The sequence below is a fragment of the Dendropsophus ebraccatus genome, chromosome 1 (genome assembly GCF_027789765.1).
Source record: "Dendropsophus ebraccatus isolate aDenEbr1 chromosome 1, aDenEbr1.pat, whole genome shotgun sequence".
Classification (NCBI taxonomy): Eukaryota; Metazoa; Chordata; class Amphibia; order Anura; family Hylidae; genus Dendropsophus; species Dendropsophus ebraccatus.
This window is the reverse complement of record NC_091454.1, coordinates 29,731,537-29,803,625: the sequence shown is the minus strand read 5'-3', so window position 1 is coordinate 29,803,625 and position 72,089 is coordinate 29,731,537.

Genomic DNA, 72,089 nt, shown 5'->3' with positions numbered 1-72,089 from the left:
GCTCAAGTACTCATTAGACGACTTGAGTATTTTTTTTAATGCTCGAACCTAATTAAAATAAATGGGAGACTAAAGAATTTAACTAGGTGCCCCCTGCTTGGCAGAGCGAAGGGTGCCTGGTTAAACTCCAATGTGTCTTGCAGTTATGCATTGCTTCCCCCCCCCCCCATTCTATTTTATTATATTATATACCTTGAAGGGAAGTGTAAATGAAATATACAAAAGTTAAATGCAATACATTACAGCAAGACACATTAAAACTAGTGCAGTGTATCGTCAAATGAGCACATCTTTAGGCTATGTTCACGAATCCGTACGCAGGTCTAACGCTGCTGTACATGTGCGGCTGAAACTACGGGCGTGCGAAAAATCGACATGTGGCCGGATGCGTACGCACCGCGAACATACGCCCGTTTCAAAGCGATCTGAGGCAGGTCAATTACTTGGAAATCTTCGCCCAGCCCCGTAAACCACACAGAACCTTTTGGATCGAAAAATCAAGTTCAATTTGGCTGAAATAAGTACTCCGTATGGGACCGCATGGAAATCCACGGCCGTGAGTTTCAACATTTCCGTCCTCAAACAATGGTCTTGTTCATTTTTCACGGCTCCGTATACGATCCGGCCGTAAGCTCATACGTAGTGTGCACTGTGCGGGCGTATATCGTATAGTTTCAAGCGAACGCATCAACCTCAAAACTATGTGCGTATATTCGCGGTTCGCACTACGGACGGATTCAAACTCAGTGTGAACATAGCCTTATTCTGTGAACTAAACCTACAAAAACGCAAAAAGAGCTTCTTATTGCCAAATGTATTATCTAAATTTATTAGTATTAAAAAAAAAATGTAAAGTACAATACATTACTGCATCTCTTCCTTTACGACTTCTTGACTATATCCCCACCCATCATTAGAAGCCACCCATATATGTTTACTGTCTAGACTGTTACGAGGGTTCGGCATTCCGAGGTATGTATTTGAGATTTTTTTTTTCTTTACTGTTTATATATCTATTTAGAAGAATGTTTTGCTCTCAGTCCAGTCTTGCCACATACCTTGTCTAAAGTCCCGATAATACATGGCTCAGTATTCAACTCCAACTCAACATTCTTGCAAACAACCATGATTATATCAGTAATAATCTTTTGGCAAAGTCTGCAAAGTTCAAGAAGGTTCTCCTGTCATCAAGCCTTACATTTATGTCTGGAAATGTTAATAATAATTGATGACCCCTGCCAGAAGAAATGAGCTATAAATACTTCGGCAAGCACTTTGAAACACTGTCGTACTGTCTAGTAATTGTCCCGGTCATTTGGGAATGGGGACTTTCCTGTGACAATATCACCTAGTGCTGACATTCGATGCACCACTATCAGATCCACATTAGCTACGCAGGTCACTTTGTCTCCTTGTGCCGTAGGCATTAGGCATTTCCCAGTGAGAAAGTAGAATTATTATGTATGGCTTAATATACTCTGTCACCACTATATAGACAAAGGAGCTAATTATGACTTTATGTCAATCCATCTCTTGGCAACTGGCCGACTAACTTTCAAAGATGGTCAGTGTTTGAAGAGAGGGGCTGTAATTTTACTAGTGCAATAAAAAATTGATTTTATTATTAAAATTTGATGACGGCTTTCCTTTAAACATCAGACGAGATACATACACAGTCAACCATACCTCTAGAGTTTCTCTAGGTCTTAAGGGACTGACAGATCTTTAATGAAACTGATTACCTAACTATTTCTTAGCATATTGACGTTGGTATGAATTCTCTGAAGAGGGTAGTAGGATGTGCCGTTTCCGTCTGCACCACCAGTCCTTGTCCTCGCGAGACCTTTTGGTCCATAGGGAGAATTTTTCTCTATTCTGTGTACTGAAACCTACTAAAGATTCAGAAAAAGCTTTGTATTTCTAAATCTATTATCTGAATTTACAATTTGAGTAATCATATTTACTAAGATTCAAAATGCCGTATGTCAAGATGTCAAGTACAAGAAAATATTACCTCAAGTGACCCATTCTGAACAAAAGGATATTATCATGTCATAAAGTGATGGCATATCTCTAGGATATATCATTCCTCTAGGTTTAGAGGGGGGAGGGCAGTATTGCCCTATATATTACATTGAAATTTTTTTGAGATGACCAACTGGGGCTGGACAATATCTAAATCAAACTCACAATTACTTTTTACAAACATTTGAAGGGTTAAAAAAAAAAAAAAAAAAAAAAAGAAAACCGGTGTCAAAAGTTATACAGACTTCTATTTAAAAATCCCAAGTCTTAAAGTACTTATCAGCTGCTGTATGCCCTGCAGGAAGTGGTGTTTTCTTTTCAGTCTGACACAGTGCTCTCTGCTACCACCTCTGGCTGTGATAGGAACTGCCCAGAGCAGTAGCAAATACTCATAGAAAAGCTTCCCTGCTTTGGACAGTTCTTGTCACGGACAGAGGTGGCAGCAGAGAGCACTGTTTCCGACTTGAACAAAACTACTACTTCCTGTAGGACATAAAGCAGCTGATAAGTACTGAAAGACTTAAGATTTTGAAACCGGAGTCATTTACTAATCTGTATAACATTCTGACAACAATTGATTAAAAAATAAAAAAATAAAATCTTGGAATACCCCTTTAACCCTAACTACAAATAGCAAACAATTATTTTAGATCATGTCCCCTATTTACATTCCACATAATTGGATTTTGGTTATTTTTTATTAGTTGTCCAGCTGTATTATTCCCACCTTATGTCCCTCACACGCAGTACCATGCCCCCTATGGTCCCCACACAGTGTAATGAAACTTTATGGTGGCCACACACATTTGTATGTCCCCTTATGACCTCTAAACAGTACAATGCCCCCCACCTCACCCCCATCCCTAGTGTCCTTACACAGTATTACACAGTTCTTTGTGCACCCAACTCCAGAATCCCTCCATACAGTATAATGTGATTAATGACCCCGTATGAAGTAATACTCACCTAGTCCTATCCCCATTAAGTTCTCAGAGCTTCCCCTACTTGATGCAGGTGAGCAGGTGCAGCAGGTGTCTGCACAGTCTAAATGATGAGCTTGATTCATGCTCACCATTATATATAAAGGAGAAGACTGTCCATGACTAATATTCCGCAGCAGGAAGGGGGTGGAGGTGCAGGAACATAATAAAAGACTGTATACTTAACCTTCCTTGTACCCCTTTAGCACCACATTTCCACCTCCCGGACAGCTGCCCGGAGTAAAGTAAGGCATTACTAAGATACTGTGACAGCAAAAGGGGAGAGAGGGGAGGGGAAGAGCTTGCAGCTGCGTGTCAGCCTTACCTACCTCCCTCCCTTGTCAGCCTCCGTAGCCAGAAAACTGGAAGTCTGAGGCTTCCGGTTTCCATGTCTACCATTGGGGCTCTGCAATAACATCACAGATCCCCAATGGTAACCATAAAGAGGATTCCTTCTTTGTAGAGTGAGAATTCTCTGTCTGATGCCGCATAGAGGCTGCAGTCGTGCTGACCACAGTATCTATAGGGTTAACTGTCAACATCGGAGTGCTGTTCTGGTGCTGACAGTTGCTGCGGGTCCCCAGCTATCACTGAGATCCAGGACCCACGGCGGATGACACAGCCACAGCTTCTGTGCCTGTGTCATCCAGGGAACATTAAATGACGTGGCTGCAGCCTCGGGTGCAGTCTGCAGCAACGTTAATTTGCAGTGCAGCGGCACCAGTAGGAGGCCCTCTATAAGAATGCCATCATATTGGCCCAAAATTTTTATTCTGCAGTAGGACAATGACCCCCAAAATACAATCACTGTCACTAAGAACTATTTTCAGCATAAAGAAGAACTATTTGTAGGGTCTATTGGGTCTGACCCAGGTATAAAGTAACCAGAACCTCTCTGCCCTTACAGTTATGCCCCTTAAGGTTCTGCAATCTTCTATGATCCTAACATAATACAAATCATTCTCTCATGTCCTTTTGTTTGTGTGGAGATCATTGAATCAATTTATCTATCCTGCCAAATATTTTAATAACTTTACCGATATAACAAAAAATATTGGTTCTACTTCGTCGCCACATGACAATTAGTTTCTTATGCCATACTGACTCTGACAGGTTCCCATTAATCAGCAAAGATATGTCGTGATATTGGAAGATTTATTACAGCCATAAATCACATACATTTTCTTTTAATATATTTAACTGGATTTTTTTTTTCCTTGCAATTCTACATAATGCCATAAGTAGGACAGGAGGCAGCGGGCTATTCTACAAAGAGTACAGCGGGGAATTTTGAGCAGCACAGACGCTCAGCACTACATACAATTGAAGCTGTAATAATGGCTTGCTGATTTGCTGGAGAATCAGGTAAAAGCTGCGGGATGAAGTGTCAGACAACAGGCCTCCATCAATGTTGTGTTGTTGTTTCTATCTCCTCGTGTTTCCCAACAAACAGCTGAGCACAAATAATCCGAACCAGGTCACTTTTCCTTGAGTGGATAGCGCAGAGTTTGTCTTGTGAAACACTGGTTGATGTCTCGTTTTTTCTGGCTAAAGCCCAAGTTCTGATGGGGTCCCCCATAGTTTTCTTTTGATCTTGCTTTCCAGCTCATTTTTTTCTTCTTCTTCCTACATAAATACCCTTTCTAAAGACTCTCGCTATAATGCGGGAAGGATCCGGCAAACTCTGTAATGTGCAGAATGAAAGCAAATTATCCATCTCCATGATTATTTTCTCCGGTTTCCTTTGTTGTCGGCTGCTCTTTTCTATTCATCCCTCGCTGTCGTTATTTTTTTCTTACTTTTTCATTAATAGCTGGGCTTCTTTTTAAAACTTTTGATGTCATTTTTTTTTTTCCCCCACCATTTTGGCTACCATTGGCACCTTGGTTATTCCTCATTACTGTCCCGCAGATGCCTTTCAGTTTTAGCATTGTTCTCTTTTATCATGGGGGTCTTGAGCTTGATTCAGTCTTTGATAGGCAAAGACTGAATTTTTATTCATGCCATGTTTACTTTGGTTTTCTGAATAGGCTTATCTAGTTGGAAACGTACTACTATATTATTATGTACATCTAACACTATGTTATTTGATACTACTATATGTGCATTTAAAGGGGTTGTCCAGTACTACAAAAACATGGCTACTTTTGCACCACTCTTGTCTCCAGTTTAGGTGTGGTTTGCAATTAAAGTGACTCTGTACCCACAATCTGCGCATGCCAAACCACTTGTAACTTCATATAGCTGCTGTTAATCCAAGATCTGTATTGGGGTCCGTTTGGCAGATGATGCAGTTATTGTCCTAAAAAACAACTTTTAAACTTGCAGCCCTGTGTCAAACTAGAGTGTCTGTGCATTAGACTGGCACAACCTCTCAGTCCCTCCTCCCCGCCCTCTTCATCATTAGGAATGCCCCAGGCAGATAACCTCCTATTCATCAGCTGTGTGAACACGGCACATGGGCTGGATCATTAAGGCACTTGTGCAGTGTTCACTGCAGAGGAATAGGAAAAATCCTGCCAGTGGCATTCCTAATGATGAAGAGGGTGGGGAGGAGAGTCAGACGGGTGGTACACAGATACTCTAGGCCACGGCAGTTTGACACAGGGCTGCAAGTTTAAAAGTTGTTTTTTAGGACAATAACTGCATCAACTGCCAAATGGACTCCAGGACAGATCTTGGATTAAAAGCAGCTATCTGATGGTACAAGTTTTTTTTTTTTGGGGGGGGACACAGATTGTGGGTAAAGAGTCGCCTTAGGCTCCATTTACTTCAATGAACTGAGTTTCAAAACCTCACCCAACCTGAAGACAAGAGTAGTGCAAAAGTGGCCATGTTTTTGTAATGTATAGGTGTATAATACACACTTATTTTTCATTATAGTGTGAGTAATATTGTATGGATACTTTTTGTAGGCACCATTTACCTGTTTGGATACTAGGACCAGAACAAATTAGAGTAGTATGCAAAGCAACTGTGGCTAATGCATAAAAAAGTCCAACCCCATGGCACCCCTGAGATAGGCTTTAGTAAAGAGAAGAAGAGAAAAAGAGATAAAAAAAACATTTAACATTAAATATATGGTAGGCAGTGGTCTAGATGAAATATTGTAGCCAGGGGCATACTCAAGGGGGCACACACATTAAACCACCCCTTTGCATCTTCTTTCCATCATGTGGACATCCTTAGGAAAGTGGTAGTGCACATACCCACTGATGTCCTGCTCCACCATGCACTCTTTAAGGCTACAAGAATTTATATTTGTGTACTGATGTACTGATGTCAATTAGTTATTAACATTGCCAAAGCAGGAAAAGGCCCACAAATGGGTCAATTTCTGTAGAAAGCACTAAGGATGCACATTGTATATGGGGCACTAAGGGAACATTTTATTGGGACACTAATAAAATATTTTTTGTCTGAAGTTTTTGAGCGACATTTTCTATAGCAGACATTAAAGTGATACTGTATCCACCAACTCACCCCCCAAACCGCCAATACCGTCTACATTATTGGTCTACAGTATTGAGAACCTCTCAGTTTCACTTCCTCAAGAGTCTTTTTTGCAAATGGCCATTTTTATAGGCATATATTTCTCTCTATTATTTTATATACTTATTCTAATAATTGGGAATGACCAAGTATATTAACGCTACCCCATAAATAATGTTAGGTACATAGATCGTATATTATAAGTAGATATTGGAAGAAATCCGAAGGTGATTTGTCACTTAATCAATACTAAGCTTGTATTCCCTTACAATTCAACAAATGCAAAACACAAGAACATCAACACTTCAGGATTTCAAACACAATTTTTATTGTAATGAATTTGATAGTATTGATCTCCTGCCATTAGGTTCTGCTTTAAACATTCAATATGGCTGACCATAAATTTTAAGCTCCGGCAATGGATGGCATTTTCACAAGCTCATACATGATAATTCAATAAAATGCGCAAAGGTCACTTACCAGGGGGAAATGTGTTGGCTGCAGGCAGTATCCTATTCAAGCCAGTTTTTTTTTTTTTTTTTTCCATTTACCTTATATTGTCATTCCCCAGGCAAATGCTATGGATATGTATATAAGTTATTGGTTGCATCAACATTGAAAGTAATTTTTGAAGTGGAACTGTCAATGGCAGTTCATAAGTAAAGTGATAAGTATACAAGATCAATCGGTCCTTCTATAGTTAGAAACAGAGCTACCAGTGACTGAGGCAAGATACTCACCTTACCTCCTGCATAGAATGTCCCTTATGCATGGTAAAAGGCTTAATGGTGCCCAAACGTGATAGGACATGATAGGTATAGATGGTGCACCTCCACCAGGGCCACCGGTGGCTGTGGGACAGCTTACAAGTGACTTGCAATGTTTTGTCGCTACATCTGATCTGTAATACCTTCTTTCCCGCTTTACCACTATATCTTTTGATCAGACTGGGTCAAAGCTTTGAGACCCACTGTGATCAATAACTTTTGACATGTCTGATGACATACGAAAATTATTTTTAGTGACAGTGCCCATTTAAGCCTTGTAAATAGTGTAAGAAGACTTGCTGAGCTGTTTGGGTTCAGCAACGTTCTCCTAACTTCAGCAGCGCTCAGCATTTGATTCCTGCCATTTGGAGAAGTTAGATGCCACCTTAGAGAGCCCTGGAAAACATGGATACAGCCATAGGCTGTACCCATGTTTACTTGGCAGCCTCAGGGCAGTATCCAACTTCTCCAGATGCTAGGAGTCAAATGCTGAGCATTCGGGTTTGAAAAAATTGCCGAATCCAAACAGTTGGATTCCACCCTTGGGAGTCCTGGAAAACATTGTTAAAACTATAGGCTGTATCCATGTTTTCCTGGCAGCCCTAAGGCACCATCACACATCTCCAGGCGCTAGGATAGCTGCAGGTTTCACTCCCCTGAGATAGATAGATGATAGATAGATGATAGATAGATAGATAGATAGTATTTAGGAGATAGATAGATGATAGATAGGAGATAGATAGATAGATAGATAGATAGATAGATAGATAGATAGATAGATAGATAGATAGATAGATAGATAGTATTTAGGAGATAGATAGATAGATAGATAGATAGATAGATAGATAGATAGATAGATAGATAGATATTACAATGCACTATGTTGTTGTTGTTGTTCTTTTCCTTTTTTTTTTTTTAATTCTCAATTTTATTAAAGTTTTTAAAATATAACACAAGTGCTTCATAAGGCACGGGCAGAACATCCATTAGCAAGTTGTCAACAGGTAATGTTATAAGGTGCAACAAACCAGAAAGGGCCAAGGCCCACATGGAAGAGGAAAAGAAAAGGAAAAAAAGGAGAAGAGCAGAGAAGGGTATATATATATATATATATATATATATATATATATATATATATATATTGAGAGTAGGCAGTAATAGTTCTTGCCAGTCAGATGAGAAAAGGAGAAAAGTGATGGTATCTTCCCTATACACACTGATTCAGCAAGCTAAATTGCTCTAAATTATCAGAAGAAACTTGACGATTACAATGAAAACTTTTTCCAATTTCATAACTTTCTCTCTGCAGTACACCTGGGGCTGGATTACTAAAGCCCTGCACTATTAAAAACAATATATGCTGGCTGCTTTTATACATTGCACTTCATTGTAGCTGTGTTTCTGCCAGCAAGCCTATCGATCTAAGGGTGCTGGTCTCTGTAATGGTGATGGAATAAACTGCAAACAGAACAATGGTAAACACAGCCACAAGCTATTATTTTCAGGCAATAATTTACTCCCCAGCAGAACAAAGTTTAATAACACTCGCATCATTATCTAGATTTGAAATATGCAGGACAAGATGTCCTTCCTAAATGTCAGAATGCAAAATCCACAGGCAATCCACAGTGTGCAAAATATGGGTGGATCTCCAACAAACATAATTTGATCCTGGATTTGGATCAGCGATGAACCATAGGGATCACTAACAGATACACATTTACTTTTATATTTTTTTTTACTATTTTTTTCCTCTTATGCCTAGTACCCCCATAATAATCATAACAGCCACAGTTACATATTGCACTTACTGGATGAGAATCCATATTACCGGCCAGGGTGTCTACAGTATGACCTAAAGAAACTATTAGCACTGGCCAAAATGAATAATTCCATACAAGATATGAAAATAGCCTTTCAACAAAAATGAATGGTAATAAACACATTGAGGCTATGTTCACACTATGTAAAAGTACGGCCGTTGTTGCCATCGGCAACAACGGCCATACTTTTCACATCGTGGAACACTGCCTCTGCTTCTATGGGATCCCGGCCGGAGTGTATACACATCATATACGCTCCGTCTGGGATCCCGTGCAGCGTCCGCAATTAAATGAATTGTCAGTTCATACAAAGTGAGCGGCTCCGGACGCTTGTTTCATTGTGTGCTGTGAGAGGTTCTGATGCGGGCGCTCAGCACGTTCAGCACGATAATCATTCGGTTTAATAGCGCATGTTGAAAGGCAATGATCAGCTGACATGCATGAACGCGTTGAAAGATCCCGATCAGTCTGCTGCGCGCCATCCTATGTAACAAGGGAGGTGGCAGCAGATCACCACTGACTTTAAAGGCCACCCACATGATCTAAGGATCGTTCTGGGGACCTTTAAAGCTCCCTGCTTGCTGACTGGGTGTAATAGCTTAGGCAGCAAGCAGAGAATGAGGGGGAAGGGGGCACTGATCTCTCAGGTCAACACTCGCTTTCCCAGTACATTGGGCCATGTAATAAGTCCTTAAAAATTAGAAGTAAAAAGTGTGGTGGCCTAAACTTAAAGGGGACCTATTTATCTATTCTCTGTCTCTCTTCATGTTATCAACCCTGTAATAAGGGTCAATTCTGGGTTCTCTGCCGCCTGAGGCAAACCTCAGACGGCCGCTCCATCACAGGTGCATAACAAACCCCCGCCCCACACCCCCATCCCCGGTTCCAGAATAAGACTAACCACCCCGACCAAAACCATAACATGCTGGTTAATAGTTCACAAATCCATTGTGACGCTATGTTCCCACTTCGGCAACATATCGGGCATAAGCGTTTGTGTCATTTATTTCATGCCCCCTTTTAATGGTGTGTGTGTGTGTGTGGGGGGGGGGGGGGGGCGCTGACAGGGTCCCCACGCCGCTGCCAATTGGCGGATCTGAGAAGGAAGAGGCGATGTGCCTGATGGTACATTCACTTAAAATGTGATTCTCGTTTGAAGCACTTAGAAATTAGAGTTGCTCTAAACTACCACCCATCAGTCTGATACACTTTGATTATTCAGGTGCACATGATGACTAACGCCTAAGAAGTATACAGTTTTGGTAAATATTGGCCAATTAGTTATTTAACTAGATATAGGCTATGCTCACACAACATTTTTTCAGCTCTGTTTTAAATTACGTCTGTCATTATGTGTCTAAAATAACGGACGTCATTTCGCTGTCTGACCTACCCTTAGTGCAATGACGGCTGTTAGCAAAATATTTTAGTTTGGGTTACTAATTGGCCTTTGGGTGCAGCTTAATTGAAAAGTCCATTGAATTTAATAGTAAAAACAGAGAAAGAACGGTGACAAAAGAAAAACTATATGTGAACAACTAATAAAAAACGACCTCTGTTTGCAAAAGACGTTCGAAAATAATTGTCATGATCATTATTTTGATGTCCGCGGCAATAACGTTGTTTATTCAATACATTGTGTGCATTGGATGTCTGTCTTCCATTGACTGCAGTGCATTGCACAGCACTCAGTTAGTGCACAGCACTCAGTTAGGCTATGTTCACACTACGTATATTTCCGACCGTAGTTCGTATGCGGCCGAACATGTGCGGCTGAAACTACGACCGTGGGAAAAATAGACATGCGGACGGATTGCGAACATGCGGACGAACCGCGAACATACGCCCGTAGTACAGTTATGCCTCCCTAGCTTGTTTCGAAGCGATCTGAAACAAGTCATTTACTTGGAAATCTTCGCCCAGCCCAATAAACCACACAAAACATTTTTAATCTAAAAATCAAGTTCAATTTGGCTGAAATAAGTACTTCGTACGGGACCGCATTGAAATCCACGGCCGTGAGTTGGAACAGTTCCGGCCACAAACAATGGTCTTGTTCATTTTTCACGGCGCCGTATTCAATCCGGCCATAGGCTCATACGTAGTGTGCATTGTGCGGTCAGAAATCGTATACTTCCAAGCGTACACATCAACCTCAAAACTACGGGCGTATATTTGCGGTTCGCACTACGGCCGGAAATATACGTAGTGTGAACATAGCCTAAAATTGTGACAAAAACAGACGTGTTTTAAAATTGCAAAAGTAGATGCCTTTTCTCTATTGTTGACGTTTTGTGAACATAGCCATAGTCTGAACATAGCTCCCAGTGCTTCCAGTGCATGGAGGCATGTGGAGGTCCATGTTTATAGTACCAAACTGTATTGCACTCGCTGTGCCGTCATGTCATGTCTCTGTGCACTTCTGTGCACCACAATATTCTTCCCTAGGGAAAATCCCTCTGTAATAACGTGTGCAATGGAGCAAGTCACATTATTTTCTACAAATCAATGAGAAATCCATGAGAAACTCGGAAGCAGATGAAGGTGCAGCAAAGGGCAGCATACCGTAATTAGCATTGACTTCATCCTCATGTTATGCATTATCTATATACATCTAGCCTCTGCTTGTTCGTATAAGCGGTGGAGAGAAGTATCCATTGTACACCTTCTCATTTTTTGTAATATGGTTTCTTACTGTTCTCTATCAACTTACTGAAAACAGCAGCGAAACCATTAAATGGCTCAGTGCTTTTAACTTACTGTAACTGCGGCTCCTGCAATGTTCTGTGTTTTGCCAAGTCTGTTCCTCTAATTGAAGTCACAACTTACTTCATTTTATCTATTGGTTTTACGACACATGGCATCGGTGGTAAGCTAACTGCCTGGGAATAAAAATGTGGGGTCAGGTTGGGCGTAATTTTACCATTTTCATAGAGGTTATTCATACAGTACTTAGAAAAGGGTGCACCTCCTTGTTAGACTTTTTTTCAAACTGACCAACAAAAATATTCCTTAGGGTGGGTGGAAACATAGCGGACTCACAGTAGGTTTCAGACTATGTTCACACTACGTAAAAGTATGGCCGTTGTTGCCATGGGCAACAACAGCCGTACTTCGTATGGAGTGGAATACTGCCTATTCTTCTATGGAATCCCGGCCGGAGCGTATACACGTAGTATATGCTCCGGCCGGGATCCCATGCGGCGCCGTAAAGAACTGACATGTCAGTTTTCTACGACCGCAATTCACTGAATTGCGGCCGCAGAAAGACCTGTCAGTTCACACAATGAAGCGAGCTTGCTTAATTGTGTGCTATGAAAGTCCTGATGCGGGTGCGCGCTGAACACTGCGGTCGGAAAGATCATCCGGCTGGTACTGCAGAACCAGCCAGGATGATCTTTGCAGAGACCGGCCCATCTCTTACAGCATGTAAACATAGCCTCACGCTGCAAGTTCGCGACAAAATACGTTGCAATTCTCGTACTGTCAGTTTCAATAGGTTTACATACTCAAAGCAAAATTTTCATCCCGTGCCTCTTCACCCGCCGTAACCCTGTGAATACTTTACTGGTCCGCTCTGGGGCTTATTTCTGTGGCTCCCGCCTCTCCGACATCCCGCTCAGTCAATCAGTGGCTGCAGCGGGACAGCGCACTGATTGGCTGAGTGGGATGTTAGGGCGGTGGAGGTCCAAGAAGAAGGCCGGAGCGTGGAGCAGTAAACTATTTACTTTGCAACGGCGGGTTAAGGGGGCGAGGTTTACATACTCGCATCAGGATGAAAATTCTGCTGTGAGTATGTAAGCCTATTGAAACTGACAGATAGATATTTCAGGAACAGTTGTTCCTGATGTTTATGGGCACTGTCATTTAAAAAAAAAAAAAAAAAAGTCAAACTGTCTGGGTCTTAGTGTTCAGACTGTGGCCGATCAGAAGACCAAACCAGGAGAAGCACACATGCAACACGTTCACACTGGCTCTGTGTCACATGACCTAGACGAGCTGCCAATGCAAGTCTATGAGGCCATCTATGTCTGGAGGAGGATCGCGACATGGATCTCCTAATAGAAGTGCAGCCTTCCCCCTCCACCTAGCAGCAGAGATGACAGGAGCGCATAATTTGACAACTACTTGACTACTAATCCCCTTGCCAGCCAGGTTACGCATGTTCACCAGAAGTGGCGTGGATTATGCTGGTTCGTACTGGAAGAGTCCCATTTCCGGGATCATTTGGTCGGCAGCCATCATCCGACGCTACAAGCTACCCCAAAGTGGGGTGACACGCGCAAAGCCCAAGGGGCTAAAAGGTGAGAGTCCACCTATACTTTTAATTCACACATTTTCATGTAACAGGATTACATGAGGCGCCATCCTGCCGCCTCCTTTTTCCTATTGTCTTATTCAAAGATATATATTGCCAGACTGGGCCCCAGAGACACAGGACAAGAAAAACTCCCCGTTGTCCCTTCCTCTTGGAGTTGTCAACTCCTTAGCAGGCCGGCCCCAACCCAAAGACTGGTCGCTATGCTGATTTAAGTGTAAAACAAAGATGTAGACAAGACAATACAAACACAATAGCCAGGTCCACTAGTCCACTAGCCATGTCGGTATCTTTCAGCTGTCGCAGTACAGAATCAGGAAGTAAGGAGGGGTAGTCAGAAAGTCAAGCCGGAATAAGGAAACCAGGGTAATTGCAATCAGGATACAACGCTAGCTTTGTCACATTCAAAGAGGCTGGCAAGGAAGCATGATGGGGTGGTAGGCTGGAGTCTCAGCCCCAGGGTGTGATTGGGGAAAAGACTCCAGCCCCCAGCTCACACTATAGAGCTGACTGGCCATGTCGGCCGCCAGTAAGCTAGTAATAACAGACCGCAGCTGTTCCAGCCAGGAGGGTTGAAGTCCAGTGTGAACAGTAACTATGGACGCTGCTGGCGTGCCCCTAGCAAGTGACCGGGCCAGTTGTCAAGGACGCCGTTGGTGCATCCAGGTGGGCTGCCATTGTTTTCAATGTAATAGCAATAATGTAATCCCTATTCCTTATTACATATTCCTTCCACTTTAAATCCCCAAAACGCGAATCTTTTAAATTTTTTGTGAATCTTGGATCTCAGGAACCAATTCTACAAATCTTCAAATGGATGGGAAACTGTTTCAGTTTTCTTAACGCCCCTAGACCCATATTATTTAATGGACTCGATTAACATGTCGGCATGGACAGTTAGCCTCAAATTGGCACGATAATAAAGAATACTGTTCTTTATGGAACTACTGTGCTTTATGGCATTCTAAATAGGATGGATTAGATGCCAACAAACATCCAGTACAAATCAAGACCTTAAAGGAAATACAATAGCTCAACTATTTATACACTGTGAAACAAGTCGGAGCGCATCAGGGTTTTCTTCTACTAATCCAATAAACCCAATATATATATATATATATATATATATATATATATATATATATTCGTAGTAATAGCAGTAGCACAACTTTATAATTCTTAGTAAGTCCTCCATCTTTTGTATATGCCATAACACCGGTCGAAAGTCACTAAAACACCTTGTGTGTAACATCGCTGACTTTTCACTATCCATGAGATGGTGTCAAGGTTATAGGTTTACAACACAAAGGAAGCGCAACCTCAGCAGCTGTAATGATGCAGGTGGGTTTGAGGAATGACCGTGGCTAAAATCCTTCAAATTAGGGTTCGAACAAGCATATAAAGAAAATCTGGGAATATTCCATCATTTGAACCATATGCATTAGTTGACTTTGGCTGAGCTAAGCTAAACCGTGATGCAAGGTATATATCACCTTTCCTGTTCTATGCTTTAGTCTTTGATTGTAGAAGCTAAATTAGTGACTAAGCATTCTGTAATATTTAATTTACAGCTAAAGCATAATGCTGTATAGAATATCATTATAACTAACACATTCGGGGATAGCTATACCTTCTAAATGGTTTCCAATTATCAGAGTATACTAAAGCTGTTTTAGCTTGTGTAATGATTCACTTATACATTTTTTATGTAAGTGTACAATTTGCTCCTGTCTATGCTAAGCTCATGGTGTCATTGGAATAAAGCTGAAGTACGTTGATTCCAAAAAGTCCCGAAAAGTTGTGTGACTATGAAGAAGACTATATGGTTGTCCATGCCATTAGTTTATAAGCAGTGGGCACCATCTTGTAAAGACTTTGGCACTCTGTCAGCAAATGCAATACTATATCAAAGAACATTATAAAATATACAGGGGAAAAAACTGTGGCCCAAGTTCCAATGGAACTGCCTGGGATAAAAAGGGACCATGACTAGAGGTCATATTAGGTCATCTAGGTGTATGATTAAACACTAATTGACTAAGGGCCCTATTACACAGGGGGTATTATTTGCCCAATCAGGCAGATGTTGTCTTGTGTAATAAAGACAATGATCAGCCGAAGACCCAATCATAGGTTGTCTTTTAGCAGGCTTAAAATTCATCAAGCTGTGTAATAGGCTCAGTAAGCGAGTGCCGATCTAGCAGATCAGTGCTCGCTTAGGTTATATGCACACTAAGTAAATGTCATGGATAACTCAGCATGGATTCCTCTGCTTCCCCCCTGCGCTATTCCGCCCGTCCCATATACTCAATTCTATGGTCAGGGGGATTCCACTGTCCACCCAAAGAATTGACAAGTCAATTCTTTATGTGGCCGGTGAAATCCGCCGGAGCATAAAATGGAGTCTATGGGACGGGCAGAAGTTCAATTCGGAGTGCGGGGGGCGAGCGGAGGAATCCACGCAGAGTTATCGGTGACATTTACTTAGTGTGCACATACCCTTACATAGAATATTAGGCCATGTAATAAGGCCCTAAGTAACTGGTTACCTTTATGTGCGCAAAGATAGTGAGAAAACCTTGGATATATTTTTTTTGTCTTGAAAGTCAACTGATGTCAGAAAGTTATATAGATTTGTTATTTACTTCTATTTAAAAATCTCAAGTCTTCCAGCTACTGTATGTTCTGCAGGAAGTGGTATATTCTTATGAGTCTGACACAGTGCTCTCTGCTGCCACCTATGGAGATTCGCTATTGCTCTGGACAGTTCCTGACACAGACAGAAGTGGCAGCAGAGAGCAGTTTGTCAAACTGGAAAAATACACTACTTCCTACAAGAGATACAGCAGTTGATAAATACTGGAAGACTTGAGATTTTTAACTAGAAGTAAATTACAATTTTATATCACTTTCTGACACTAGCTGATATCAAAGAGAAAAGAAAAATAGCCGGACTTCCCCTTTAAGTTACACTATCTATCTGACATTTGTTTTTGCTTATCATTTTCTGATAGGTTTGGGTTAGAGATGAGCGAACCGGGTTCGGGTTCGAGTCGATACGAACCCGAACGTTCGGTATTTGATTAGCTGGGGCTGCTGAACTTGGATAAAGCTCTAAGGTTGTCTGGAAAACATGGATACAGCCAATGACTACTGTATATCCATGATTTCCACATAGCCTTAGGGCTTTATCCAAGTTCAGCAGCCACCGCTAATCAAATGCTGAAAGTTCAGTTTCGGATGGTCTCAAGCATGCTCCAGGTTCGCTCATCTCTACTTAGGGTACTTTGCCAAAGCACTCCCAATGACACATGTGAAGGTCACTGAGAGTTGATAACTTTGGACCACTTGGTGGGCTCAGATTCCCATCAGTGAACTGGCTGGACTACAGTACCCAGAAAGGTTAGAAAAAATAGGCTTAGGATTATTAGGCTGACCTAATAATTATATAATAATAATAATATTAATAATAATAAATAATAATAATAATATTTATTTGTGTAGCGCCAACAGATTCCGCAGCGCTTAAATATATTTCTTTCCTATTATCTATTTATACCCAAGACTATATAACAAGGGGGTATCCTCTATTTCTAAAGAAGATACACTCACGACTCATGATGTTCACCCAGCAGAACGTTTTATTCCAACACATGCAGGTAATGAGGACATAGATGAGTGAACAATCACTCGTTTACATCCATATTACCAGAGGATGCGGCCAGTGTCGGACTGGGGTATCTGAGGCCCACCAAAGGAAATGATCCTGAGTGCCCACCAGTGAGAAAAAGCATGTCAGTCAGTGTTTGTGCAGGTTCCTAAAGCTGGGGGCCCGCCAGAGGCTTCTCCGGTCCTCTAGTGGGCAAGTCCGGCACTGGATGCGGCAAAAATTATCTGGCAGCAATTAACACTGTCTATGAGTGATATCTCTTGCATGGTAGTGCCAAGGTGTTTTCTGGTTTGAGATACATAGGCATTCCTCTATTTCTAGAGGTTACATTAACATAAAAGGAATTCTTTACTGTAGGTAGTGAGGCTATGGATCTCTCCTCCAGAAGAAGTAGTTATGGTGAATTCGCTACAAGAGTCCAGCAGGGACCTGAATGCATTTTTGGGGAGTAGAGATATTACAAATAATAGAAAACAGATTATGGAGAAGGTCAATAATCCAAAGATTTTGAATCAGGAAAGAGTATTTAATCCTTAGATGAGAAAATTTTCCTTTTTCACTGCGGAAGGCTGCCTTCCTCTGAATCAACACTGCAGGGTGATAGGCTAAACTGGGTGGATGGTTTTCATTTTTCTTCCTTACACACTACGCTACTATGTTACTTTTTTTTTTTTTTTAATCCTGAATACTCCATTGAGAGGAGGAGAATCAAAGTTGTCAACATCAATTAAAGTCAAATCTATTGTCTATTATTGTTCCATTTCTTATGCACTTGTATTTTTAGACAGCTGGAGAAAAATAGCTTTTTTTTTTTTTTTGGTATTTATAACAAAAGTACCGTGAACCTGTTCCGCTCTTTGTGCTAGGTAATTTTAGAATGCAGAACTTTGAGGGTCCTGCAGTAATGCCCAGCTTCTTTTCTTCTATTTTTAATGTACAGATGTTCTCTTGTCACCATCCTGTCACTCTGATTGTTTTAATTAGGATAATGACTCACACCTGGGCGACGCTAACAATAACAGGTTTAATTAGTTTCCACTACAAATATAAAGAACACTCATTAAGTTTTGTTTTGCTACAAACAAGAAGACCCCGAGTGGACCAACCGGGACCTTCTGCGCGGTGCAGCCATATTACAAAGTGACTGTTAAACTGGTGTTATGGATTTATTATTTCAAAATCCGGATGTATGAATTGGGAAATATGAAAATTAATTAAATGTACTGTTTATCGATAATATTGTAGATTTATATAATTTCACTGTATGTTTTCCAAAACCTTCTTTTTTGAATTTTTTGACAACAGTCTTTTAGGATGGTCGTCATTTTGAGTCCAAATAACGGCCAATACTAACCTCTTATCTAGGCACAAAATGACAGCCATCCTAAAAGTTGGCCTACGACTGACCCAAAAAAGACAGCGTGAGAACATAGCCTTCACCTTTTTCCTATGGTCCAAAAAATATATTCAGCAGCATAGATAAAGGTCTAATTAGTAGTATAGGAGGGTGCCCATCTTACCAAACCATGCCAGGAAGGTATAATATCCAAAATTGATGAAGAGACAGCACTTCCAGTACACCAGTACGCATCGTTTCGACTATATGAAGCCACTTGGATTCACGGGAAGTTCTATCTCTTCGTCTATTTCGGCTTTTTCATATGGAGACTATATAGTGTTTGGTTTATTAGGCTGTATGTACATGCAATATTTTCAGTACAGCCACAGATGCTGGATGGCAGCACAAAATGAATGTGTAATGTTCTGGGGTCAGCAGTAACAACATTGGATATAGGCAGTTATGCAAACTCTTATGCTACTCTGTTCCCACTGTGCATTTGCATCTAGGTTTGGGGTCGTGGCATCATCGGATGACAATGGGTGGCTAAGACCCGACACTGCTGCAGCTGACCTCAAGTCCTGACCTCAAATCTGGAAGTGGCCACTCAGCTAGAATAGGGTGTTGTAATACCAGTGGCAGCATGGAGCCAGGGAAATAAGGCCATGTTATTTATTTATTTATTTTAACCACCCCCTTAATGGGCAAATACGTTAAAACTCTCCTGCTCAGATATTGTCATGATGTTTTCTGCCTCGATCGGTGTGTAGTCACTGCCTTGGGAAGTTTGGGCACACTGGACTAACATAACATGGTCATATCCATAGTTACTCAAACTTCCAGTGGCAAGAATGACTGCACACCCATCAGGTCAGAAAACATTATGACAGGTACCCTTTAACAAAATCTAAATCAGCTACATTTCAGTCATGTGTAAACACAATTCTATAGGACACATTTAGTCACTGTGTTCATTTTTTTGGGGGTAAGACTAATCTACAAAGAGCAAATGCAAATTGTAGTACAATTTACTTTTCCCAGTGGAGCACATATATTCAAGTCTTGGGGAATACTTTACTAGCTGAAAAATCTGGCTGAAAACTAGGCAGATAATGGAGAAGTCTGGCGGTGAGTGGCAGGACCGGCCTCCGGGCCCCCAACGGGATCCAGGACCTCGGCGCTGACACGTCACAACCCGGCTGATGGACTGGCCGCTTAGCTAGTCAGTGACTGGGGCCAGAAGCCACTCCAGTCACTCATTAGCTGAGCAGCCAGTCCATCATCCGAGACAGGCCTTTTCCCCCGGGTCGTGACATCATCACAATTAAGGGAAAATGCCTTCTGGTGGGAGTTACAAGGTTGGTCCTGCCACTAACCGTGGGAATGGGGGAGGTAAGCCCGTACTTATAATCAGTTTTCCCCCTGCCCCTGCCGGCTGCCTAATTTTATCACCATGGAGAATGAGGAGCAACTAATGTTTTTCCCTCTGCCTCTTCACAGTTTCTACTGAGGCTGCAGAACCCTGTTGCCAGTTGCTCGAAATTTGAATGCCATCCTTAAAAATTACCCTTATTATTGCTTAGATATATGACGATATATGGCGATAATTAAAGATTGTAAGTGTCTTTAGGGGCTTAGTCCTTGGTGAGATGTAAATATGGTCCAACTTAGACTAGCATCTGCCTGACATCTAGAGTCGTACAGCTAGCTGTAGGTAAAATCTGCTGTCACTGACTGCCTGAGGCAGAAGTGGATCTGCGGGTGTGCCCGCAATCCAATTAACCATTGAACGCAATGTAAAGTACGTCTGGCAGCCGTACTTTACATTTTGGGCACAAATATTTTCTACTGCCTCTATTTGCTGAAATGCGGCCAAAGAAAATAGATATGCTTGTTATTTTCTGCGGCCACAGTTTAACAACAGCGACAGTGTATACTGTGTGTATACACTATGGCCGTGGTTGCATTGAAATCAATGCAAACATATTGATTTAATTAACAACAGACATTCTTTTCATTGAAAAGAACAGTCTTTGTTAATGAAATAAATACACTGTGTGAACAAAGCCTTAGATTGTCATCACTTACATAGTGTCCCTAGTGGCAGCAAAGTGAAATATACAGTACACTCTTAATAAAGATTATGATCTACAGTTTAGCAAAGAATCGTAACAGTACTGGTAGATGCATGGGGCACATCTAGTATGTCCTAATTCTATTCCTAGAAGGTTTACTGTAGTGATGCCCTTTAAATAGTAATCGGTGAACCTTGAGCACGCTTGCGCTCATCCAAACCGATCACTCTGCATTTGATTACCAATGGCTAAAGAAGTTAGTACAGATGAGCAAACCTTGAGCATGCTCAAGTCAATCCGAACCCGAACTTTCGGCATTTGATTAGCAGTGGCTGCTGAACTTGGATAAAGCCCTAAGGCTATGTGGAAAACATGGATATAGTCATTGGCTGTATCCATGTTTTCCAGACAACCTTAGAGCTTTATCCAAGTTCAGCAGCCCCAGCTAATCAAATACCGAACATTCGGGTTTGGATCGACTCGAACCCGAACCCGGTTTCGCTCATCTCTAGAAGTTAGATATAATCCTCGGGAGTCCTAGAAAGCATGGATACAGCCTATAACCTATGGCTTTATTAATGTTTTCCAGGCAACCTTAGCGCTGCATCAAACTTCAGCAATCAAATGCAGAGCATTCACTTTCGGACAAATCATGTGCATGCTCATCACTACCTGCAAGTCATTAACAATAAAAAAAATATTTAAAAAATGAGTCAATATTTACAATATTTTCTGTTTATAATCAACTATGGGAAAGATTTTAGATGCTCAAATTACAACTGCGTCAAAGTTTTCCATCAAAGGTTTGTGTTCTTCAAAAGAAAAGGAAAAAAAAAACTTATGGGAACATTTTTAGGCTATGTTCACACTGCGTATGTTTCCGGCCGTAGTGTGAACAGCGAATATACGCACGTAGTTTTGAGGTTGATACGTTCGCTTGAAAGTATACGATATACGCCCGCACAATGCACACTACGTATGAGCGTACGGCCGGATCGTATACGGCGCTGTGAAAAATGAACAAGACCATTGTTTGAGGACGGAAATGTTGAAACTCACGGCCGTGGATTTCCATGCGGTCCCATACAAAGTACTTATTTCAGCCAAATTGAACTTGATTTTTCGATCCAAAAGGTTCGGTGGGGTTTACGGGGCTGGGCGAAGATTCCCAAGTAAATGACCTGCCTCAGATCGCTTTGAAACAAGCTAGGGAAGCATAACTGTACTACGGTCGTATGTTCGCGGTTCGTACGCATCCGGCCGCATGTCTACTTTTCCCACGCCCGTAGTTTCAGCCGCACATGTACGGCGGCGTATGAAATGCGGCCGGACTCATATGCAGTGTGAACATAGCCTTAATATGTACTTTTCCTCCATTATCTCATGTACTTTTTTTCCATTAACATCTACTATTTTAGTGTAGTTGTTAAGATAGTTGGTTTGTTTCTCGACCTAACAGTAATAAAAAAATACAGGTCAATATTCTGTTAATGATCGTATTCTGCCTTTGCGGTTCACTTTTTTTTTTTTCATGCTTACTCTTCGAAATGTATTAAACAGTATAAAATGAGCAGAGAGGCTGTGCACTGCCATTATAACGCTATTGACCTGGAGTTATTTGGCAGCTGTGCATTAACAATGTATTTAGGCCCTACTATGGTCTGAGGGCAAATATATTTCTGGTGGTTCTTAAATTATATCTTATATACATCTTCCTGATTGCACTGCCAAGAATGTCTGCTCTCCGAGCCCAAAACGCAGTTCTGTACCCACACAAATCACCTTTGTCTTGCTTTTAATATCCTGGTCACATACTTCACAGTAAAACTCTTCAGTAGTTCTTTATCATGGGGAAAATTTGATGGAAAATTATATTTCCAGACCTCATTAAAGATAGCCTCCATTGTGCATTTACACCAGGCTGGTTTATGGAGCTAATTTATGACCGCATCACAACAGGGCCCACTGTGCTTTTATCTGAAGTTCCAGCGAGAGCCGTTCAGATCGGATATGTCTTTGTGCCTGCAGTTTCCCCTGCTGCAAATTATCTCTCCCACAGCCAAACTTTTGAAACGGCAATCATACGAATCTTAAATAATGAATCAAACTCTGGCACAAAACACCGTGTTCACTGAGTATCTCATCCTGCAGATATATCTGGGTGAAAAAGAAAACCTCTGTACTTCTCAGAGCCACTATGGAGAGCATTATTGGTCACTATGATCATGGGAATGGCCCACACACTTGGTCCCCAGTTATTTTATTATATTCCAGGTTATCAAAGCTTTTGGAAAGTGGAACCACTTTTAATATTCAAAAGAAATTGCCTACTTCTTTATATTTGGATTAGGTGATTCATACTAGAAATCTTCTTATCTCTACCCTTGGTTTTAGAATTTTTGTCCATGCAGTTGTAACCCCATTTACCTTATGGGAGTAAATAAGGAGCAGAGCTTCTAGACTAGCGTAATTCCTTAGGAAATGTTCTTCTTTACGAACAAGAACCATGATTTAACAAGGTGTATCCAAAAGGTATCCAGCCATTGGGCCTTGAGGAAGCGTGCTACCTACACATGCGCGTGAAATGGCTGGAGCCCAGTCAACTGTTAGCATCTAGACCGAGCCGCTTTCCAATAAAGGCTTTTTTATTCAGCTGAATTGGTGAATGCCACAGGTTCTTCATTATAAATGCATTGGACAGCTTGACCTGTATTGTTGAGGAACACCAACAGCGTTATTGAAGTAATCCGATAGCGGTGTATTTTATCACTTCTGCCAAGCCTGTGGGCATGGTGCCGGAGGTGGTTTTCCTCTTGATTGGACACACAATTGTTAATATAATGAGAATGGTTTGCACAACATCAATATAATATTGTAACAATTGGACAATGACAATGCATTGAAATAGTCAGTGGCCCTAGAAGCTTTTGAATGAGCATGAGTATTGTGTGGCTATCACATTTAAAATAACTGAAAGAGCAGAGGAACAAATTTTGTGTTATGCTTGGACATTCCTTCGAGGGAACCTTTTTCAGTGATTCAAAAGACTTTCTGGGTAGTGTTGAACAGACTTGCCGAACTCTTCAGGTTTGGCAATGTTCTCTGAACCAGAACACTCTGCTTTTGACTCCCGTCATCTGGAGAAGTTCAAATTCTCCATAGGGAGTCCTGGAAAATGTTATGGCTGCCATATGCATGGGAGTAAAATTCTGAGAGTTCAGTTCAAAGAAGGTTGCTGAACCTGAACAGTTCACCTCTCTCTCTTTCAGCAACTCAAGCATGAAATCTTGGGTGTGATCATGGTGCATGGACCAAGGAACGGCATCTGTAAATTTCTTATAGCAACCTTCTTCACTTGATCCAAACTCTTAACTGGTATATAGCAAAGCACTTTCTTCAGAGGATAAACAGAACCAAATATAGCAATAAATAACACATAAATGAAATGTATTAGTAAGGGCTCTTCGTTCCTTTTACATATCCAACAAAGTCTGCTAGACATCCATAAATATAGTGCCTAAAAATAGTACCATGTTCATCCTATGAATTTTTTTATTTTTTTTATCACCAATCCCAAAATTAACTATAAACATAATAACTGAGCAAACATTTTTTAGCAAATTTGCAGAGGAGGACTATTAATTAAAATATATTCATCAACTACAATCCCTTGCTGGGCACCTAAGCTGTCCCCACGATAACCCCTCCAGTGTCACATTTATATTGCTAATTTAGAGAGTAAAGACCAGGTCTGTTTGTGGCACTAGAGCCCTGAATCTCTTAATCACCCGTGTACAGTAACTTCTTTGGTCTGTAAATTAGCTGCAGTATGAACCATTTTACCATTAACTACTGATTACCATGGAGAAGAGGCGCGTTTTATCCCAGTGATCTCTTTGATCACTGATTAAAGCCCCAGTGTACCTCAAACCATTAAACCTTCCTGAAATCCTGTGATGCTCAATAATTAAAGTTTTATTACCTACGTAAACCATTTTACAGAAAAGTCTGATTTGACTGAAAAGTGTCTTTTTTTAAAGAATTTCCTTTTATATCAGTGATCACAATAAATTTTCATATTGATCTATCATTTATAACTCGTTTGATGTTATTATTTTATGTATGTATTTTTTTATTATTGTCGTCAGAGTGTTTTTTTTTGTTTTTTTTTATAGAGCATGTGGAAGGCATGATACTGGTCTTCATAATTTTCAGCTTTTCTAGCTTTTTCTTGACTCCTGATCATGTATAGTTAATGCCATTATTCTACAATTTTTACAGAATTGCTGTTGAAGGAGATCTGATTTAGTCTGTGTTTATCAGAAGCCTCTACCACAAATGTTGTCCTATTTGAATAGCTTGTGATGTAGGGTTAGGCCATGTTCACACGTTGTATGAGACCAGCCGTTCCTTGACCTGGCCACTTCACGGAACGGCCGGTCTCAGAAAAGATCATCCTGGTCAGTACCGCCGTATGCTGCTCTGCTGAGATCTGATGCGGGCGCATCCGTACGCGCCCGTGTCAGAATTCCCTACTGCACACAATGGAGCATGCGGCTGGAGCCGCACACTCCATTGTGCTAACTGACAAGATTTTCTGCAGCGGCTATTCATTGTATAGCGGCCGCAGAAAACAGACATGTCAGTTTCTCGCTACGCCATTAGGGAACCCAGCCGGAGTGTATACTATGGGGGAGATTTATCAAAGGGTGTAAAATTTAGACTGGTGCAAACTGCCCACAACAACCAATCACAGCTCCGCTTTCAGCTCTAGTAAAATGAAAGAGGAGCTGTGATTGGTTGCTGTGGGCAGTTTGCACCAGTCTAAATTTTACACCCTTTGATAAATCTCCCCCATGTGTATACACTCTGGACGGGATGCAACAACGGACGTGATTACTGCTGAACTTAGGTTTTGTGAACATAGCCTTATTCTGTTTGACAAATGATGAACATTGTGGTAGAGCCCTATGGGAACCATGATAAATCATTGGAGTGAGTTGAATAGAAGTCAGTGCTAGCGTGAACAGTACTGTAGAACATAATCTTTAATATATCATACAGGAGAGTGACTACAAAAAGTACATTTGGGTCCGGAGGACACCAAACATTCTTCAATTTCATAAAATGCCTTAAAGGAGAAGTCTGGCCTTAGGGGTTCTTTTTGAAATGGCAAGACACGAAGGGTAAGCAACAAACGATACTAACTTACCTCTCCCATGTCCACAATCCGCCATCTGACCGGCCCCAGGATCTCCTGTGCTGTTGACGTCACAACCTGGCTGATGGACTGGCCACTCAGCCAGTCAGTAACTGGGATGACCCTTAATGATTAAATATTCATCATGTAATGAGACAACAGGTCTAAATCAGCTGTCCTACCCTACAAGTTTAGCTAAGGGCCACACACCAGACTCAGTGTCCTCTAAGCCAGGGTTTCTCAACCTGCGGTACGCTTACCCCAGGAGGTACTTGCCGCAGGTTGAGAGGGTACGCGGGAGGTAGGGGAAAAAAAATGTTTTGGGTGCTGGGACATTGCTATCACCCAGCAGTGTCCCGGCAAATATCCCCGCCTCTGCTCTCACATCCTTCCCCCAGCAGCCTCACCAGCGTTCTGTGGGGTACGGGGCCTCCTCTCTCCCCTTCACCTCCTCTCTTTTCCTCTCCCGCTTCATCTCCTCTCTCTTCCTCTCCCCCTTCACCTCCTCTCTTCCTCTCTCCCCCTTCACCTCTTCTCTCTCCCTCTCTCCCCCTTCACCTCCTCTCTCTTACTCTCTCCTCCTTCACCTCCTCTCTCTTCCTATCCCCCCTTAACTTCCTCTCTCTTCCTCTCCCCTCTTCACCTCCTCTATCCCCCTTCACCTCCTCTATCCCCCTCAGACCTTACTCTCCCCTTGATCTCCTCGTGGATCAGAGACTGGAGAAGAGAGGAAGACCCACTCCATGCCCGGATTACCTAAGTAATACTAATTTTTTTTTTGTTTGTTGGGGCAGGAGGGGGAGGGAGTAAAATGGTGGACATTACTATGGGGGCAGGGCAGGGGGCATTATTACTTTATGTGGGGACATAGAAGGGGATATTATTTTTAAATGAGGGATCCTAAATACGAGGACAACCCACACACCTACTCACTTTACAGCGCATGACACCAAACAGCGGAATTATTACTATATGGGAGCCTATAAGTAGGAAAAGGGAGGGAAGTTAAAGGAAAACTGCAGCGCCAAAGATGTTTGGCAGGTTCTCTGGCAAGAGATAAATTGTAGCTGCAAGAAATCATCATGGTGGTCTGGGACAGATGGAGAATAAAAAGGATAGTAATATCTGGCTACATGGGGAGGAATCTGACTATAGAAGGAGGAATCTTAACTACATGGGGAGATGTCTGGCTGCAAAAATTAGGTATCTGGCTAAATGAGGGAGGTATCTGGCTACATGGGGGGACGTATCTGGCTACATAGGGAAGGTATCGGACTACATAGGGGGAGGTATCGGACTACATGGGCTAGGTATCGGACTACATGGGCTAGGTATCTGACTACATGGGAGGAGGTATCTGACTACATGGGAGGAGGTATCTGACTACATGGGGGAGGTATCTGACTACATAGGGAGGTATCTGACTACATGGGGAGGTATATGACTACATAGGGAGGTATCTGATTACATGAGGAGGTATCTGACTACATGGGGAGGTATCTGATGACATGGGGGTAGGTACAGTATCTGACTACATAGGGGAGGTATCTGACTACATGGGGGAGGTATCTGGCTATATTGGGGGAAGTATCTGACGACATGGGGGTAGGTATCTGACTACATGAGGGAGGTATCTGACTACATGGGGGAGGTATCTGGCTACATTGGGGGAGGTATCTGGCTACATGAGGGGAAATATCTGGCTACATGGGGGAGGTATGTAACTACATGGGGGGAGGTATCTGACTACATGGGGAGGTATCTGGCTATAGAACGAGGTATCTTAACTACATGGGGAGATGTCTGGCTACATGGGGGAGGTATCTGGCTACATTGGGGGAGGTATCTGGCTACATGAGGGGAAATATCTGGCTACATGGGGGAGGTATGTAACTACATGGGGGGAGGTATCTGATTACATGGGGAGGTATCTGGCTATAGAACGAGGTATCTTATCTACATGGGGAGATGTCTGGCTACATGGGGTAGGTATCTGGCTACATGGGGGGAGGTATCTGACTACATGGGGGGAAGTATCTGGCTACATGGGGGAGGTATCTGGCTACATGGGGAAGGTATCTGGTTACATGGGGGAGGTATCTGGCTACATGGGGGAGAGGTATCTGGCTACATAGGGGAGAGGTATCTGGCTACATGAGGGGAGGTATCTGGCTACATGGGGACTCAAGAAGAAGGCAAGAGGCGGCACTCCAAATTTAAAGTGAACAAAACGTGGTTTAAGTTTATTCACCCAGTATGCAACGTTTCAATCTACTCAATGAAATCTTTGTCAAGCACCCTACCTGAGCCTTGAGCCGCACAGTGCCGTTTAGTAACTCTACATATTGTTGGCTACATGGGGAGGTATCTGACTACATGGTGGAGGTATCTGGCTACATGGTGGAGGTATCTGGCTACATTGGGGGAGGTATTTGGCTTCATCGGGGAGGTATTTGGCTTCATCGGTGAGGTATCTGGCTACATGGGGGAGGTATCTGTCTACTTATAAGGAGATATCTTGACTACATGGGGAGGAGGTATCTGGCTACATAGGGGAGGTATCTGGCTACATAGGGGAGGTATCTGGCTACATGGGGGAGGTATCTGGCTACATTGGGGGAGGTATTTGGCTTCATAGGGGAGGTATCTGGCTTCATAGGAGAGGTATCTGGCTACATGGGGGAAGTATCTGGCTATATTGGGGAGGTATCTGGCTACATGGAAAAAGTATCTGACTACATGGGGGAGGTATCTGGCTACATTGGGGGAGGTATCTGGCTACATGAGGGGAAATATCTGGCTACATGGGGGAGGTATGTAACTACATGGGGAGGTATCTGACTACATGGGGAGGTATCTGGCTATAGAACGAGGTATCTTAACTACATGGGGAGATGTCTGACGACATGGGGGTAGGTATCTGGCTACATGGAGGGAGGTATCTGACTACATGGGGGGAAGTATCTGGCTACATGGGGGAGGTATCTGGCTACATGGGGGGAAATATCTGGCTACATGGGGGAGGTATCTGGCTACATAGGGGAGGTATCTGGCTACATGGGGGAGGTATCTGGTTACATGGGGGAGGTATCTGGCTACATGGGGGAGAGGTATCTGGCTACATGAGGGGAGGTATCTGGCTACATGGGGACTCAAGAAGAAGGCAAGAGGCGGCACTCCAAACTTAAAGTGAACAAAACGTGGTTTAAGTTTATTCACCCAGTATGCAACGTTTCAATCTACTCAATGAGATCTTTGTCAAGCACCCTACCTGAGCCTTGAGCCGCACAGTGCCGTTTAGCAACTATACATATTGTTGGGTACATGGGGAGGTATCTGACTACATGGGGAGGTATCTGATTACATGGGGAGGTATCTGGCTACATGGGGGAGGTATCTGACTACATTGGGGAGTTATCTGGCTACATATGGGGAGTTATCTGGCTACATGGAGAATGTATCTGGCTACATGGTAGAGGTATCTGGCTACATTGGGGGAGTTATTTGGCTTCATCGGGGAGGTATTTGGCTTCATCGGGGAGGTATCTGGCTACATGGGGGAGGTATCTGGCTACTTATAAGGAGGTATCTTGATTACATGGGGAGGAGGTATCTGGCTACATAGGGGAGGTATCTGGCTACATAGGGGAGGTATCTGGCTACATGGGGGAGGTATCTGGCTACATTGGGGGAGGTATCTGGCTTCATAGGGGAGTTATCTGGCTTCATAGGGGAGGTATCTGGCTACATGGGGGAGGTATCTGGTTACATGGGGGAGGTATCTGGCTACATGAAGGAGAGGTATCTGGCTACATGGGGGAGGTATCTGGCTACATGGGGGAGGTATCTGGCTGCATAGGGGGAGGTATCTGGCTACATAGGAGGAGGTATCTGACTACATGAGGAGGTATCTGACTACATGGGGGAGATATCTGGTTACATGGGGGAGGTATCTGGCTACATGGGGGGAGGTATCTGGCTACATGAGGGAGGTATCTGGCTAAATAGGGGGAGGTATCTGGCTACATAGGAGGAGGTATCTGACTACATGAGGAGGTGTCTGGCTATAGAACAAGGTATCTTAACAACATGGGGAGATGTCTGACTACATGGGGGGAGGTATCTGGCTACATGGGGAGGTATCTAAATACATGGGGGGAAGGATCTGGCTACATGGGGGAGGTATCTGGCTACATGGGGAAGTATCTGGCTACATGGGGGAGGTATCTGGTTACATGGGGAAGGTATCTGGCTACATGGGGGAGAGGTCTCTGGCTACATGGGGGAAGTTATCTGGCTACATGGGGAGGTATCTGACTACATGGGGGAGGTATCTGGCTACATGGGGGAGGTATCTGGCTACATAGGTGGAGGTATCTTAACTACATGGGGAGATATCTGTCATGGGGGAGATATCTGGTTACATGGGGTAGGTATCTGGCTACATGGGGGAGAGGTATCTGGCTACATGGGGAGGTATCTGACTACATGGGGAGGTATCTGGCTACATGGGGGAGGTATCTGTCTGAATAGGGGGAGGTATCTGGCTACATAGAAGGAGGTATCTGACTACATGAGGAGGTATCTGACAACCTGGGGGGGATATCTGGTTACATGGGGGAGGTATCTGGCTACATGGGGGAGAGGTATCTGGCTACATGGGGTGAGGTATCTGGCTACATGGGGAGGTATCTGACTACATGGGGAGGTATCTGGCTACATGGGGGAGGTATCTGGTTACATGGGGGAGGTATCTGGCTACATAGGGGAGAGATATCTGGCTACATGGGGGGAGGTATCTGGCTACATGGGGAGGTATCTGACTACATGGGGAGGTATCTGGCTACATAGGGGGAGGTATCTGGCTACATAGGGCGAGGTATCTGGCTACATAGAAAGTGCAGAAATGAGTGATGGTTCCGGCACTCCAAGAAGGTTAAAATCCAATACTTATTGTATTGGATTTTAACCTTCTTGGAGTGCCGGAACCATCACTCATTTCTGCACTTTCCATGTATTCTGCGACTGGCTATCGCTGGAACCGTGCACCCTCCTGCAATAGACTGTGACCGACATGCAATTACTGAGGTGAGCTGACTGCCCTTCACTTTCTCTTGTATATCTGGCTACATAGGAGGAGGTATCGGACTACATGAGGAGGTATCTAAATACATGGGGGAGATATCTGATTACATGGGGGAGGTATTTGGCTTTGTAGGGGAGGTATCTGGCTTCATAGGGGAGGTATCTGGCTACATGGGGGAGGTATCTGGTTACATGGGGGAGGTATCTGGCTACATAGGGGAGAGATATCTGGCTACATAGGGGAGAGATATCTGGCTACATGGGGGAGGTATCTGGCTACATGGGGAGGTATCTGACTACATGGGGAGGTATCTGGCTACATAGGGGGAGGTATCTGGCTACATAGGGAGAGGTATCTGGCTACATAGGAGGAGGTATCTGACTACATAAGGAGGTATCTAAATACATGTGGGAGATATCTGGTTACATGGGGGAGGTATCTGGCTACATGGGGGAGAGTTATCTGGCTACATGGGGGGAGGTATCTGGCTACATGGGGAGGTATCTGACTTCATGGGGAGGTATCTGGCTACATGGGGGAGGTATCTGGCTACATGGGGAGGTATCTGGCTACATGGGGGAGGTATCTGGTTACATGGGTAAGGTATCTGGCTACATGGTGGAGAGGTCTCTGGCTACATGGGGGGAGGTATCTGGCTACATGGGGAGGTATCTGGCTACATGGGGGAGGTATCTGGCTAAGTAGGGGGAGGTATCTGGCTACATAGGAGGAGGTATCTGACTACATGAGGAGGTATCTGGCTACATGGGGGAGGTATCTGGTTACATGGGGGAGGTATCTGGCTACATAGGGGAGAGATATCTGGCTACATAGGGGAGAGATATCTGGCTACATGGGGGAGGTATCTGGCTACATGGGGAGGTATCTGACTACATGGGGAGGTATCTGGCTACATAGGGGGAGGTATCTGGCTACATAGGGCGAGGTATCTGGCTACATAGGAGGAGGTATCTGACTACATAAGGAGGTATCTAAATACATGTGGGAGATATCTGGTTACATGGGGGAGGTATCTGGCTACATGGGGGAGAGGTATCTGGCTACAGGGGGGGAGGTATCTGGCTACATGGGGAGGTATCTGACTACATGGGGAGGTATCTGGCTACATGGGGGAGGTATCTGGCTACATGGGGAGGTATCTGGCTACATGGGGGAGGTATCTGGTTACATGGGTAAGGTATCTGGCTACATGGTGGAGAGGTCTCTGGCTACATGGGGGGAGGTATCTGGCTACATGGGGAGGTATCTGGCTACATGGGGGAGGTATCTGGCTAAGTAGGGGGAGGTATCTGGCTACATAGGAGGAGGTATCTGACTAAATGAGGAGGTATCTGGCTATAGAACAAGGTATCTTAACAACATGGGGAGATGTCTGGCTACATGGGGGGAGGTATCTGACTACATGGGGGAAAGTATCTGGCTACATGGGGGAGGTATCTGGCTACATGGGGAAGTATTTGGCTACACGGGGGAGGTATCTGGTTACATGGGGAAGGTATCTGGCTACATGGGGGAGAGGTTTCTGGCTACATGGGGGGAGGTATCTGGCTACATAAGGAGGTATCTGACTACATGGGTAGATATCTGGCTACATGGGGGAGGTATCTGGCTACATAGGGCGAGGTATCTGGCTACATAGAAAGTGCAGAAATGAGTGATGGTTCCGGCACTCCAAGAAGGTTAAAATCCAATACAATAAGTATTGGATTTTAACCTTCTTGGAGTGCCGGAACCATCACTCATTTCTGCACTTTCCATGTATTCTGCGACTGGCTATCGCTGGAACCGTGCACCCTCCTGCAATAGACTGTGACCGACATGCAATTACTGAGGTGAGCTGACTGCCCTTCACTTTCTCTTGTATATCTGGCTACATAGGAGGAGGTATCGGACTACATGAGGAGGTATCTAAATACATGGGGGAGATATCTGATTACATGGGGGAGGTATTTGGCTTTGTAGGGGAGGTATCTGGCTTCATAGGGGAGGTATCTGGCTACATGGGGGAGGTATCTGGTTACATGGGGGAGGTATCTGGCTACATAGGGGAGAGATATCTGGCTACATAGGGGAGAGATATCTGGCTACATGGGGGAGGTATCTGGCTACATGGGGAGGTATCTGACTACATGGGGAGGTATCTGGCTACATAGGGGGAGGTATCTGGCTACATAGGGCGAGGTATCTGGCTACATAGGAGGAGGTATCTGACTACATAAGGAGGTATCTAAATACATGTGGGAGATATCTGGTTACATGGGGGAGGTATCTGGCTACATGGGGGAGAGTTATCTGGCTACATGGGGGGAGGTATCTGGCTACATGGGGAGGTATCTGACTACATGGGGAGGTATCTGGCTACATGGGGGAGGTATCTGGCTACATGGGGAGGTATCTGGCTACATGGGGGAGGTATCTGGTTACATGGGTAAGGTATCTGGCTACATGGTGGAGAGGTCTCTGGCTACATGGGGGGAGGTATCTGGCTACATGGGGAGGTATCTGGCTACATGGGGGAGGTATCTGGCTAAGTAGGGGGAGGTATCTGGCTACATAGGAGGAGGTATCTGACTACATGAGGAGGTATCTGGCTACATGGGGGAGGTATCTGGTTACATGGGGGAGGTATCTGGCTACATAGGGGAGAGATATCTGGCTACATAGGGGAGAGATATCTGGCTACATGGGGGAGGTATCTGGCTACATGGGGAGGTATCTGACTACATGGGGAGGTATCTGGCTACATAGGGGGAGGTATCTGGCTACATAGGGCGAGGTATCTGGCTACATAGGAGGAGGTATCTGACTACATAAGGAGGTATCTAAATACATGTGGGAGATATCTGGTTACATGGGGGAGGTATCTGGCTACATGGGGGAGAGGTATCTGGCTACATGGGGGGAGGTATCTGGCTACATGGGGAGGTATCTGACTACATGGGGAGGTATCTGGCTACATGGGGGAGGTATCTGGCTACATGGGGAGGTATCTGGCTACATGGGGGAGGTATCTGGTTACATGGGTAAGGTATCTGGCTACATGGTGGAGAGGTCTCTGGCTACATGGGGGGAGGTATCTGGCTACATGGGGAGGTATCTGGCTACATGGGGGAGGTATCTGGCTAAGTAGGGGGAGGTATCTGGCTACATAGGAGGAGGTATCTGACTAAATGAGGAGGTATCTGGCTATAGAACAAGGTATCTTAACAACATGGGGAGATGTCTGGCTACATGGGGGGAGGTATCTGACTACATGGGGGAAAGTATCTGGCTACATGGGGGAGGTATCTGGCTACATGGGGAAGTATTTGGCTACACGGGGGAGGTATCTGGTTACATGGGGAAGGTATCTGGCTACATGGGGGAGAGGTTTCTGGCTACATGGGGGGAGGTATCTGGCTACATAAGGAGGTATCTGACTACATGGGTAGATATCTGGCTACATGGGGGAGGTATCTGGCTACATAGGGCGAGGTATCTGGCTACATAGAAAGTGCAGAAATGAGTGATGGTTCCGGCACTCCAAGAAGGTTAAAATCCAATACTTATTGTATTGGATTTTAACCTTCTTGGAGTGCCGGAACCATCACTCATTTCTGCACTTTCCATGTATTCTGCGACTGGCTATCGCTGGAACCGTGCACCCTCCTGCAATAGACTGTGACCGACATGCAATTACTGAGGTGAGCTGACTGCCCTTCACTTTCTCTTGTATATCTGGCTACATAGGAGGAGGTATCGGACTACATGAGGAGGTATCTAAATACATGGGGGAGATATCTGATTACATGGGGGAGGTATTTGGCTTTGTAGGGGAGGTATCTGGCTTCATAGGGGAGGTATCTGGCTACATGGGGGAGGTATCTGGTTACATGGGGGAGGTATCTGGCTACATAGGGGAGAGATATCTGGCTACATAGGGGAGAGATATCTGGCTACATGGGGGAGGTATCTGGCTACATGGGGAGGTATCTGACTACATGGGGAGGTATCTGGCTACATAGGGGGAGGTATCTGGCTACATAGGGCGAGGTATCTGGCTACATAGGAGGAGGTATCTGACTACATAAGGAGGTATCTAAATACATGTGGGAGATATCTGGTTACATGGGGGAGGTATCTGGCTACATGGGGGAGAGTTATCTGGCTACATGGGGGGAGGTATCTGGCTACATGGGGAGGTATCTGACTACATGGGGAGGTATCTGGCTACATGGGGGAGGTATCTGGCTACATGGGGAGGTATCTGGCTACATGGGGGAGGTATCTGGTTACATGGGGAAGGTATCTGGCTACATGGTGGAGAGGTCTCTGGCTACATGGGGGGAGGTATCTGGCTACATGGGGAGGTATCTGGCTACATGGGGGAGGTATCTGGCTAAGTAGGGGGAGGTATCTGGCTACATAGGAGGAGGTATCTGACTACATGAGGAGGTATCTGGCTACATGGGGGAGGTATCTGGTTACATGGGGGAGGTATCTGGCTACATAGGGGAGAGATATCTGGCTACATAGGGGAGAGATATCTGGCTACATGGGGGAGGTATCTGGCTACATGGGGAGGTATCTGACTACATGGGGAGGTATCTGGCTACATAGGGGGAGGTATCTGGCTACATAGGGCGAGGTATCTGGCTACATAGGAGGAGGTATCTGACTACATAAGGAGGTATCTAAATACATGTGGGAGATATCTGGTTACATGGGGGAGGTATCTGGCTACATGGGGGAGAGGTATCTGGCTACATGGGGGGAGGTATCTGGCTACATGGGGAGGTATCTGACTACATGGGGAGGTATCTGGCTACATGGGGGAGGTATCTGGCTACATGGGGAGGTATCTGGCTACATGGGGGAGGTATCTGGTTACATGGGTAAGGTATCTGGCTACATGGTGGAGAGGTCTCTGGCTACATGGGGGGAGGTATCTGGCTACATGGGGAGGTATCTGGCTACATGGGGGAGGTATCTGGCTAAGTAGGGGGAGGTATCTGGCTACATAGGAGGAGGTATCTGACTAAATGAGGAGGTATCTGGCTATAGAACAAGGTATCTTAACAACATGGGGAGATGTCTGGCTACATGGGGGGAGGTATCTGACTACATGGGGGAAAGTATCTGGCTACATGGGGGAGGTATCTGGCTACATGGGGAAGTATTTGGCTACACGGGGGAGGTATCTGGTTACATGGGGAAGGTATCTGGCTACATGGGGGAGAGGTTTCTGGCTACATGGGGGGAGGTATCTGGCTACATAAGGAGGTATCTGACTACATGGGTAGATATCTGGCTACATGGGGGAGGTATCTGGCTACATAGGGGGAGGTATCTGGCTACATAGGGGGAGGTATCTTAACTACATGGGGAGATGTCTGTCATGGGGAAGGTATATGGCTACATGGGGGAGAGGTCTCTGGCTACATGGGGGGAGGTATCTGGCTACATGGGGAGATGTCTGTCATGGGGAAGGTATCTGGCTACATGGGGGAGAGGTCTCTGGCTACATGGGGGGAGGTATCTGGCTACATGGGGAGGTATCTGACTACATGGGTAGGTTTCTGGCTACATGGAGAGGTATCTGGCTACATGGGGGAGGTATCTGGCTACATGGGAAGGTATCTGGCTACATGGGGGAGGTATCTGGCTACATGGGGGAGGTATCTGGCTACATGGGGGAGGTATCTGACTACATGGGGAGGTATCTGACTACATGGGGGAGATATCTGGTTACATGGGGGAGGTATCTGGCTACATGGCGGAGAGGTATCTGGCTACATGGGGGGAGGTATCTGGCTACATGGGGAGGTATCTGACTACATGGGGAGGTATCTGGCTACATGGGGGAGGTATCTGGCTAAATAGGGGGAGGTATCTGGCTACATAGGAGGATGTATCTGACTACATGAGGAGGTATCTGGCTATAGAACAAGGTATCTGACTACATGGGGAATTGTCTGGCTACATGGGGGGTGTCTGGCTAAATGGGGGGGGTTATGGCTACATGGGGAAATATCTGGCTACATGGGGAGGTATCTGACTACATGGGGGGAAGTATCTGGCTACATGGGGGAGGTATCTGGCTACATGGGGCAGGTAACTGGCTACATGGGGGAGAGGTATCTGGCTACATGGGAAGGTATCTGGCTACATGATGGAGGTATATGGTTAAATGGGGGAGGTATATGGCTACATGGGAAGGTATCTGGCTACATGGGGGAGGTATCTGATTATATGGGGGAAGTATCTGGCTACATGGGGAGGTGTCTGACTACATAGGGAAGGTATCTGACTACATGGGGGAGGTATCTGGCTACATGGGGGTGGTATCTGGCTACATGGGGGAGGTATTTGGTTACATGGGGGAGGTATCTGGATACATGGGGGAAGGTATCTGGCTACATGGGGGAGGTATCTGGCTACATGGGGGTCGGTATCTGACTACATGGGGGAGGTATCTGGCTACATTGGGGAGGTATCTGGCTACATATGGGGAGTTATCTGGCTACATGGGGGAGGTATCTGGCTACATATGGGGAGTTATATGGCTACATGGGGGAGGTATCTGGCTACATGGTGGAGGTATCTGGCTACATGGTGGAGGTATCTGGCTACATTGGGGGAGGTATTTGGCTTTATCTGGGAGGTATTTGGCTTCATCGGGGAGGTATCTTGCTACATGAGCGAGGTATCTGGCTACTTATAAGGAGGTATCTTGACTACATGGGAAGGAGGTATCTGGCTACATAGGGGAGGTATCTGGCTACATTAGGGAGGTATCTGGCTTCATTGGGGGAGGTATTTGGCTTCATAGGAGAGGTATCTGGCTTCATAGGGGAGGTATCTGGCTACATGGGGGAGGTATCTGGCTACTTATAAGGAGGTATCTTGACTAGCTGGGGAGGAGGTATCTGGCTACATGGGGGAGGTATCTGGCTACACGGGGGAGGTATCTGGCTACATGGGGTAGGTATCTGGCTACATTGGTGGAGGTATTTGGCTTCATAGGGGAGGCATTTTGCTTCATGGGGGAGGTATCTGGCTACATTTAAGGAGGTATCTTGACTACATGGGGAGGAGGTATCTGGCTACATAGGGGAGATATCTGGCTACATGGGGGGAGGTATCTGGCTGCAGAGGGACATATCCAGCTCTTTGGGATATATCCCACCTGCTTCTCTGGCACCCGGTTTACTAACAGCCTGCTCAGCCAATCAGTGCACTGTCCCACCATAGACACTGATAGCATGAGCAGGCTGTCAGTGAGCCGGGAGCCAGAGAAGCAGGTGGAAGTACAGGCAGGTAAGCATGATCTGTTAAGGGCCGGCAGCTAATTAGGTAAATAGGCAGCGGCTACATTCTCGCAGCAGATTGAAAATCCTCTGTGAGAATGCAGAGCCATAGGCCAGAACAGTACAGAGTATTGCAGTGGATTTTGCTGCGAAATGCACTCGTGAATCTACCCTGGGCAATGTTAATAATGGAATGCATCCTTGGGGGTACTCGGCTGGAGCATCTCGTCACATGGGGATACTTGGCTTGAAAAGGTTGAGAAACACTGCTCTAAGCTTTAACATTAACAGATAGCCCAGCAGACCCAAAGACGTCTGGATGAAGCCCTATGTGGTCAGGGAAGTAAAGATGGGGGAAACAAGATTGGTCATAGGCAGGAAGCAAGTTAACACAATCAGTAACAAGTAAATGGGTTGATGCTGGCAGCACCAGTTCAGTGTCAATAGTCTGGACCAAACATAAAAGAGACTGTATGGTAGACATGCACTGGTCATATACAGGATTTGGGATAAGAAATAGCACACATAGACTTAGAACACAAAGAACCAAACTATTGCTTAGGCACAGAATGTTGCATGTTATATAAGGAATAATTATCATGGATAGGTGGGGGAAGAATTAAGGATGAACATGCCGGCCCTTTAAATCACCTAGCATGAGCATGTGTGAACCTCTTGGACCAGAACAGGAACTGATAGGGCAGCATGGCAGGGGCTAGAGAGCATGCATGAGTATGGACTGGGAGCTGGTGGCGGGGAGTAATAGTGCACCAATGGGAGAAGCCCTTTGGCAAAAATCCCATTGTAAGACACAGATTGTTGGCTTTGCCGTCCTGTATTCTCTCAGGTGTGACTTTTCTATTGTTATCCTTACTTTAGTATAAAGCCATGCTTTTAAAGCTTTTTTTAGCCATAATTTTGGAGCATGTATAATTTAGGTATAAGGTTTGTAGCATCAACTTTTAAATAATAATAATAATAATAATAATAATAATAATAATAATAATAATAATAATAATAATAATAATAATAATAATAATTATTATTATTATTATTATTATTATTATTATTATTATTATTATTATTATTTTACTTTTTTTAAACTAAATTGCAATGTTTAAATTCTACCTTACATTCTATTGCTGCTTGTGCATGTAAAACACACCGACATCTGTTAGGCCATACACTAGATATGTCCTAATACACATTATTTCTGGACAGCCTTTAAAATCTTTATTGGACTGAAGGCTGTCTATATAAAACCATCAAACTTGGCATCCCCAGTGCTGCGGATGGAAGTGATGTGACACACGGAGCCCCCTCCATTTGTCAGAACTGTGATTAGCATTGAAGGGGGTTAATCATGACGAGTACACCCAGCTGTCAAGGCTTAAACAGGAGGACGGTTATTCATGTCCTTGTGGAAACAGTCTATTAGGATGTGAACAGTCATTGCTATCATAGGAAGCCGTTAAGGCAGCTTTTCGCGTAATTTCAAAAGAGATCTAAACATCGGCATTCTTTGTTAAATTAAGGATCCTATTACACGGACCCGATCAATACTGTAAGCCTTTGCCCAAACAGTATATATTACCTGTCCACGTTCCCGGTCCTTCGTCACTGGTCCTGCACGCAGCACCTTCAAAGTGGTCTATCAGCTCAGAAATGACCTTCGTGGCCAGTGATTGGCTGAGCGGTCAGTAAGCTTAGACAGGCCACTCTGAAGCTGTAACACAAAGGACCCAGGAGGATTTTATTTCTCAGACATCTCTGGCCAATCACATTATAGCACACAATCTTTTCTGCCATAACAAAGACCTGGAGAACATGCACTAGACTAAACTGACTGGCACTGTACTGGGCTGATCTATACAGTACAAGATGGCGTGTGAGGGAGAAAGGGGTACTGCTACATTTTTCAAAGTGCTATGCAAAGAAAAATGCAGGAAACAGCAGGAGCAATAGAAGGGGTACACTAGTTGCTGCTTAAAAGCTAAAGGGAGGGGCCAAAGCCATTTACAAAAGGGACCGCTGCCCTGAGCTTTATACATGGTGAGAGAAGAGGGGGAAGACTTTATTTACCTTTCAGGAATAGTGTGGATCATCTTCAGCAGGAATATTGGCGCAGCTTGCAGGTACACAGCCCAAGCTTTCACAGTCTGCCTTGCACATAGCACTACAAGATACTTGGGTACAGCTGCATAGGAGGATCATGTGTGAGGCAAAGAGGGAAATATCTGAGCGAAATGGATGTTATGCAGCAACTGGGAAAACAAATTTAGATGACCATATTGAGCGAGGTCTGGCCATTGCAGCCACATTAGATCTAAAATGTAAATGTAACTTCCAGCTGCTCTGATCCATTTCTGAAATGCTCCTGAATCTAATGCATTGCATTACATTGTATACTAAAGTAGCCTCCAAATTCTGAACGAAAACTATTTTAACCCTTTATTTGGTCTTTAGTATTGACACACCTTTGAGTAGTTTGTCTTTAATGAACATTTGCAGAATCACATGAATCTATTAATTTCTGTAGCTGCACAATTTGTTAACATAACAGAATCATTTTCACTTGTCAAAAGCGGTTTCTGTATTTAAAGCATATAACCCCTTCATTTGAATGTGCTGCTAGTTGACAAGGAATTAGGTTCACATTTTCAATTCAGTTTGCTTTGCTTCATTGTAACGACTGGAGTCATGGATCTACTGGACCATCAATGGCATAAGCTGCAGCAGGGAGCGGAGTCTAAGGGGCTGCTGGTCTTCACCAGAGTCCACCGCAAGGCGGGATGGACTTGCTGCAGCAGGCGACCCCCAGGTCGCTACCCCTGGCTTGGCTTGCTAGTGATGGCGGACGAGGTGTAGCAGGAACAGTAGGCAAGCAGGCAGGCAGCTGGACACATGGAGGTACCGGTATAGCAGTCATGAGCGGGAACCGCAGATGGCAGAGACAACAGGCGGAAACAAAGAGCAGGAACAACGGAGAGCTGGGCCACACGCCAATGGGAAGCATGCAGAGGCTCCAACAATAGGGTCAGGGCAGGGCTCGAATTTATAGTGTGAGTATTTAGTGCATAACCAATTAGGGTCCCTCTAAATTGCAGCAGTTCCGGCACGCGCGCACCCTAGTAGACGGGGTCGCACGCGCCGGCAAGAGCGAGGACGGGAGGAGACAATGAGGGAGGAGGGAGCAGGAAGATTATGAGCCCGGCGGGAGATGAGAGCGTGGCTGGGGCCAGAAGTGACAGCGCGGCCACGGCTGTAACATTCATGAGCCAGCATTGTGACCTGGGGGCTACACAGCAGGTGATGGTGGCTGTAGTCCTCTAGGGAAACACTTTATCATACTGTATGACCTGGTAGTGTTTTGACGGGAAGATGTAGAACAGGAGGCCAATCACTATGATAACAGTGTTAATGAAAATAAACAGAGGCAAAGTCTCTCGCACTGTTTAGTAGAAAGGATTTGGCAAGAGCTGGGGTAACTCACAAACTGAAGCATGCAAGGATACCTAAAACTTTTTTCTTATTATGTACCAATTCCCTTTCTCTTTCCTACCTGGGGTTGATCCAAGATGGTTAAATTCCAGTTTTACCTAAAAGTCTCTGTTTAGAACCAGAGCTACAACTACTAATTACGTAGCTTGAAAGCCAATTGGTCCTAGGCCCAGCTTAAAGCCCATAAACAACTCTCCATCCCCCCCCCCTACATCTCAACCCGGTTGATGGGGGGTGACACCATTGCAGTCACTGACTGGCTGAGTAGATTATTTCCAACACTTTTCTGCCACATCATGACGTAGTGAGAAATGAAGAGAAGATTATATCTGGCTAGTTCCGGGAGCTCTGCAACCTCCTTTAATTCTTTGCTCACAGCAAAACCTAGAACGCGAACAGCGAGGGTCCTATTACACAGGCCAATAGCAGCCCGATCAATACTGTGAACATTGATTGATCTAGCATATCGGCGCTTGTTTACTGGGCCTACTACATGGCGTGATAGTCGTTTAGCAAGTGCTGCATGGACATCGTTAGCGATGGGCTGCATGGACATCGTTGGGCCCTTGCCAAAACAGTTTACATTACCTGATTGTTTTATCGGCTGATCATTGTCTGTATTACACAGAGAAATAATCATCTGAATCGAGTCAAAATGGCCGATTTTCACTTTGTGTAATAGGGGCCTTAGTTACAGATAAATACAACTTGAGAAGTCACACAATGGTGTTGGTTGCAGCTCTAGTGAGTTCTGGAAAACCTGGAAACAGCCACTGGTATTCCGGGCAATCCGACCAATGAGAATTCATCATAAATGAGTATAAAAACATATTCAACTGTCTGACCCTTAACAGTTGTAACAGTGTAGCTAGGGTAAAAGCAAAACAAACAACAAGAACAACAAAAAAGATCCTGATGTTTGTCTTGACATAAGATAATGACCACTCAACCAATCAGTTGCCACTCATTTGTTGGCTTTGTCCACTAATTGGTTGAGTGGGCACTTCAAGACTAAGACCAGTGTGGGACTGAACTGCCTCAAAATATCAGTGGCTGTGGAGGTAGTAGAACAGGATGATTGAGTAATCATTTATTTATTTATTGCTTTTACCGCCTCAGCAGATTATCACTTCCTGTAATAAAGACAACAATCAGCCGATAACAGCGATCACTGGTTGATCATGTCTTTTGGTCTGGACCTAAAATCATTGACCACTGACCGCACATGCGTGTTAAAGCGATGCACAGCTGGCGGCTGATAAATTTGTAAAGAAAATAATAACCCATATCAGTGTCTTCCTGGTTTCTCCACGCTCCCTGCCGCCACCGGTAAAACTTCAGAGTCAGTCTCTGAAGTTAGAGGCTGTGACCAGTCATACATTGGTCTACACGACCGCCATGGATAGTGATTAGAGATGATCGAAGAGCGTGAATTTTCAGGTTTGTTTGAACTCGAACCATCACCATTTGACTCCCACTGCCTTCCTCTTCCGTGGGAAAGGTGGAGACAGCCTGAGTACTGGCTGGAAAACAGGGATACAGCCTATTACCTAGGCTGTATCCCTGATTTCCAGGCGGTACTCAGGCTGTCTCCACCTTCCCCATGGAACGGGAAGGCAGCGAGGGTCAAATGCCGTTGGTTCGAGTTTGAACAAACCTGAAATTTTGCGCTATTCGATCATCTCTACTAGTGATTAGGTGAGAATCCTGCCCCTTCAGAGACTGACTCTGAAGTTGTACCGGTGACTGCAGGGAGCGTGGAGAAGCCAGGCAGACACTGGGAAGCACGGAGAGCTAACGTATACAGTTTGTTATTTTCTTTTATAGATTTTACAGATTTATAAGCCTTCGGCTGTGCATTACTATTGCATGCAGCAATGCGTGGTCGGTATTCGATCATTTACTATATACAGCAAGGGCTGCAAAGACATTACTAACAATATATATATATATATATATATATATATATATATATATATACATCGTGTATTCCACCTGCAACAATTTTCACGACCTTCTGACGGTTCTTAGGGGTTGCATTCTCTAAAAGACAGGTGCTCCCATTTATTCCAACTTTCCTAAATCTTCTCGCCAGGTTTTTGCATTAATATCTTTCCGGTTTATATTAGTAACACTCTCTAAAAGCTCTTGATTACAAGTATAGTCCATATGCAAAATAGTCTCTGATCTTAGACGGAAATGGCTTAACCCTTCGGGTGCCTGTCGGCCCCGCCGAGATTTCCCACGAAATGTTTTGCCTGGATCCCAGCTTTAAATGAGTATGATATCAACATTTGCTGCGTCCCACTGACACCCCGCTTTACTTATGCGCCAGGCTTTCTTAAAAAGTGTTTGCGATCCAATTGAAGCCCACAGTGTATTTTATCAAGTAAAGGTTAAAGCTTTTACCAGCTGCACACACCAGATCAATAATTATCTCAGCACGATAAACCTTAAAGGGGGACGCGCAGGGACCTGTTCTGCTACCCCACAGGTGCTAGGGCTATTTTGGGAGCTAGACGTGTTTGTCACACTCCGCTCATAATTTCAGTCCTCTCCCCGGATGCATTAATGACATCCAGAGGCTGTAAGCAATCAGCTGGCATATTCTCAAAATCTGTCAGAGAAAGAAGGTGGGGGTGGAGGGGGCCGCTGAACTAAACATGGGAGGGACGAGGTAGAAATTGATAGTAGAAGCTTCTATGCAAGGAAAACATATGTTGCCGTGGATTTGTTTCAACATAACTAGGTAGGTAGATAATGCCCGGAAGGGATGAAACGGGATCCAGAATGTAAAAATCCGTAACTGACTTAAAGTATATGTTACTGTATACGTCTTCATCATCAAAGGGAGTCTGTCACTTGTGTACGGAAAAAAAAACTTACAGTGTATCCAATGTATTAAAGCCGAGATACTGGTCATCAGGAGCGGGTGGTGAATTTTCTAGTCCATGAAGCCGGCCTGATGGATGAGTCACTTCCATTGATCTCTAAGGAAATCTTACATGGCTGTGTATGTCAAAATCACTATTCATACATCATTGATGGAGCAACTTTCAAAATGGGATATACAGTATTACAACTATAAATGCTGAATACGGAAGTCAGTAGAGATTTATTTTTTTTATATGTGACTTAAAGGGGTTATTAGAAAAACATAACAACATACTTGCAAAAACAGCACCACACCTGCCCTCAGGCTGTGTGTGGTATTGAAATTATACTTTATTTACTTCAATGGAACTGAGCTGCAAAACTCACACCCATCCCATCAGTTGAGTATGGGTAAGGCTGGGTTCACACTACGTTTTTGCAATCTTTTTTTTTATCAGTTTTTTTTGCAAAATATGAAAAAGAGATGGAAACACAAAAATGAGGTCGACTGCGTTGTTGTGTATGTTTAAAAAAAAAAAAAAAACATCCGTTTTGATCTTTTTTTCTGTATAATGGAATTCAATGAGAACATCTTTGACTGTTACGTTTTTAAGTGCAAATAATAAAGGGTAATTTTTTTTGTGGAAATATGTGCCCATGTATCATTAAAACGGGCATTGAGAGGCGGATAGTGATGTACTTTGCTCCCCGGCTTGCTGCAGCCTTTGTCTTTTTTACCAGGCATCCCCAATATAAGTCTATTTGGCTGTCTGGAGAAACAGGATGGCACAAAACACACTACTGCCCACTTCTCCTCCCTCGTTCTCATGATCAATGATAACTAGAGATGAGCGCAACTCAAGCATGCTTAAAGGGGTTATCTAGCGCTACAAAAACATGGCCACTTTTTCCCCTACTGTTGTCTCCAGTTCAGGTGCGGTTTGCAATTAAGCTCCATTTACTTCAATGGAACTGAGTTTCAAAACCCCACCCAAACTGGAGACAACAGTAGGGGGAAAGTGGCCATGTTTTTGTAGCGCTGGATAACTCCTTTAAGTCCATTTGTTTTCCATTTGAATACCGGTGGCCTAAGAGGTTGGCTGCGGCTCTAGAAAGTCTGGGGAAACATGGATACATCCTATAGCCTATGGACCCTATTACATGGAATGATAATTGCACAAATCAGCTCAATTCGGCTGATTATCGCTCAGTGTATTACAGACAACAATCAGCCAATGGAAAGATCATTAGCTGATAGTTTCTTTAGGCCCAGACCTAAAATTATCATCCGACGACCACGCATCGCTATGTGTTATAGCGATTAGAGATGATCGAACACCGGAAAAAGTTCGAACCGATCGAACCTAACTTTATCCGGTGTTCGATCATCTCTAATGGTGCGGCGGACAGCTGACGATTTAACAAATAGTTTCCATTACCTGTCCACGTTTCCTGTCTTCTCCTGCGCTTTGCTTCCTCCCTGGTCCTGCACGCTGCTGCCTGAGCTAACAGGCTGATCAGCCAATCACTGGTTGCGGCGGAAGTGGGGAGGAAGTAGAGCACAGGAGAAGACCAGGAACGTGGACAGGTAATGTAAACTTTTTGGGCAAAGGCTGCACAGACATTGCTAATGATGTCCATGCAGCCCTTGCTGAACGATTATCGGGCCGTTTAATAGGGCTAGTAGATGTGCTAGATCGGCACTCGTTTTCAGTATTAAATTGGCCATTAACAACCCATGTAATAGGACCCTATGACTTTATCTGTGTTGTCCAGGACTCTCTAGGGCTGTATCTATTCTTCTTCAGCCACCAGTATTCAATTGCCACACATTCGGACTCAAGCATGCTCAAGTTGCGCTCATTTTTAGTGATGACCTAACTGATTGAACTCTTGGAATGTCCCTGTAACATGTCAAACTCAAAAGTTCTTATACATGACAGGTTCACTTTAGTCTGGTGGGTCTATAGGGAGTAAAGCTAATCTTCCTACATAATAGATAAGAAGCTATTTGTGTTTGGTTCTCCATCGTCTCTAATTCTTTTTGGTGAGCCAGCAGCATTGGTTGGTTTATAACTAATTTAGAAGTTTTGAACTTGGAATATCACCAAATTTTGGGTAAATTTGGATCAAATTTGATTCATGCCAAATTGTTTTGTTCATCTTTAATCTTGATTTTGAATCAACGCAAGAACAAAACCGGAATGAGTTTGTATGTTCTCCTGGTGTTAATATGGGTCTCCTTCCAGTCCTCTGGTTTCCTCCCACACTCCAAACATAGTAATGTTAATTGGCTTCCCGTGAAATTGGCCTTAGGATGTGTGTGAGATTGAAAGATGAGACTGCAAGCCCCATTGGGGACAGGGACTGATGTGCATGACGACAACAGAGCCAACCAGCCGGCTTAAGAAGTTGATGACTTTTCATACACGATTATACTTGGATTTTATGTTAGTTGTCCTTTAAAATGAAAAAGCTATTTTTATACTAAGATTTTAAAGCTAACATATTCTGCACTGAGAACATTAGATTTGTGACTATATAACTTTATACACACTTATACAAAGGGATTTAAAGGCCCATCTCATGAGAGCTGAAAGCTGCTGAGAAGAATTCTGCAAAGGTCAGTGATTATCCTCTATTCTCTGAATATTAGACACCATATTTTAGAAATGTCCACAGAATAAATGACCATTAAAATTCAGTTAGAGATCTCAGTCACTGGGGGGACATAGCAGTAAGGACTGGTGGCTATGGATTAAAAAATGAAATTTAATAGGAAAGTTCTACTTCAGCCTCAGTCACCGGTCGGGCTAACTGGCCTACATTTCCTATCACCTGCTGCTGAAAAATATAGACAATCACATTATAATAAATGATAGTTTAGGACAAAATACAAATTTATAATTTAACTCATTCAAGAATAATTCACTTAAAGTGCACATGTACTTTCAGGAGACTTTTCTGAATAAGCTGTTATTTGTCAGTACATAAGGAATAGGTTAACTTTACCATAGACCCCGTGCTGTTCACCAAGCTTGTCCCCCAACCACTACCACCACCCTACTGTATTTATGGTAGCACTAGCGTGATGTTTATAGTACGGGATAGATAATGTCTTATTTACCATGTACCTTTAACCCTTTGAGGACCAGGCCCAAAATGACCCAGTGGACCGCGCAAATTTTGATCTTAGTGTTTTTGTTTTTCCCTCCTCCCCTTCTAAGAGCTCTAGCACTCTCAGTTTTCTATCTACAAGCCATGTAAGTGCTTGTTTGTCACAGGAATAGTTGTACTGTGTAATGGCGTCTTTCATTTTACCATAACATGTATGATGGAATTCCAAATATATTATTTATGAAGATATAAATAGGTGAAATCGTAAAAAAGAATGCAATATGGTAACGTTTGGGGGGTTCCTGTGTCTACGTAATGCACTATATGGTAAAAGCGACATAATAACATTATTCTATAGGTCAGTCCGAACACAACCATATGCAGGTAACACAGATTTTCTAATGTTATATATGTATTTTTTTTATGAAATCCTTTTTTTTGGCAATTAAATATTAATAAAATGGGCCTTTTGTGACGCTTATAACGGTTTTATTTTTTCACCTACAGGGCTGTATGGGGTGTCATTTTTTCCGCCATAATCTCTAGTTTTTATTAATACCATATTTGTGAAGATCGGACGTTTTGATCACTTTTTATAGATTTTTTTAAATATATAATGTAACATAAAATCGGTAATCTGCGCACTTTTTCCCCTCTTTTCGTGTACGCCGTTTAACGATCACAATGACGCTTGTTATATTTTAATAGATCGGACAATTACGCATGCTACGGTATATTATATGTTTATCTATTTATTTATTTTTATATGTTTTATTTTTATAATGGGAAAGGGGGGTGATTTCAACTTTTATTGGGGGAGGGGTTTTGGGGTAGTGTAATAGTGTTTTGAACTTTTTTTTTTTTACACATTTGAAGTCCCTTTGGGGGACTTCTACATACAGTACTTTGACTTTTAAACTGACCATTGCTATGCCATAGGCATAGCATTGATCAGTGTTATCGGCGATCTGCTCATTGAGCCTGCTTGTGCAGGCTCAGTGCAGCAGATCGCCGATCGGACCGCACGGAGGCAGGTAAGAGACCTCCGGCAGTCCGTTTTAACGATCGGGACCCAGTCACTGGGGGGTCCCGATCGGTAAGTGACAGGGGACTCCCCCTGTCAATTACACTTAAACGACTGCAGCGTGTCATTACCGGTGAGGTCCCGGCTGCTCACCTGCTATGAAGCGCGCTCCGGAGCGGGAGAAACACCCAGGACATAGAGTTACGTTATGGGTCGTCTGGGGACAGACTTCCATGACGTAACCCTACGTCCAGGGTCGTCTAGGGGTTGAAGTTTTGTGGTATTATTAGGCAGCACTGTGCTTACTTTTCGTTTCTAAATTACTTTAATTTTGAATTTGGTGCCTAAATACCTTAACAGAGGGGCCATTTTCTCCGCTGACTGCTGTTTGTACCTGTGAATTAGGAGGTGGAGCTTCCACATACATCTTCAGCTTGAGTCTCAGTGTAATGTTATTTTATTTTAGAGACGTGTGTGATCAAGAAGTTGAAGTGTCACTATTGTTATAACTTTCAAAATCTAAAACAACAGTAGATGTGAAATAAGGTAAGTTTGCAATATATATTCATTATTTTTGTTGTTGTTATCATGCTGTAAAACAAAGCCGTACTTACCAGAAATCCAGGTCCAGTCTCCTGAAGGCAGATTTTCTGACTTGTGCTGGTTGAAAAAGACAGCCTAACCCAGGGATTCCGGCCAGTACAGAGTCATGGCTCAATATGTCCATCAGTCACATGACTGCCTTCTCTCTGTGAGAGATCAGATGCCCTGGGATACACAGGACTTCTAGTTTTTCCAGTTTTTTGAGAAAAAAAAAACACTCAGAAAATGATAACTAAAAAATAATGAATGTAAATTACAAACTTGCTTTATATCCCATCCACTGTTGATTTAGATTTTGAAAGTTACACTTTTAAAGTACAAAATAATTTACTAACCGCCCCTTCCTAATTCAATTTACAAAATTATTCCAGACCTCAACCAGACCCCTAAATACAGACACTGGACCCCAAAATTAATTCAAACCCCAAATTAGACACATACACACACACACACACACACACACACACACATACACACACACTGCTCCCATGAACCTGCTCTCTTGTATCCCTACTCTTACCTCAGACTGGTTACCCTGTATCCCTGTATCCCTCTGTCTCCTGCCCCCACCCTAGACTGGTCACCCTATATCCTCTTGCCCCCACACCAGACTGGTCACCCTATATCCTCTTGCCCCCACACCAGACTGGTAAACCCTGTATCCCCCTTACCCTACGCTACGCAGAGATAAACTCCCATACACTGTGTACATTTTTTGTTGCCCATACCAGCGGCTTATGATTTGTTTAGTACAAGGTGTGTAGAGCTCTCCTGACAGTTTACCGACAGAAGATGTTGGAGGAGAAAGGAGTTGAGCGTGATGGATAATCTCTGCTTGACCCTTTTCTTCTCAGCGAGATAAGCAGCAGCCAGAGCTACGGCAAACATGTCTTTGTATGGGGAGGACGATCACTTGGGCAACAATTATTAACAGTGTATGGCCACCTTAACCTGTGCAGGTTCAGCTCAATGTCTATAAATGAATGACTATGTAGAGAAGCTTTTACCCTTACCCATGGGGGTGGGGGGGGTGACGATGAATGATGATCATTATATCTCTCCCGACCCCCCCCCCCCCCCCCCCCCGAAGTAAAAATATTTTGTTTAAACATCCTTTTAAAGAACAAAATATACAAAAATTGGAATGAAGTAAATAGGTTACTGCAAGACACTTTAGAACTCAGCTGTACATCGGCAAATGCCAGCATCCCGCTGGGGCTCTAATGTGTCTTGCAGGAACCTATTACATTTTTTTCCTGTAATTTTTGTATATTTTGTTTAAGCATGCCATAACCCCTAGACGACCCTGGATGTACAGATATGCCTTTGATGTCTGTCCCCAGATGACCTTGGATATAACTGTACATCCTGGGTGTTTATCCCGCTATGAAGCTCGCTCTGGAGCGGAGTGCACTTCATAACAGGTGGGGAGAGCAGAGCGCCTATTACACTGATCAATGCTATGCCTGTGGCATAGCACTGTACAGTGTATGCAATCTGATGATTGCATGTAAAATGTGTAAAAAAAAAAAAAAAAAAGAGAAAATGTTTCTAAAAATACCCCAAAGCCAAAGGAGTTGAACCCCCACATAGGGATGACTTTGAAAGATGGCAAAACCCCTTTAGAATTTTAGGCTATGTTCACACAACGTATATTTCCGTAAAAACACGGCCATGATTATTACAAAAATATATGTTACATAGTATGCGCTCCGGCCGGGTTCCCTAGCGGTGCCGCAAACAACTGACTTGTCAGTTTTCTGAGCCCACTATTCACCTGGTCAGTGCACACTATGGAGCGAGTGGCTCAGGTCGCTCGCTCCATAGTGTGCTGTGGGGAGTTCTGATGCAGGCGCGCATGGTTGCACCCGAATCAGAACTCGTCGGCACTAAAGATAATCCGTCCGGTACTGCAGTACAGCCGGGTCATGGAACAGCCGGTCTCATACATTGCGTGACTATAGCCTTAGCTAGTAAATACACTTGTGATTGAAAAAAAGTCACCAGAAACACAGATGCAAACAGTCCTCAGAGACCTCTACAAGAAACTTCGGGGGAGATTTATCAAAGGGTGTAAAATTTAGACTGGTGAAAACTACCCACAGCAACCAATCATAGCTCAGCTTTAGGCAGTGCTGAAAGGAAAGCTGAGCTGTGATTGGTTGCTGTGGGCAGTTTGCACCAGTCTAAATTTTACACCCTTTGATGAATCTCCCCCTTCATGTATGTTTCCATACATTGTATTGTTGGTATTAAGGTTATAGTAATAGTTTTAGATTTAGAGATTCATACATACTTATGCACATAGGTAGGGGTGAAAGCTAGTTGTAGAAAGTTGTAACACTACTGGTACGGGTTTTATAAGTAATGCATATTGCTGATTGGTCATTACCATTTCTTCTAGCTAGTAGAGATTATCGAACAGGGCCGAGGTTCAGGTTCATACGAACCCGAACATCGGTATTTGACTCTCGCTGCCTTCCCGTTCCGTGGGAAACGTGGAGACAGACCGAGTACCGTCTGGAAAACAAGGATACAGCCTTTTACCTAGGCTGTATCCCTGTTTTCCAGGCGGTACTCGGGCAATCTCCACCTTCCTCACGGAATGGGAAGGCAGCGGAGGTCAAATGCCGATGGTTTGGGTTCGTACGAACCTGAACCTTGGCCCTGTTTGATCATCTCTACTAACTAGTACAGCTTGGGAATTGTTACTGCAGAGGTCTGGCAGGTCGTACTATGTCTTTCCCCTGTTTTACTCTAATAACCATAGTATTTTTTTTACGCATTACGCATAATCACGCAGTAAATCCAAGGTCTGCCCATTTAGCAATCTGTTATTTTCCAGTGCAAGTAAGCAAAAAGGTCAGAATCTGATCAAGATACGTGTTATTAGTTTGCCTTAATTACTGAAGCAAACAAATCCCGCTCCTACCCCCATTCGGGGGAAATCATTAATGTCTGCCCAGCCCTACAATGAGCTTTGTCTTGTTAACACAAACAGTACAATTAATTAGTAACACTGGTAATTGATATGGTTCATGTAGCACAATGAGGACACTTGCTAGAGGAAAGCAATAGCAGAATTACGTATGGTCCAGATTGGAGGTAAATTTCCCAATAACAACAGGTGATACAGCAAGTTTGTATACATCGACTAATGCAGTGATGTCTAAAAGTTCCTTCTTATTAGGAAATCATGTAGTAATTGTAAATACGGATGAGCTAACGTATCAACAGTTTTAGCTGTTTTATTGTTGTTCGGCAAGTTCACTCATTATCGTTTACCTGTCCGCAACTCTTAGGTGGGACCTTGTCAGGGCTGCGGCAGTGTCCCGCGCTCCGGACCGCCGCCACACCCCCTCACCCTGTCCTGCAGCTGCCAGTGTCCACATGCAGGGACCCGGAGCTGCTGCCGCTTTGGCCCCTGGGGGTGCCTCACCTCGCCCCGCTCCTGTCCGTCGCTGTCGGCCGGCGAGCGCGTCCCCGCCTCCTAGGGCGCGCGGTCGTGCCGGCTGTCTCTGAGTTAAAGGGGCAGTCCACCCCTAATTGGTTGCTGCTCACACACTCTCCTATAAATCCCAGCTCTGCCCCACCACAGGTGTTGGAGCCTCTACATGCTTCCCATAGCGTTTGGCCCAGCTCCCTGTTGTTCCTGACCTCAGTCCTTGTTCCTTGTTCCTGTCCGCTGTTCCCGGTCCATAGTCCCTGTCCGCTGCCTTCCTATTATTCCTGAGTACTGTTTGCCACTTGCGATTACGCCTACAAACCTCTGCCTGCATCTCCTGCCTACTGCTCCTGCCACGCCTCGCCTGCCGTCACTAGCAACTAAGCCAGGGGTAGTGACCTGGGGGTCACCTGCCGCAGCAAGTCCATCCCGCCTTTCGGCGGGTTCTGGTGAACACCAGCGGCCCCTTAGACTCCGCTCCCTGGTGAGGTTAGGGCCATCGCTAGTGACAGTTCAGTGGATCCACGACTCCAGGTGTTACAGTAGGCTCCAACCATGGATCCCGGCGAGGTGCCTGACATCCGTGACGTAGCCAGAGTGGTCGCCCAACAGGTTCAGCAGATCCAGCAGCAATTGCAGCACATCCAGCAATTGACTGCCGCCTTATAGCAGCGTACTACAGACCAGCACACAGCACCTCCTGCTGCCTCTTTGAAACTTCGACTGGCTCTTCCGAGCAAATACGGTGGTGACCCCAAGTTGTGCAGAGGATTCCTGACTCAATGCACCATGCACATTGAACTTTTAAGCAGCCAGTTCTCCACTGAACACTCTAAAGTGGCTTTCATCATCAGCCTCTTGGAGGGTAGGGCCCTGGCCTGGGCCACGCCACTGTGGGACCGAGATGATCCAATTACTGCCAATCTCCGAACCTTCCTGGCAGAGTTTCGCTCTGTCTTTGAGGAACCTGCCCGTGCGTCTTCAGCAGAGACTGCTCTACTCAATCTCTCACAAGGGAGTTCCTCCGTTGGCGACTATGCCATCCAATTCCGCACGCTGGCAGCAGAGCTAGACTGGAATGAGGCCGCTCTAGTAGCCACCTTCAAGAAGGGCCTGTCCAGTCGGGTGAAGGACGTGCTCTCCGCCCGAGACCTTCCTACCTCCCTGAACGAACTCATCCTACTGGCCACCAGGGTCGATACTCGTTTTTCGGAGAGAGAGGAGGAGGTCCGGCAAGAACTGCGACTAAGCCTGTCCCGTCGCCATCACCAGCTGGCGCTGGTCTTCCAGAATCCTGTCGTTCCGGTGTCATAGCCAACTCCTGAGGTTCCTATGCAGGTGGAACAAGCTCGCCTGAGGCCTGATGAGAGAACTCGTCGTCTAGAGCTGAATTTCTGCCTCTACTGCGGTGACCCTTCCAGCAGAAATGTCCCCAACGTCCTCAAGCGTCCGGGAAATGCTCGCACCTAGGTCCGGTGGGAGAGGCCTCCCTAGGTGTGAATGCCACCTCTCCAAGGTTGTTTATGCCCGTTTCCATCCAGACACCCTCAGGACAAATTCACCAGACTACTGCCTTCATCGACTCTGGGTCTGCAGGCAGTTTCATTGCAGCCTTATTGGTCCAAAGATGGCGGTTACCCGTGACCCAGCTAGCCCGATCCCTGTCTATCTTCTCCGTCACGGGCGAGACTCTCACTGAAGCTGTACACTACCATACTGCACCTCTAGTCCTCCAGGTAGGCGCTTTACATCAGAAGAAGATCTCCTTCTACATCTTGCGCCATTCCTCTTCCGACATCCTGCTGGGCCTTCCTTGGCTGCAATTACATACCCCTAAGCTAGACTGGAGAACCGGTAAGATTCTCAGTTGGGGTCTGGACTATCCAAACCGGTGTCTGAAGCCTCCTCAGCCCAAGTGCTCTATGACGTCACCTGACTTCATCAACTCTCTACCTGGCCTACCTGCGGAATACCAAGACTTGGCTGATGTCTTCTCTGCCAGGGAGGCGGACTCTCCACCCCCTCACCGGACGTACGCTTGTCCCATAGACCTCCTTCCTGGAACTTCTCCTCCGCGAGGTCAGGTGTACTCTCTCTCCGTACCCGAGACTGAGGCCATGTCCTCCTACATCCGGGAGAACAGAAGGGCTTCATCCACAAATCCACGTCCCCTGCTGGCGCAGGATTCTTCTTTGTGCAGAAGAAGGACGGTTCTCTCCATCCATGCATAGACTACTGGGGCCTAAATAAGGTGACTGTCAAGAACCGATATCCTCTTCCGCTTATCCCCGAACTATTCGACCGTCTCCGTGGAGCCAGGATCTTCTCCAAGCTGGATCTCAGGGGAGCGTACAATTTAATCCGTATTCGTGAAGGAAACGAATGGAAGACCGCTTTTAACGCCAGAGATGGGCACTACGAATACCTGGTCATGCCTTTCGACCTATGCAATGCCCCAGCGGTCTTCCAGGAATTCATCAACGACATATTCCGTGACCTCCTCTATGTCTGCGTCATCGTCTATCTCGACGACATTCTGGTCTTCTCCCCTGACCAGCAGACTCATGTGACCTAAGTACGTCAGGTCCTATGAAGACTACGAGCCAATCATTTGTACGCCACGCTGGAGAAGTGCGTTTTCCATCAGCGCAGCCTTCCGTTTCTTGGGTATATTGTCTCCGATCAAGGTCTACAGATGGATCCAGCCAAACTCTCAGCTGTTCTCCAGTGGCCACGTCCAGTGGGACTCAGAGCTATTCAACGCCTCCTAGGATTTGCCAACTACTATCGGCAGTTCATCCCACATTTCTCTACCCTGGTCACACCCGTTGTGGCTCTCACTAAGAAGAAGGCGGATCCCAGGCATTGGCCACCTGAGGCTGAGCAAGCCTTCACTAGCCTAAAGTCTGCCTTTGCCTCTGCCCCTGCTCTAGTCCGCCCGGATGCCACCAAGCCGTTTTCACTTGAGGTCGACGCATCTTCAGCGGGCGCTGGAGCCGTCCTCTCGCGAAAGGATGCATTAGGCAAGACCAGAACCTGTGGGTTCTTCTCAAATACTTTCTCCCCTGCTGAGAGGAACTATACTATTGGCGACCGAGAACTCTTGGCGATTAAGTTGACACTGGAGGAGTGGCGTCATCTCCTAGAGGGGGCTAGGCATCCGGTAAACATCTACACGGACCACAAGAATCTTCTCTACCTCCAATCGGCCCAACGCCTCAATCCCCGGCAGGCCAGGTGGTCGCTTTTCTTTTCACGTTTCAACTTTGTTATCCATTTTCGTCCGGCTGAGAAGAACGTGAAAGCCGATGCTCTCTCCCGAGCATCTGATGTCATGGGACAAGAGGACTCTCCTCGCCACATCATACCTCCCGATCGTCTGATGCCAGTCGACACTTCGGCTCTTCAGGGAGGACCCCCCCCGGAAAGACCTATGTTCGCCCTGCGCTTCGAAGAGGGATTCTGAAGTGGGGACATTCCTCATTGGTGGCCGGGCACCCTGGAGTCCAAAAGACCGGGCAACTGATCTCCCGCCACTACTGGTGGCCCAGCCTTTTCTAAGATGTCAAGGACTTTGTGGCTTCCTGTACCATCTGTGCCAAAAACCTCCCGACTAAGGCCTGCCGGCCTATTACAGCCCTTGCCAGTTCCAAGCCGTTTCTGGTGCCACATAGGCATGGACTTTGTCACAGACTTGCCTCCATCTGCGGGAAACACAGTCATTTGGGTGGTCACTGACCGCTTCTCCAAGATTTCTCATTTTGTGGCTCTTCCTGGACTTCCATCTGCTCCCCGTCTAGCCCAGTTGTTCTTTCAACACATCTTCCGCTTACATGGTCTTCCCCTTCACATCGTGTCCGACAGGGGCTCACAATTTGTCTCAAAGTTTTGGCGTGCCCTCTGCTCACAGCTCCAAGTGAAGTTGGACTTCTCGTCTGCCTATCACCCCCAGACCAAAGGGCAAGTGGAGAGGGTCAACTAGATCCTGGGCAACTATCTACGTCATTTTATCTATCAACTGGTCCAGCCTACTTCCTTGGGCAGAGTTTTCCTACAACCATCTGGACTCGAGTTCCACAGGAAAGTCACCCTTCTATGTGGTCTATGGGCGTCACCCTCGTCCTCCTCTGCCTTTCTCTCCATCCTCCGAGGTCCCAGCCGTGGAGGAATTGTTGTCTGACCTGCAGTCGATCTGGGAACAGACTCGACAATCTTTGTTTCAGGCATCTGACCGCATGAAGGACCAGGCGGATAAGAAAAGGAGACCTGCCACAAACTTTCTCCCAGGTGACAAAGTCTGGCTCTCGACCAAATATGTCCGACTGAAGATTCCCAGCTACAAGTTGGGTCCTCGATTCCTCGGTCCTTTCTCGGTGCTAAAACGCATCAACCCAGTCACCTACAAACTCTTTCTACCCCCTACTATGCGGATCCCGAACGCCTTCCACGTTTCCCTCTTAAAGCCAGTGGTCCTCAACCGATTCTCCAATAAATCTTCGTTCTCTGCTCCACAAGCCGTCTCGGACGACGTTTACATTGTTAAAGACATTCTGGCCATGAAAACTGTCAGAGGAAGATGTTTCTTCCTAGTGGACTGGAGAGGTTTTGGTCCTGAGGAGAGATCCTGGGAACCCGAGTCTAATATCCTGGATCGGGACCTTCTCAAGGGATTCTTGCAGGCTAGAAAGAGGGGGAGGCCAAAGGGGGGGGGGTACTGTCAGGGCGCTGCTGCCACTTCGGCCCCTGGGGGCGCCTCACCTCGCCCCTGTCCGTCGCTGTGCCGGCGAGCGCGTCCCCGCCTCCTAGGGCGTGCGCGCCGGCTTGTCTTAGAGTTAAAGGGGCAGTCCGCCCCTAATTGGTTGCTGCTCACACACTCTCCTATAAATCCCAGCCCTGCCCCACTACAGGTGTTGGAGCCTCTACATGCTTCCCATAGCGTTTGGCCCAGCTCCCTGTTGTTCCTGACCTCAGTCCTTGTTCCTTGTTCCTGTCTGCTGTTCCCGGTCCCTAGTCCCTGTCCGCTGCCTTCCTGCGATTACGCCTACAGACCTCTGCCTGCACTATCTCCTGCCTACTGCTCCTGCCACGCCTCGCCTGCCATCACTAGCAACCAAGCCAGGGGTAGCGACCTGGGGGTCGCCTGCCGCAGCAAGTCCATCCCGCCTTGCGGCGGGCTCTGGTGAAAACCAGCGGCCCCTTAGACTCCGCTCCCTGGTGAGGTTAGTGCCATCGCTAGTGATGGTTCAGTGGATCCACGACTCCCTCCACTTTCTGACTATGGGTTCTATTACACGGAGCGATTTTAACAATTAAATACTAACAATAAATGATTGCAACTGAGATTTTTTTATCGTTAACCTGAAATCGTTCACCATATGACACAGAATGATGGTAGTTTGTTACGATCGTTATTACGGTCGTTATTGCGATCTTTATTATGATCGTTTACTCCATCTGATCCCAGCAAAACAATGAACAATGTGTAATTACACTGAACAATTAGTGAACAAATGCGGAACTTAAACGAACAAATGTGGAATTACAGTAAACGATTACCGAACAATTAACTTTAATTTTAGGTTCAGATGTAAATCAACAGTCAACGACATACGAACGATTTTTCAATCGTTGCCTGCAACTACACAGAACGATTACCTTTTAAATTCTAACAATATAACGTCCCATGTGATAGGGCCCTAAGAGAAGAGTGACAGCCCGCTCAGCCAATCACTGGCCGTGGGGTTCTGATACTGCTATACAGTGGTTACAAAGCAATCCTTATCTAAAACCTAGACCCTGGACTATATCTTAGTATTCTGTAGTCACCAACTGGCTTTTTTGCATGTTGTATTCTTCATGTACTATGCCCTGTGCTTTGATTTTGTAATGTTAGAAGGGGAGAAAAGGAACCTCTTAACCCCTTAGGGACCAAGCCTATTTGAGCCTTAATGACCAGGCTCATTTTTCAAAATCTGACCTGTCTCACTTTATGCGCTTATAGCTCGGTGATGCTTTAACATATGCTAGCAATTCTGAGATTGTTTTTTTGTAACATATGGTACTTTATACTAGTGGAAAAATTTGGTCACTATCTTTTGTGTTTTTTGTGAAAAACTTAAAAATATCATGAAAAATTTGAAAAATTGTCACTTTATAAACTTTGAAATTCTCTGCTTCTAAAAAAAGAAAGTTGTATCACATAAATTAGTTACAAGGTCACATTACCAATATGTTCTCTTTATTCTGGCATAATTTTGTAAACATATTTTACTTTTCTTGGGTGTTACGGGGCTTAGAAATGTATCAGCAAATTACAAATTTTTCATGAAATTTCCCAAACTTATTTTTTTAGGGACCAGTTTTTTTTTAAGTTTGTTTAGGAGGCTTGTATACTTGAAACCCCCATAAGTGACTCCATTTTGGAAACTACACACCCTAAGGAATTAATCTAGGGGTATAATGAGCATTTTAACCCTACAGGGGCTGGAGGAAAGTATTCACAATTAGGTCGGAAAAAATCGAAAATATAAATTTTCAAATAATATGTTCGTTCAGATTAAAGTATCTAATTTTCACAAGCAACAGGAGAGAAAAAGCACCCCAAAATTTGTAAGGCAGGTTCTCCTGAGTACAATGGTACCTCCTATGAGGGCGTAAACCACTGTATGGGAACACAGCCGGGCTAAGATTGGATGGAGCGCCAATTAGCATTTTCAGTGCAGATTTGCGAAGTGACACCCCCCAAAAAGTCAGACCATTTTGGAAAGTACACCCCTCAAAGAATACGTCTTGGTGTGCGGTGAGCATTTTGACCCCACAGGTATTAGAGGAAAGTATTCAAAATTAGACAGTAAAAATGAAAAAACAGAATTTTTCCAATAATATGTATGTTTAGTTTGAAATTTCTCAATTTCACAAGGAACAGGAGAGAAAAGGCACCCCAAAAAATGTAACGCAGGTTCTTTCGAGTAGAAAGGTATCCCATATGTGGGCATAAACCACTGTATGGGCACACAGCAGGCCTCAGAAGGAAGGGAGCGAAAATTAGCTTTTTGAGTGCAGATTTTGCTGTAGAAGTTTCTGAGCGCTAGGTGCATTTGCAGAGCCCCTGTAGTGTCAGCAGAGTGAAGCCCCCCCCCCCCCCATAATTCACCACATTTTGGAAAGTACATCCCTCAAAGTATACATGTTGGTGTGCGGTGAGCATTTTGACCCCACAGATATTAGAGGAAAGTATTCAAAATGAAAAACTAGAATTTTTCCAATAATATGTTTGTTTAGTTTGAAATTTCCCAACTTCACAAGGAAAGGGAGAGAAAGCACACCCCAAAATCTGTAACTCAGGTTCTCCTGAGTACAACGGTACCCCATATGTGAGCATAAACCATTTTATGGGCACACAGCGGGGCTCAGAATGGAAGGAGCGCCAATTAGCATTTGCAGTGCAGATTTTTCTGAAGAAGTTTCCGAGCACCAGGTGCGTTTGCAGAGCCCCTGTAGTCTCCGCAAAACCCCCCAAAAGCCACCCCATTTTGGAAAGGGCACCCCTCAAAAAAGTCATCTTGGGGTGCAGTGAACATTTTGACACAACAGGTATTAGAGGAAAGGATTCAAAATTAGAAAGTAAAAATGAAAAAAATGAAATTTTTTTCAATAATATGTTTGTTTAGTTTGAAATTTCTCAATTTCACGAAAAACAGGAGTGAAAATGCACTGCAAAATTTGTAAAGCAGGTTCTCTTGAGTACAACGGTACCTCATATGTGGGCATAAACTACTGTATGGGCACACAGCAGGGCTCAGAAGGAAAGCAGCGTCATTTTGCTGGTGCAAAACCGCGGCTAGTATCGGTTATTAGAATAGCGCAGTTGCTAATTATTTTTTTTTTAAATGAGATTACAGGTAATCTGGGGTGATGAAGGGCAACCTGGCATTGTTTACTTGCTATCTGGGGTGGTAACGGACAATCTGGGGGCGTTTACTGCCTATATGGGGTGGTAATGGACAATCTGGGGGTGTTTACTGGCTATCTGGGGTGGTGATGGTCAATCTGGGGGAGGAGTGACAGGAAATCTGGGGTGGTTACGGGCAATCTGGGGTGGTTACGGGCAATCTGGGGTGGTTATGGGTAATCTGAGCGGTTACAGGTAAACTGGAGTGGTTATGAATAATCTGGGGTGGTTACAGGTAATCTGGGGTGGTTACAGGTAATGCGGAGTGGTTACAGGTAATCTGGGGTGGTTACAGGTAATTCGGGGTGGTAACAAGTAATCTGGGATGGTTATAGGTAATGCGAGGTGGTTACAGGTAATCCGGCGCACTTGACTTTTTATACCGTCACCAATGATTTTTGGTGACAGGGGACAAAAAGTGCCGGCAGCATTTGGAACAAGTGATCAGTGGTATATAGTATATACCGCTGATCACTTGTACCAGGACCACATCGGCTAGTCTCTGATCATTGCCCCATGCTCTCAACTCTCAATGAGAGTTTGATCTTTTTTTAAGGGTACAAACACATTTGTTGTATCCGCAGCGAGTTTCTGGCTGCGTATTCACAGCGAGACTCGCTGAGGATCCCGGCCCTATGTACTCAATGGCAGACAAACTCGCAGCAGGGATGTACATCCCTGCTGCAAGTTTGTCCGCAGCTCGCCCCATTAACTCCCCGGCCGCCGGAGACTATATGTCACCTGATCCCGGCTACGGGGCTCCCGACGTCATCACGGCCCGTTCAGCCAATGAGTGCTGCGGTGGGACAGCGCACTAATTGGTCGAGCGGGATGTGCCGGAAATCAGCGAAGGACCAGGTGATGTATAGTCGGGACCAGGTTATGTATAGTTCCCTGGCGGCCGGGGGGTTAACGGGTCGGCCTTTGGACAAACTCGCAGCAGGGATGTACATCCCTGCTGCGAGTTTGTCTGCCATTGAGTACGCAGGGCCGGGATCCTCAGCAAGCCTCGCTGCGAATACGCAGCCAGAAACTCGCTGCGGATACGGCAAGTGTGTTTGTACCCTAAGGAATTAATCGCTGTGAACACTAAGGTTATTCCGGGGGGGGGGGGACAGAGGGGAAATGTATTCCTCTCCTCTCACTGTGGATTAATGGTAAGAGGACATGAAAGCATGCAGTGCCGTTACCGGTGGCCGCCGTTATACTGGTAATAACGGTGATCGTCGGTGAGGGGACTGGCCGGGACTGAGCCCACACTCTGCCCCAACTTCTCAGTGACCTCGAGTAGCTGAGAGGAGAGGGCTGCGGGCCTTACCGGCGCTGCTGCACAATTCTGCACAATCGCCATAAAGAGCTAATGGCAGCAGTATAGAGCCCATTAGTGATCGCCGTAAAAATTCATATCTGCGGTCCCTAATAACATAATACATGTTTTCTCTGGGTTACTACGGTTACGGCGATACCACATTTGTATAAGTTTTTTTAACTATTACCACTTTGGCGCAATAGAAAATATCTTCCTAGCCAAAACCCACAAAAACTGTTGCCACATTGCAAGATCCATAGCGTTCGTATCTTTTGCGCGACAGAGCTGGACCTCCGATCACGTATGTGGACCTGCGGCGCCGTCCGGTACACACCGGAACCCGTTAGATGCCCCTGTCATGCTTTGACAGCGGCATTTAACGGGTTAAACTGCCCGGATCGGAGAATCCTCCGCTCCGGGCAGTTACAGGAGGGGGTCAGCTGTCATACTGACAGCTGATCACCCGCACTGCCGCCGCACCCGGGCGGCAATTCATTCCGATGCGTACGCCGTTAAAAGGCGTACACATCGGAATAAAGCCCATTAGTGGCCGCCGTGAAAAGGCAGCACAACGGTCACTAAGGGGTTAAAATTCAGCTATATTTACTGTGTAAGGTTAAACCAAATCTGGGACATTATGCGGTGCTGTCTCAGTCAGTGATTGGCTGAGCGGGCTGTCACTCTTCTCTCGGGAGTAAAAGCCTGCTCAGCCAATCACTGACTGACTGAGATAGGGTGGTGCTTCAGCCAATGATTGGCTGAGTGGGCTATCACTCTTGTTTTGGCAGGGACAGTCCACCTAGCCAATTACTGACGCTGCGCTAATGTTCAGTCTGTTCACTTTAGTGCAGGGTAAGTGCTGAACATCAGAAGACACAGGAGCAGGACCTGCACAGACTGGAAAGTCCTCAACCTCATAGTGTGAAGAACATCCTGACAGAGAGGAAGAGGGAGAAGACTGAGCTGTAAGTGCTGCGTGTCAGTGTCAGAGTGTATCATTGTCATTATGTCAGTGTCTGTGTCATTCAGTGCCAGTCAGTCAGTGTGTCAGTGTCAGTGTCAGTCAGTCAGTGTCTATGTTAATAATGTGTGTTTGTGTATGTTTGTGGTATCTCATGTGATTGTGCACAGTGTGCAGATAATGGGTGCCTAGTAGATAGATGAGGGGCCCTCTGAGGCTCTGTCGCCCAAGGGCCCACAAAAACCTGGAGCCGGCTCTAATCATGAACTTTACTTGCAACTTTCAGGAATGGCCATGAGTATCTGTTGGCCCTGGCATGAGCAAAGAAGATAGTCTGTGCTATAGGTGGCTTGAAGGAGAACAATGGAGAAAAGATTGGTTTTACACTAACTGATGTCAGAAAGTTCAGTACTTATCAGCTGCTGTTTGCCATGCAGGAAATAGTGTATTCTTTCTAGTCTGACACATTGTTCTCTGCCACCACCTCTGTCTGTGTCCGGAACTGTACAGATGTTTTTATGGTGACTTGCTACCACTACCATTTTTTTTAATAGAAGTATTTTTACGAATCTATATAACCTTCTGGCACCAGCTGATTTAAAATAAAATAAAAATATATTTATATTCTAAGTACCCCTTTAATGTTCTGGCAGCATGTGACATGGCAGGCTTTTTCCTGTCAATCATGCCTAGTGAGAAGTGATCACAGGAAAACAGCCATGACCATTAACAGCCTCAACTGTGCTCCATTGCCTACATTAGGATAATTTGCATAGTGCTTGCACTGGAGTAAAAAATATACCTTCATAATGCAAGCACCTAGTACTATAATGAAGGCAAGGGACTGCTGTTACTGCATGCATGTAGTCTTTCTAATGGTTTCTTCTGTCTAAAAGGCCTGACAGGTTCCCTTTAAATTATACTCATATATTGATCAGCCCACATGTTTATATATAACAAAAAAACAAAAAAACATTTTACATAAGGAAGGAAAAAACTCTGGTTACTATTAACTTGGTATGAATTCCATCTAATGAGATTTTTTTCCCCTTGTTTTTCTTATATAATTTTCCGTTCCTAGAGCTACGGAGATTATTGATAATAAAGCTTGTTATAAACCCTATCAGCCGCATTGTCTGTATATCTACAGGAGGGTAAAGAGAAAGCAGTCTCGGCTTCTATGTTTGTCATTGCCTGCTCGAAAGGATATCATAAAAGTATACCTAGCATATACATTTCCATCTGCTAGGGGCGATTAATCACCAAAATGGGAGAGGCCGGTATCTGTTATCATGTAACTCTGCAGCTATACAGCCGCACTCATGTATTTTTATTTTTATTTTTTCTCACTCCACTATATAAATCTTGGACTCTAAAAATACATAGAGAGGTAACAATCTCTATAAAGAGTCCTCTATATATTTTTACGGAGCTTTTATAGGGAAGTAAACCCTTCATAAACAGACTCCGCCGGAACCGCCAATGACTCCCATTTGATTAGAGCCTCGGAAATTAAGACTAATAAATAAAATGTTGTTTTGCACAATTACCTAGAATACTGTGAAACTTTATTAATGCTCTTTGCAAGCATGTAATTATGTATCTGTCATTCAGCGATAACAAGCCATCGCAGTTGACTCCGTGCCCTAAAATGTGCCTCTGTCACTTCAAGATTCTGCCTGCCTGCATACAATGGGGCTTAATGGCTATCTATTACCATATTTTGTACTGTTATTTACGGAAAAACAAAATCATAAGTATAATAAGGGACAAAGGCTGTCATATTTCACGTTCTGTTCAGAACTAAGTGGTTGGAGATTTTGCAAACAGAGTCGATATGGGACTTGTGTTACAGTAGGTGAGGGACCCCATAGCTACTGAGCATTAAAGGGGTTATCCAGGGAAAATCTTTTTCTTTCAAATCAATTGGTTTCAGAGAGTTTTATAGATTTGTAATTTACTTCTATTTAAAAATCTCAAGTCTTCCCATACTTATTAGCGGCTGTATGTCCTGCAGGAAGTTGTGTATTCTTTCCAGTCTGACCCAGTGCTTTCTGCTGCCACCTCTGTCCATGTCAGGAACTGTCCAGAGCAGGAGAGGTTTTCGATTGGGATTTGCTGCTGCTCTAGACAGTTCCTAACATGGACAGAGGTGGCAGCAGAGAACACTGTGTCAGCACTGGAAGGAATACACCACTGACAGCAGAACTGACAGCAGCTGATAAGTATGGAAAATCAAATATGAAAAAAAAAAACACTGCAGAGACACCATCACGTCTTGACGTCAGTGAGCTAGTCAGGCCCTTCTCCGGGAAGGAACAACCAAGCCAAGAAATGTCTCCAACCAAGCAAGGTATCCATCCACAGACAGCTGTTTCAGGGTATTTGCCCCTCATCAGTGTGGAGTAGGATTCTGGCTAGTGAGAACAATGCCTAGTAAGTGCATGTAAAAGGATGCTGGTTGACCTAAGGCAGATCAACCAAAACACTGCAGAGATGCCATCACGTGTCTTGATGTCAGTTTATTCTAGGACATTGTCCCCTGGGAAATACACTGACGTCCTAGAATACACTGACGTCGAGACACGTGATGGTGTCTCTGCGGTGTTTTGGTTGATCTCCCTAAGGTCAACCAGCATCCTTTTAATAAGTATGGAAAGTCTTGAGATTTTTAAATATAAGTAATTTACAAATCTATATAATGTTCTGAAAGTTTAAAAGAAAGAAATAAAATGGCTGGAGAACCCCTTGGTTATATTCCTTCAGTAGCTTTTCTAAGAACTAAAAAATAGAGGAAACAGTGTTGATGTGCAGCATGCTTAGAGCTTTGTGAGACTTATAGGGAAAAAAAACTGTAAATATGTTTCGGATTCCGTGGGGGAGACCGTGTTCACGTAACACACTTTATGGTATAACTGATGTAATCTTTATTCTATACATCAGTCTAAATAAAATGATAGACATGTTCACATAGCTTTTCTAATGTTTTACTATTTTTTTTAACAGTAAAACTTTTTTATGATTAAAATGTTCCTATTGTTACTCTTATAACCCTGTCATTTTTTTAACCTACAGGGCTGTTTGGGGCATAATTTTTTGCACCCTATGGGAACTATTACCTGCAATCACTGGACTGCATATACTGTTCAATGTGATGCCATTGCATAGCATTGATCAGTATTTTCGGCGCTCTTCTCATAGAGTCTGCAAGACCTAAAGTGAATGTACTAACAGGTACATCGCTTTAAGACCTTGAAAGAGGATGTACTGTCAGGTACACTCTCTTTAATCCAACAAGAAAGACAAAAAGTGATGGCACTGCCTGGCTCTTCACTAGATGGCACTCAGGCTGGTTCCGGTATGTGTTGGTGCTCAATCCGAAATAAACATGCTGTATGAACAATGAATAAAGGATGAAAGGAGGCACTCACCAGCAGTGTATTCAGACCATCCGGCTTTTATTGCTGTGCGCAGGGGGAGCGGGGGAGACAAGGTGGGTGACCGCAGTTTCGCGGCTTAGTGCCGCTTTGACGAACCCGAGGGAGGGGCAGGGGTTTCCTCCCATCGGGGGTGGGCCGGCCCGCCTCCAGTGCTTCACTCATGTCCCGGTAACCATGAATAAATTGGCGCCGTACAGGGAAACCGGCCCACGCTTCAAAAAAAGAGGCGCGGCTCCGGCTTCCCCGTGCCGAAACCGTCCGATTCATGTGTACCTGATGGTACATCCTCTTTGAATCAATCAACTGGCGTTGGCGCGGGGATGCCGGTACCGCAGTTCTTTCTTTGAACCACTGCCTGGTTCCCACAGACAGCGCCGGTCTATTCTCGGTCACTGGCTTGGCCTAAAGCACTGGAGCTTGGCCGCCGGCCCTCAGTGTGATGAAACCTCTCCCCTCTGTGACGCTGCTTCATTAATTCTAATGGAGCCACTTTACAGAGGGGAGGGCAAAACGTGTGGGTGCTAGCACCGGTCTGTTGATGTAAAGATCTTAAAGTGATGTACCCGATGGTACATTCGCATTAAGGAGCATTCCAGATTTTACTTAACCACGCTTTCTTAGGGTCCTCCTGCAGGGTCTTCAGGTCCCCTGCTGAATGATACCACCCCTACTTTCAAGACAGACTTGTCTCAGCAGTGACAGACCACCAGTTACGGAATCATCATGCCATGTACCCTTTAAAACTAAAGCCCCTATTACATGGGCAATCTCCAGAAGCAAGTAAGTGCCAACCTGTCAGCTCCTCATTCTCTGCTTGCTGCCAGCGCTATAACACACGCTGAATGCCCTCTATAAAGGGTCACTGGGCATGTCCAGAAGCCTTCCTCATTTATCTTAATGGGACTGATTCTGCCTGTTTTATCCCATGGTCCAGGGGTTTGCTGTAAAACATATCTCTTAATGCTGTTAAAATAGCTCAGCATCTATATTAACATAAAAAAAAAAAAATTACAACCCGAAACCTAGGATACGATTTACAAAGAAATCACCTGGCTATGATTAGTTAAAAAAATAAATAAATCTTCCCTTAAAGTAACATTTGTATAGATACTGTACCTTCCTGCATCAGTTCGCTTGTCACTAACTGGTATTTTCATTATTGGAATATGTTTTTGTTCCTTTATTGATGGAATGTTTTTCAGAACTTATCCAATAGATAGGATGATAAATAAATGCTGGTACTTGTTAAGAAACAACATTGAAGAATTTACCGAACACATAAGTCACAGGAACTCTACAATGGAGGTGACATATACTATTCAGCAAGTATTTTTAACCACACAATCTCCTTTTCATCCCACCAACACTTTTATTCACAATCATCTGACAATATGCGACTTTTTGTGTCAGTCATCTTATGTCTGTTTATTCGCTTTCTTATTCTTTAAGGATGTGCTGAACATTTTCGAGATAAGTAGTTGACCTACACTACGAGAGGCCTCTTTTGTCTTCTTTACTATTCTTACTTTCACTGGAGAACAGCATTAAGTGTATTTGTCCTTTTTAGTTTTAATTTTTTTACATATTTATCTACTATATTATTATATCATATAATAATCTGCTTTGTAATATATATTTCTTTGAATGGATTAAAATCCATAATATTGTGAACATAGTGAATCCTGCAGCAGGATAGATCTCCTGTCAACTGACTTATCATGTATCAGCGGATTATATCTATCTAACCTTCAGCTAGATGCCCTTTAACCTCTTAACGACGCACCTTATACGTTGTGATTGCTATATATTGCAGCGTTTAAGGTACTCATGCCGCAATACTCAGGCCATCCTTGCATAGACTCTGCTCCCAGACAGGCTCTATGCATAGATCGCAGATAACACTGATCTATGCTATGCTATAGCATAACACAGATCAATACATGCAATCTAATGATTGTATGTTTTACTGTAAAATAAAAGTGTAAAAAAAAAAATGTAATAAAAAAAAGAAAGTTATTAAAAGTATTAAAAAAACTATTTGTCCAATCTATTAAAATATGCACAAGCCAAAAAGACAGAAATGGCTGCACATCGCACCCATGACTGACACGAAAGCTTATTCAGCTACATTTAAAACCAACATCAGAAGTTAGTATATAATTTGGCCAAACCATATTGCCTCATATACCACGTGCAGGTCTTCTGATACACATGAGTCCCTAACCAAAAAACATCACTGTGCCGGTCAGCGACCACAATCCCCGCAAAACTTGCGCAAGCAGAGAAAGGGGGCCACGGAATGGCCCTGCAACCCCATTGTCACAGGACCAGACCCTAAAGGCCCCCCCCGGACCCCGCAGGCGCCACCGGCGGAAAAAGTGGACGCCAAGCAACACAAGTGTGAAGAAGCTACTACCTCTCTCTCCATTCCTCTGCAGGTAGAATGGGAGGTGCTTCCTGCTAATTTGGATCACATGGGTCTTACAAAGCACGAGTGCTAGCCACAATGAAAAAAGGGACAGAATACATAAAATATGCACAAGCCAAAAAGACAGAAATGGCTGCACATCGCACCCATGGCTGACCGGGTGCTGGCCGGGTTCTGGTGTGGTGTTTTTGGGTCTGGTCCTGTGGCATGGGGGTCGCAGGGCCGTCCCACGGCCCCCGTTCCCTGACTGTGCGCGCCTGCGGGGTTGGTGGCCACTGACTGGCACGGTGTGGACTTAGTGTAGGGACCCATGTGTATCAGATACCGGCACGAGGTACATGGGGCAGTATGGCTTGATCAATTCATACACAAAATTCTGATGTGTTTTTTATTTAGCCTAGGGGCACTAGTATCAGCCATAGGTGTGAGGTGCAGCACTCTTTTTCTTCCCTGAACCAATCTATTAAAATATAACATTATTGTCCCTAGGAACAACACCAGGATTGCTGATTTTTTTTTTTAATTATATATCAGAATTTTTTTTTATAAAAAGCGATCAAAATTTTTCTGTTACACCAATATGAAATTAATGAAAATTAGAGATCATGGCGCAAAAAAATGACACCCCAACCAGCCCTGTAGGTGGAAAAATAAGAGTGCTATGTGCTAGAAGGCAGGGAGGAACATTGCATTAATTGACCCGGACATGCGTGCATCAATGGGCTCTTGAAGCCCAAAAAACATATTTGTTTTGATTCTTGAATTTTATTAAATCAAGTTCTATTAATATTTTGCAGTCATAACTTTTATGCCTATAATATTTTTTGAATGGTTTAGCTAGGTTTTTGGAGCTGAAGATTACTTAGGGCATTTGAAGTACAGAAAAAATAATTAAAGCGGCTCAGTACCCACAATCTGCCCCCCCCCCCCCAAAAAAAAAAAAAAAACACTTGTACCTTCGGATAGCTGCTTTTAATCCAAGATCTGTCCTGCGGTTTGTTCGGCAGGTGATGCTCCATGCAGATTGCCTCCTATTCCCCACCTGTGGCAGCCCGGCACATGGGCTGGATCGTTAAGGACCTGTGCAATGTTCAGTATGGAGAAAATGTTTCAGTGGCATTCTTAATGATGAAGAGGGTGGGGAGTTAGGACAGAGGGGTGGTGCAAAGCCAGGGCACAAATACTCCCGTTTAGCACGAGCTTCAAATTTAAAAGTATTTTTTTTTTTTTGGACAATAATTGCATCACCTGCCGAACGGACCACAGGGCAGATCTTGGATTAAAAGCAGCTATCCGAAAGTACAAGTGGTTTTGGGGGGTCAGATTGTGGGTACAGAGTTGCTTTAAACAGACACATATGCCGGAAAAAAATGTTCCAAAAATTTTCACTTTTTACCCATTTTCCATTGGAGGAAAAAAATGTTGTTTTCTTTTATAAACCCCCATTCAATTTCATTGCAACATCTGTCAAGGATTAACTTTATCCATCTTTAACTGGCTTTTACTCAATTCACACTACAATATCCCTGGTTACTTATCAAACTCCTGGATTATCAGTATTTGGTTAAAACCACTACCACACGTCTTTTTTTGTCCGTTCGATGGCCTTTTTTTGTAGACGGCTCTCATTTTGCAGTCAAATAATTGCCGTTATTCCACCAATTCCACAATTGTTTGGCTGCAAAATGACAAACAACCAAAAAAGAGGTTATGCCAGTGTGACCTCATTCTGTTTTCTTGTTTTTTCTTTAAAAAACATAAACTTTTTTTTTTTTTTTTTTTAAAGCCTTATTTAACCCCTTCAAGACAGAGCCCTTTGATGCCCTGATGTCCGGGTTAAATTAATGCAATGTTTCTCCCCGCCTTCTAAGAGCCATAGCGCTTTTATTTTTCCACCTACAGGGCTGGTTGGGGTGTCATTTTTGCGCCATGATCTCTAATTTTTATTAATATCATATTGGTGTGACAGAAAAATTTTGATCACTTTTTTAATATTTTTTTTCTGATATATAATTTAAAAAAAAAATCAGCAATCCTGGTTTTTCTTTCCCGTTTACGCTGTTCACCGTGCGGAAAAAATAATGTTATATTTTAATAGATCGGACTATTCCGCATAATACAATATGTAATATTGTATTTTATTTATTTTTTATATTTTTAATTTTATAATGGGCAAAGGGGTATTTTAAACTTTTATTGGAAGGGGGGTTTATAGGTTTTTACTACTTTTAAAAACTTTTTTCATTACACTTTTTTTATATTTTTTTTACTGTAAAACATGCAATCATTATATTACATAGTAGCATAGCATAGATCAGTGGTATTGGGGATCTGTACTGTATATAAAGCCTGCCTAATGCACAAAACACCGAATTGACAGGATGGAGGTAAGAGGCTTACCCCCGCCCATTGGTACATGCGATCAGGACCCATGCAGCATGGCAATCGCTATAGATCGTGGCGTTTAAGTGGTTAATTAGACGCAACTGCAGAATCGCAGCCTCCTCTCACTACCTCCGGCCCCATATACACTGATGTGTGCGGGACCGCTCTCACTACAGCAGGCCCGCACACATCAGTAAGTCCCTCAGTAAAGAACGTATATATACATTCCTACTGCACATACCCCGTATATATATATATATATATATATATATATATATATATATATATATATATACGTATTACTGACAGGAAGGGGTTGAAAAAAAAAGAACTGCCACTCTAGTTCATGATCTTCGTTGAGAATTGCAGCTTGGCCAGATTAAAGTGAACTGTAACAGCATTGATATTTAGTAAGAAATTGTTGTAAACCAGGTCATACTATTTAAGCTTTAAAAAGAGTAAAATTCCTTTAAGGACTCAGACATGTATCTATACAGTCCCGGAAATTGGCAGTGAACATCTATACAGAGATCATGTATATGTAGTATAGATGTAGCCATTGGCTAGACCAGCAGGGTTAAATCATGTTCTGACGTGGTGCCTGTGATGTGAAGTTCTCCTCTGACAGTATCAAAATAAGTTGTACCTTTGATGTAGAATTTCTAGGGCTCATTTTCTGTTTTCCTTCTTTTTTTTGTTCTGTTCCTTGTTTGTTCTCATCGCTCTTGTAAGACCACCCGGATAATTTTCCCTCGGTACACTGGAAGTTCCTTTCATGTACTTTTCTTTTTTCCCCCTACATTTCATTTGACATCTTTCTTTTACCACTAATAAAGACACAATATTTTCAAAGATGATGATTTTTTAGGGGCGGGTGATTGAAACGCTCTGAAATTTACAACATCCAGCTCATTACTCCTTTTTAATTGCTATTAGACACAAGACAATTTTGAATTCATTAACATA